At 45.6% G+C, this 71,818-nt stretch overlaps 1 protein-coding gene across 2 annotated transcripts; it reads right to left on the reverse strand.

The window, feature by feature from the left end:
• Window positions 1-3,038: 3,038 nt before the first annotated feature.
• On the reverse strand, window positions 3,039-15,471 carry LOC111150165 (reticulocalbin 1). 2 transcript variants are annotated; one of them, XM_022507561.1, is made up of 6 exons: window positions 15,116-15,471; window positions 10,914-11,107; window positions 9,638-9,804; window positions 7,909-7,969; window positions 5,016-5,215; window positions 3,039-4,207 (listed from the first exon to the last, which is right to left on the reverse strand). In XM_022507561.1, the coding sequence occupies exons 1-6, from the start codon at window positions 15,367-15,369 to the stop codon at window positions 4,100-4,102; spliced, it is 984 nt and encodes a 327-aa protein (XP_022363269.1). In that variant the 5' UTR covers window positions 15,370-15,471; the 3' UTR covers window positions 3,039-4,099. The 2 variants fall into 2 exon arrangements, with proteins under 2 accessions (XP_022363269.1, XP_022363268.1); XM_022507560.1 differs by having other exon boundaries at window positions 9,638-9,816.
• Window positions 15,472-71,818: the final 56,347 nt, after the last annotated feature.

A 71,818-nucleotide genomic window follows, 5' to 3' on the forward strand; every position in this document is an offset into this window, starting at 1 on the left:
TGGTTATGGCTATTAGTGTAAGAGAAAAGAAATGCTATGTGCTCTCGCTACACAAGCACCTTCAAGGTGGGAAGTAACCAAGCCTTATATTCATTTTCTTTCCCACGCCTCAGTGGCTAGATGCACACTGTTTTCTATTTTATTTATTTATTTATTTTAAAGATTTATGTATTTACTTGAGAGAGAGCATGAGTCGGGGAATGGGCAGAGGCAGAGGAAGAGGGGGAGAGAATCCTTAAGCAGACTCCCCATTGATCGTGGGGTCCCACGCGGGGCTCTATCCTACTACCCTGAGATCATGATCTGAGCCAAAGTTGAGTCTGACACTTAACTGACTGAGCCACCCAGGCACCCCTATTTTTTATTTTATATGAGAAAAATGACAGAGGTACTGAAAGCACATGGGATGCCAGGATGCCTCCTACCTAGGGTATGAGGCATTGAGTACCTTGAGGATACATTGAGCCAGCCTCGGACTGTGGAACTGGCCCGAATTGAGAGTGCAGATGGATTCTGTGCAAAGAGCTCCAAGTTCAAGTAAACTGCAGGAGTTTAAGTACCGATGACACAGTCTTTCCCCTGCCCAAGTTTTTAATACTTCAGCGTGAGCCAAAGCAGTGAACATTACAGCGCTCATTGGTTTTTAGTGGGAAATTCTAGCATTATAAACTTGTTTTAAGACTCCAGAGAGAGCAAATCCTAGTTGCATATACTTGGGAGGAAGCCAGATTTTATTATAAAGGTGGCAGAATCAATCTAGAAAGACTTTTAAAAACATCCAGTCAGCCATCCACCACTTAACTCCACAAAATATTTTTGCTGGGCAGCTAACAAGTAGCCGTGTCGGTCTTTTTTTGCTGGGCACGTCTGAGCAGACAGGATTCATGCCTTTGCTAACAAGAAACAACTACAACAATCCACGCAGGTGAAGAAAACCTCCCGGTGTTGCTGATTTCCTAACTACATTTTTTGTTACACTCGAATTCATTCAAAAACCTATAGTAAAAGACAGGCGGTACAAAATGTGTGTTCATGTTTTGCTTGGACAGATTTTGGCTCCTAGCAATTAATGCTTTCAGTCACATTAAGCATATAAATAATGCTTTGTGACACTACAGTATTTCCCATTACAGATCAATTTTGTAGCATTTGTCCATAATCCAACTTGAAATGTTACCTAGGAACAAAATATGTTTTCCTTGAAACAGTCAGACCCTATTAGAAATCTAAGGCTTTACAAATCACCATGTTAACAGTTATGTCCCCTAGCTAAGGTTTTCGTTCTTTTAATAGTGTTAAATTCAGCCCCAGAAGCACTAGTCTCTGTGAGGGTTCTCTTCTTATGTGCATTGACTTGAAAGGAAAAATTTAGTGTTCAAAATATATTTAACATCTTACTATGCATAACTTCATAAATCAACCAGCAATCCCTTTTGGGGTAAAAATAATGTTAGCAACTTTTACAAGTGTTATGCTTCTAATTAGGTTACAAGATATTATTTTCTCATTTTCCAAAAGACAGGTTTTCATTACCAAAAAAAAAAAAAAAAAAAAAAAAAGAATAAAAAAAGGTGTCAGCCTCGTCCTGGGCAAGAGGAGTTATTCTCATTCCCGGACCATATAATCATACACCGTGGGTGAGCAAAGAAATAAAGGGGATATGTATCAACTCTGAAAGTTGGAGCAGTAAGGCTTAGTGCTACCTGGTGGAGATCTGGGGCCAGGAGCACCTGGGTTTGATTCCAGCCCTGCCATTTAATCATTGTGGAGTCAGGCAAATTACTTAACTTTTCATTCAGCAAATGTGAGCTAGTTTTTAATTATTTACACACTTTTCCCCCGTGAAGAACATTCTCTCTGATGAAAGCTAACAACCTCTCATCCATTCAGCGGGTAATTACAGAGCACCTGTTATAGATTAGGCTCTCGTCCTCTTGGTCCTGGACAACGGCAGTATATAAGACAGACCAGACCATTGCTCTCCCATTGCATTTTGGGGAAGATGGACAGTATACAAACAAGAAAACATCAAACGGTACAGTTGGCTGCAGGTGCTTCCCCCGCCCCCCCCCTGCCACCAAAAGACAGGTCTACCTCCTAACCCCTGGAACCTGTGAATGTGACCTTAACTTGGAAAACCAGATTTAAGTAAGGATCTTGAGATGAGGGGGTTAGCATGCTGGATTATCAAAGTGGACCCTACATCCAATGACAAGTGTCTTTGTAAGTCACACAGAGGAGACAGAGAGAAAGAAAATGCCATGAGATGGAGGCAGAGAGGGGGGTGATGAGCCACAGCCGGTGAACACCTGGGGCCACCAGAATCTGGAATCAGCAAGGAAGGATTCTTCCCAAGAGCCCCCCAGAGGGTTAAGCCTGGCCTACACCTTTGTTTCAGACTCTGGCCTCAAGAACTGGGAAAGACTTAAGTTTCTGTTGTTGTAAGCCTCCCTCTTTGTGGTAATTTGGACATCAGCCCTAGGAAACAGTGGCTTAAATGGCAATGTGTACCAAGAAGAGAACAGGGAAATGGGACAAAATATAAACAGGGACTCAAATGGGACCACCATAAATGATGGGAACGTGGGAGGCCCCATTGTGGAGGCACCATCTGAGTTCCCTGAGGACGTGGGAGATGGGTGTTCTGAATCTCCGGGGCAGCAAGTGCGAAGGGCTCAAGCTGGGAATGACCTTGCTGTGCTGGAGGACTAGAAAGTCAGTCGCTATGGGAGGTGGAGGGGAGAGTGGTAAGGAGATGCTGATACAGGAAGGGACCAGAGCCTGTAGGGCCTTGTAGGCCTTGAAACCTGTCTCAGAGAGACTTACAGTTAAAATGACTCGCCAATGCCCCTACTAGCAGAGAAAGAAGGAAGTTATGCACTTGTTACATAGGTAAATGTGAGCATGTTCTAAACATTTTTGTAGTCAGATTATAAGCCGAACCTTTATCATCTTAATTAATGTAATCCCGTCCCACTGTTAATTCTATATGAACAAGAATGTCACAAATAGTACATCAGAGGTCAAACACCACAGCACACAGTAGAAAATCCTCAGTGGGATCCTTTATTTTGTTCACTATTTATAACGTGAAATTTCAACCTTTAAGGGCGGTTTTCTACCAGTTCAGCCAATGACTTGGAACACCACCTTTTCCTAATTCCTTGGTGTAGCAGTCTCCAGGGCACGTCCAAGGGTCGCAGATTCCCCAGGACCAGCAGGAGTGGGTTCCAGGGCTCCACGACGCCGGCCTCCCCAGGATCCCACCACCTCATTCCTGTCGGTGATCAGCGAGGAAATGGATTGTACTACTGTTCACTTTTTCAAAGCTCAGACCTACCTCATTTACATGTCAAGAAAATGTTCTCAAGTATAATAAAAGTGTTCATCATTTTCCTGGAGTTCTTCGAATGCCAGACATTCATTTCTTCTTTTCTTTTTCACATTATCTTTCTTGACTGCTGTTTATTGTAAAAACAAACAAACAGAAAAACACCACAAAGATAGGGATTTGTTGTGCACATTAGCAGGTCTGTACAGAAAAATGCACAGAAGTTTTATATACCATTTACAGTGACAGCTCAGAGTATAAGGTCAAGAAGGAAGACTCGGGAATATTAGACGTGCTCTGAAATAAACCTGCAGAGGGGGACACCACTGTAGTTTCACCAGAGGTTTCCCTCACCCGCTGTTCAACAGTGGCAGACCCAAAAACTGTGCAGTTAAAATACACAGCAGTCGCTCCATGTACTGCCCCCAAGCCCCCCAACTTCTGAATCTGGGGCTCTTTCATACTCTCTTGCTCTTTCATTTATGCGTAACGGAAAAAGCTAACAAATCATGTTTTAGCAACGATCCCCATAGACTGTCGCGACGGAACAAGATTTTAATGTGTTTGCGGAGAAGTCTTACTGAAACGAGCGCGATGACTATTTCCCAGGAAATAGTGAGTGAAAAATCATTTTAACCCCAATCGGAGGTCAGAAACTTGCTTTTTGGGGGTCCCCAACTGCTGTAAGTGAGACAACTGTAGCAAACCCTCTAAGACAATGAGAGAAAGCCTGTGACAGTCTGCTGTATGCACCATGGGGAGGAGGTATCAAAGTTCATCGTGGTTTTTTGTGAGATCTTCCCCGTAATTGGTAGCCTGGCTCCCGACGAACATGTTCCAGTTCTCCAATATCTCCTCCTTAGTTAGCTTTTCATCCTGCAAGAGAGAGGAAAGATCTGTCACAGAAGTTCTGGTAACTCTGAGGAACGGTTCAGTGTGAAACTCCCCTAATTTCATGGATTCTCAACATTTAAAATAGTGCATGTCATAATTAAGAGAAGCGGCCAGGCACCCCTTCACCCACCGTCACCACCCTGCAAAATCCAGACCGCGGCGAGAATCTGGTTACGTCCACAAGCAGTGCTGGTTTTCCCAAAACAGGCGCCGAAGAAGAGATCCACTCCCCTTTTATGGCCTGACTACAGAACTCTCCTGTCTCCCAGGAACGTGGAGCAGCGATTGAATTGGGAAGAGGCAGGGCTTCTTTCTAAATCTCGTTTATTTATGTGGATATTTATCAAAAGATACTCAAGGGCTGGGCGTCTGAGCCAGCAGGACGAGCTTGCTTGGGGATGTGTACCCTTGTGCCTGACACATTACAGATGTTTGCTAAATGTCTGCTAAGTGTCAACTGGTCCTCGGACAACTCAGGGTACACCTCTGAAATCCATGCCCGGCCCACAGCCAAAGAAGTGACGGTTTCTGCAATCCTTAGGGGAGGGAATTAAGTATGTGGCCCTTAGTGGACTATCCAGGACTATCTGGGCCTCTAATGAGTTCACCGTGGGTTATCACGGTACTGGCTTAAGCTCCCAAGTCTCTAATGTAGGGCAAATAGGCGAGAAGTCGATAAGGACACGGCTGCGTGGGCCACGGGCCAATGCTATCACTAAAGAAGCAAACAGAACCCATCTTGTGTAAACGGTCTCCCTTCAAGGAGTGATTCCAGGAGACCGTGAACTACCTTGTCTTTGTCTGACTCGTACACCAGGTGCCTGGCCTCGGCCTGAGCATGGTCGTAGTCCTGAGGGAGGATCCAGTGGCGAATCTCATCTTTGTCCAACTTCCCGTCCTTGTTCAGATCCCGGAACTCATTAAACTGCTCCCGTTCCGACAGAACCCAGTCTGGCTCGGGGCCGTTCTCCTCGTGGGAGAACATATCCGCTGGAAGGGAAGGTGGTTCTCGGTTAGCAGGACAAGCAGGAAGGCAAGTCAAGGAAAACCTGAGCTGCTGAGGTTTTGGAGAGATGATGGCCCATCGGGACCCCGCACCCAAATGTCTGGCGGGCAGTGTCCGGAGGGTAATGACGTAGTGACTTAGCCGCCGTGCAGGCCGCCTCGTGGAACAGAGAGAACGGAGCTCAGGAGCCAGAAGATGAATCCTGGCTCGTGCCTTAGTTCAGGGACCGGGATCATGTTACTTACTTCAGTGGGTCTTAAGTTGCCTTGTCTGTAACTTGGAGGTAGTAATTTACAAATCAGAGTTTCTATGAAGATTAAGAGGATCCTTTCCGTGAAAAAAACTCTACAAGCCAAACTGGCACATGTGTGGGTGAAAAAACAGTAATAAAGACCAACATCAAGCACTTCCTATAGTCCAGATAGTATATATAAAATAGACATTTTTTTTTGTTTAACTTTCATAATAATTCTAGAAGTAGCTACTGTTACTGTTCCCATTTTATAGATGAAAACACTGAGGCACAGCCTTAACCCAAGGACTCATAGCTAGTATGAGCTCGAGCCTACATGGGAACAGGGCCACTCTGCTCCCACCCCTGGTCTCAACCACTTATTCCTATTGTTGTTTGTATCATCTCCAAAGGGCTTCCCCAGAGATCATTTTATTTTATCCTTATAACAATTCTGTAAGATGAATTATTGTATTTTATGAAATGACTGGGAAAGGGAAAAAAAAAAATCTAGGTACATTGCTTGCTAAGTCACTAGCTCTCCTTTGAAAAGACAGATACCCTGTGGGCAGTTTTCTCTTTAATGGAAACACAGCTTGGAAATGCCAAGTGGTAGGGAGAGCGGGTAGTGAATGAAGGAAAAAGAGAGGCAAGACCCTTGGTTCTGCTACAAGGCAGAGCCACACCTGACAGTGCAGAAGGTTTTGGAGCAAGGCTGTCACATTTATTAGCTAACTTGGGCTTCATCAAGTACCGCAAGCGTGTGTGCTGTGTATTCCCATTTTCTGGATGAGGAAACTGAGGCTTATCAATATGATGTGACTCCCACAGGGTCGCACAGCTACTAAGTGGAGAAGCCAGAACTCCCAAGCCTGGTGCTCTTTCCACCGCACCAGATCACCACTGGTTTTCTGCTCACTCCCAGCAGAAAACAAGGCTCCTCTGTAAATGAAGTCACTTGCTGGGCAAGTCCACATGTCGGGCCTTCCCTCTGCCTGCAAGCCGCTCAGAATTGTGTTTTCAAGCACCATGCCCCGCATCTCCCTCCTTCCCCGGTGTTAAGAATGGAGTGTTTCTTTCTGGCAGAGTCCCTCAGAGTTTTGCCCCTGACTTTGCACCGGTTCAATGCAGAGTTCAGGAGGGCCAGGAAGAGCACACACTTTTAATCAAAAGTGCAACATGGCTTGTTTCAACGCGTCAGACTTTTCTAATTCCATCACCACCGTCAAGGCGAGGCGTCCGCAGCTCTGAGCTGTTCCTAGCTCGCACCCCGGGCACAGGGAAGCTCGTGCCCACGAGGGACCTGTCAGTATGTTATTCTCCAGAGGTCATGCCACCGAGATCGCTTTAATTACCATGGCGAGAGCGACCTGTCTGTTCCACACACCTGCGGACAGCGCACGGGCCTTCCGATCAAAGATCACCTCTGCTTAGAAGAAACTGCTCATCATTACAGAAGGCACGATTCTCGGGCCTGGGGTGGCCAAGCAACGCAACCACGGACCAGGGACCGACGGCGATGTGCGTGTTGGTCTTGTGCCGAAAGGTAATTAACTGCCTCTATTAACGGTGGGCACGAAGATTATCTGCATCCCATCCCTCAGATGACTTTCCAGCATTTACTTTATCAACACTTGGGAGTTTCCAGGGGAGGGCACTGCTTTAGAGAGCCCTGTACCAGAGCACCCACGTGACCGCGGTGAGGGTGAAATGGAAAGTTCCAGCTGGCCTGCCCCAGTCCTCTATGCTGGGAGGCCTACCGGCTGCTCGGAAGGGCTCTAACCAGCAAGGCAGCTTCTGAGCCGGCTGCATGAATCTGACTCCCACTCCCGCAGCGCCCAGTACCCGAAAAACCCACTTCCTGACGCTTCAGTGGAAGCACGGGAGCAAAAGGCGGGCTGCGTTACTCCCAATGAAAGCATCAAAAACCAGAGGCACAGGATGACCAAGCATGGGGCAGCTGTGCCCTCTGTACAAGGAGTCACCTCTCTAAGGAGGAGGCCCTTTCTGCAGACGCCTGGGCCTGTAAACAGCCGCATTCATCCCAGCTCCACCTGCTCAGTGCCTCGAGGTCCCCACGGACCCACCATCTGACTTTGGGGTCTTTCCCCTGACCCAGTCTGCTCTGGCCTCACTGGAAATCTGTGGGATCTCCATGCCCATTTTGCAAAGGTAAAACCAGACAGGGGAGTGGGGGCCACCTCTCGGAGCCGTGGGGCCTCCTACTGGCCCCTAGGTGAGGTCTCCCAAGTGCATCCCAGATGCTGTACCCTGGGACTGGTGTGACAAGTCCCTCTCCAGTGGGAGGGCAGAGGAGTGACAACTTCAGACTTGCAGCTGTTGCTAAAAGAGACGTGCCCGGAAAGCAGTTTGAGATGTGGGTGGAGTAATGGTGCCCCTTGGCATGTCCGAGGACGGCCTAGCAAGACCCCAGGCCACACTTACCAATATACTCATCTTGATCCACAAACCCGTCCCCATTCTTGTCAATGTCCTCCAGGGTTTCCTAGGAAGCAAAGGGCAATAGAGAAGGCAAGTTGGAGGCGTGCTCTACGTAAATCTGAGAATTCTACCTACTGTCCTCCTCTGTCTGGCTTTTATGGCTGAAAATGCTTGGAAACTTTTGGCTCACCTCCTTACCTCCCAGGGCAGTAGTTTCTTATCTGTGAAAAATAGGCAGTGGCTTCTGTTAGTCCTTCTTCTTCCCCCAACTTTAAGAGCAGAACACTCTCTTCAAATGCAAATGTAAGTAAAAGCCCAGAGGAACTCCGATTTTTATCAAGAAGCCCTGCCAGGCCAACCATGCCCACCATCCAGCCAAATCATCCCCTGGGGTACTGTGAGGAACCCAGATTGAGAACCACTGGACCGGGTAATCACAAACAGTAGATTCCAGGGCTGAGTGGATGATGAGGACTAAGTGGATGTCATAAAAATATGAAACAATAGGCAATTAAGACGTAAAAGTATATTATACTTTTGGATGTATATGTGCTACACTTCGTGCATTTGACTTCTTAATTAGGTTTATTACTCGGGTGAGTAATTAAATGACTTTCCTTTGTCAGATGTGTCCTGGGCTGAAGAGCAGGGAGCCAGTCCAGAGGCACATAATGCACTTATGGACAATTCCCCCATCTTCACGGTCCCCTGGCAAAGTAGCTATCGCCACATGGATGGTGGGTGGTAGAAAGAAATGATTCTGAGAGCCACTGCCCAGTCCTTGGTGTCACGGTGATCACGAGAGGGAAGCACGAGGCAAGAGGGGACCCCATCCACCAGCTGGGCAACTAAAATAGTCCAGAGCTAATTACGAACCACAAACTCTAGCCCCTTGTTTCCCAGGATCGAAGCAGTTAGAACTGGCCTGGGCACTTGCCCAAGAAATAGGTGGTGGCATTTATTTTACTGTCACGGAAAATGAAGACGTTTGGGACCCCACCAGACACTATGGAATGCCCAGCCACCCCCAGAGCCTTGGTCAGACCCACGTACCCTCCCAAGCCCCACTCCTAAGAGAAGTGTCCTTCCAGCCAGTTTTAAATCCCCCTGTGGTTTAACAATCACTAATTCCCTTTCAGTGTCTTTTTCTAGTTCCCGCAAGGCTGAAAAATGGGACAGAGACTAGCTAGTGGATCACTGAACCCATCTGCTCTTTCCTGGCACACATCTAAACTGTATCTCCCTGCCTCGTCCTATCCAGAAGGAGCCCGTGGAAGGTAAAAGGGAGGGACAATCTTGGCCACGAGAGTAATAGCAGACTGTTGCCTTCTCTTCATTCCCCTTCTTTTCCTTTGTGTCTCCCAGCTGGTTGTTCCAGGAGGACCAGGAGGCCACGAGATGGGAGAGTGTCTGGGTATAAGGTGTCTGGGTATCTGATAGTACTTGGGGAAGCACCCAGAAGGCCCACATGACTCGGACCATCTGCACGGGACTTGGTAGAAGCAAAAATAACCTTTGTTTCCCACGGCTGGAATTGGGGCTGTTTGTTACAGCAGCTAGGCGGCCCTGACTAATCTATCAGGTAGACAAGGATTCCCAACGTAGTCCACTTCAGAGTTCTTTTCCAAGTCCCGTCCGGCCGACAAATGCGCTCTCTTTGCAAGAAGGGACAAGTTTTTGGTACAGATTTAGCTCTGGTCTTTTCCCAGCTCAGGTTCTTTAATGATCTTACCAAAACCACAATTTCCTTCATATGTTCAAACTCCTCGGGGTGCAGAAAGGCGGTGAACTCCTCCCGAGTAGCTGTCTGGTCACCATCGAGGTCTGCAGCCTTGAACCTTCTCTCATCCCGTGGCAGCATCTTTTTAAAGGTGTGATGATCTGAAGTATCCTGAAACTCTGCGGGGTTTCCTGCAGGATGTGTGCAGAAATGTCTGAACTGGGCTGCTACGGAAAGCATTTCCTTCCAGACCACTCATCCTTGATGCTTAAACGGTACACACGGGACAAAAGGTCCCAAATCCACTGAGTTCTTTGAAACATTTCAGAATGCCTTTATCTGTCCCTTCATTCCCTCCCCTGCAATAATCCAGGCCCTAGCAGTTTATTGGGGGCATTATAGCAAGTGGTTAAGAGTGCTGGCTTTAGGCCACATGGTCATACTTTTCTTTGCAGAACCCTGCTTTCATATCATTGTTTGATCTAGAACACACAGGCTCCCCAGTACCCACAACATTCTGTCTAAATGTTTCTGTCTGGCTCTTAAGATCTCCCTTAACCTAGCCATGAGTGTGTGCATCTCCGGCTCTCCTCAGACCTATCTCCTAGCTCTCTCTCCCACACACCCAGTGGGGCCGCACACTGTGCCTGCACACATCCCTCTATCATTCCCCACAAACAAGCATGTCTTCTATCCAAACCCTGTCCACTGCTGAATACACTCCTGTTCCTTTGCTTCCCCAGCTGACCTACCTTCCCCTCTTGTCTCTCTCCAAATAGATATCCATTCTTCAAGGCCCAACTCCCAGGCCACCCTCCCCCAGGAAGCCTTCCCTGAGGGCTCCAGCCATCTTTGGGATCTGAAACTTGGCAGCATTCTGAAGCTGTCCCACAGACATGCTTCATCTCTACACCGTTCTCTTTGTTCTTTATGCCTCCGAGATTGTAAGCTCAGATTGGGCAGCAACCGAAGTCACATCTCACGACCCTGAAATGATGGCCTGAACCCGAGTCAAGATTCAGATGCTTAACCAAGTAAGCCACCCAGGCTAAGTCACTCGTTATTGGGCCCTGGACCCCTCCCACTACTCACCACCTACAGCCTCAGTCAGAGTAAGCAGCTCTGTACATTCTTACTAAGCAGAGGAGGGTGCTACACAAGGAGGTTCTGCTTAGGGGGTTGTGACATCTCTCCGAGGCAACGGATGTGTCGAGAGAGAGGACAGGTTCGAGCAGGGAGCTTGTTCTGAGGGCCCCAGCTGTGCAAAAACTCGGGCAGCACCTCTTACCTAGGTAGTAACCATAGGTGGCTTGTTTGTATTCTTCCCAGGAAATCTTATCGTCTTTGTCCCGATCATAATCCTTCCAGACTTTGGCAACATTATCATAGATGTATCTTTTCTGCACTCGTTTGATCCAGGTTTTCAGCTCCTCAGTGGTCACAAAGCTGTCCCCATCACTGTCAATCCGATCAACAATCTTCCTGTAGTTAAAAAAAAAAGCCAACACCAAACCCGCAAGTCTATTATCAAGACTTAACATGATCCTGATCCAGAAAAAGAGCAAACACCATAGAATCTAAAATGAATAAACAACTGAAATAAAATCAATGATCTGATCATGCTGGGAGGTATCTTAAAGTTTATCTTTTCTGAAGATAATATGCCTCTCCCGACCCAGTGCCAATGGCAGACACGACCAGGGTGGGCCATGCCCTCTGTCCTGATAAACCCAGATGTGCCTAGGAATCCTTCTCAACACAGTGCCCTGCAGCTGGACAACTGATCAGAGCTGATTTGTAAGATGAAACCTAGCAGTCCTCTCCAGGTGCATTCTGACTCCCTCTCTTTAGAGTGATGGCACCAAGGCTGAGGGAAATGAGATGACTTTTCTGAGATCACACAGCTGGTATGTGCTATGACCAGGTAACCGGGCTCTAGGGCCAGTGCAAAAAAACAAACAACAACAACTTGAAGCTTAAAGCAGAAGGAGACCAGACCTTGCCAGTCAAAGCCAAAGACGTCAGGGGTGAAAGCCTTCACGGCACAGAAACTATTCAAGAAACTTGACCAGCTGAGCACCCGCAGGAGCCCACACCCCTGTCCTCAGGGTACAGATGCCTCAGTCCAGTGGTGTTTCCTGTGCGACTCTACTGAGGTACCCCAAGCCCGAGTCCAGAGCAAACTTCAGGTCGGGAACTCCCCAGTGTCTACCTTTAGGCCCGAGGATCCCAAGAGAAGGAAGCTGTCCCTGTGGGGACCTTCAAGGACACCCACAAGCTATTTCTAAGGCTTAAAAAAGTCTGACTCTAGTAGTCCATTCACCTGGGATGGGGTCACCCAGGCTAATTAGCGATTTGGTTCTTTGCTTTGTGCTGCAGCCTGTCACCTCACTGGTAAAACTTTCTTACTGTCAACTGAAGTTCTGACTGACAGTTACTCTTTGATTAATTAGAAATGGGTATGAATTCATTAGTACGCGTAAAGTCTCCATCGCCTACCTGAGTCTGGGTAGGGAGCTGCTCCTCTTAACTCAGGAAAACGTAAGCACTCCCAACAGCTTCCGGGTGTCCTCTCCTCAGCGGCCATTTTAACAGGTCTCAAGACTGACAAAGCCTCGAGGCTTCCTTCCAGGGAATCACAGCCCCTCGGGGTCTCAGTTTCCCTGACTATAAATTGGAACACCTGTTCTGCAAGGGATGTTGTGGCGAAGAAAGGAGAGAATGTGTGCCTGGCCTCACTGAGGACAGTCATCTAGATCACAGGCGGATAGAGAACTCAACTGACACCCAGCGAGGAACAGAGAGAGCAGAGACCCCCGGCAGGGCCTCGGGCAAACCTGGAGATGTGCTGCCGCCACCTGCAAGGCTGCCCATCTCCACTCCAGACGCTGCCTAACACGTGGGAATAAAAGTCGACCGTGTCAAGAGAAACTAGAAATCAGGATCTGTATGTGACATCACTTGTATGGTACTTTACGTTTTCTCCAAGACCGTGCTGCATGTCTGTGACTGCATGTGGCCCGTGGGCCTCCACTTTGCAGCTCCCCGGCCTACGTGTCCCTAGTGGCTTTAGGACGGTCCCCTTTTCAGAATCTAACATCAGGCAGTGATTGCCCAGATCCAGCCACACTCCCCCTCAGCAGCCCAAGCTCGGTGGGGGCGGGGGACAGGGAGGCGGCTGTTTCTGTTCCAGTCTGTCCCAGGCGGCACCCACCGCTCCCAAGCCCTCCCCTCTAGCCTAGATTTACCTGACGGATGAGTGGTGTGTCCAGTCCCCATCCGGTGGTTCAGGCCGCAGACCGGCTATCCTGGGTTCCCTCCCCTTCCCCACCCCCATGCTAAGCCAGGAGCAAGCACGCACAGTTCTACCTCCCACGTGTGTCTGGATTCACCCTCTCCTGCCCTCGGGACCGGCCGGGCCTGCTTCAGGCCCTCATGGCCACTCCCCTGTCCCTGGTTTCTCCATCCGTGCCTCAGTCATGTTCTCTGTCCTGCTGCTGGTCTCATGTTCCTAACAAGTTTTGAGGATGCTGACGTTTTGATCATGTACAGAGTAATGTCCAGTCTCCACCTCACAGAGATCCTTTCTGCTCTGCCCTGTCCCTTTACTGTCCCACCACTCCTCACCCCCAGAACAGGTCTCAACACCTTTGCAAGCAGGTTGTTTTCACTTCAGGAAAGACTCGCTCTGCTGGTACCCCCGGCAAACTCTGACCATCCCGCTGGTTCTGATCAGATGGTGTCCCCAGGCCCCCAGGCCCGTCGGGAACCTGCAGCCCTAGAGGCTCCTTCTCCCGATTGTGGTCACCGTGGTTTGTAGCGGCACCATCACAGCAGTTACACGCAGTGTCTGCTTGTGTCTCTTTCCTCTAATCCGGACGGTAAGGACTTGGAGGCCTAGCGTACAAGGTCTTAACTTTGTATCTGCCTGGTACCTAACACGGTCCCTGGCACACAGCAGCCGTTCAAACGTTTGCTGCATGACTAAATGAGTGACGTGGGGGTATACACACAGGGACCAAATGCAGACCAACTGCCTGCACTAGTTCTCGCCACTAGGCTCGCCTGTCATGATGAAGGCACTAAAACCAGAAGCTGTTAGGACAGCAAACTACAGAGTTCCCTACTCCACATCCCAAAACCTGTCCTCCTGCTCTCTGGTGGCAGTGCTGCAAATGGCGGCCTCTCAGGGTCCCAGAAGAAATCAGTTACCAAGTGCTTCAAAGCGATACAATAGACCAAACCCATCAATGGCCCCCATTGTTAAGTGCCAGACAAGAAGAGAAACTACTTCTCTGCAAAATAAAAGGTGATTGTTTGGGGATGACTTTGAAGTTCAAAGATCTTTTTATCTTAGAAGGCAGCTGGTGCACCTACACAATAGGTATAATTTAGCCTCCTATTTTAACCGAGCACATTGGCCTTTGGTAGCCCTGGCAGCACAGGGATGGCTGTGTTCTTTTTCAGGTAGCAGGACAAGAAGATCCTCCACCCCCAGGAAGCAAGTTCCGGGAGGCCTGGTGCCCAGTAAGCCAGGCTAACGGGAGCCCCCCTCCCCACCCCAACACACACACACCAGAGCAGCCCAGCCTCCGCCTGGGACCAGGTCTTGGGGCTGATTGCTCTGTGGAAGGGTTTCCAGGTACCTTTGCACAAGCCCAACGGTATCCCCAGGGGACCTAGAGAGAGACTGCAGTAATGTACCAAAGTTTTGTGTTCCAGGTTTGGCTCCTGGTTCAACTGCCTTCACCAGTGAAATCCACAATCTGCCACCACACCCTTCAGCTTTTTGCCCTCGTTGCCAAAGGACTGGGTGCCTCTGCAGACAACTGCAGGAAACATAAACTGGGGGACCAGTTTCCACTCTCACTTCCCACTCCCTATCCCCTAATGCCCCTCTTCTCTTGACAGGATCTTTATACCCCTATTTCAGCTATTCCTACTATTCGTCGGATGGCAAGAACATCTCTGCCCCGGCCCAGGAACTCCGGCCAGGAATCAAGCCTCTCGTACATCTGCCCCTAAATCTTTTATCCATTTCTGTTCATCCTGGAGACCTTCTTATCAGTGCCACAAACCCTAAAACCCCGGGAATGGGGGCGGGGGGGGGGGACTGGGAGGGTGGGGAAGAGCTCGTGTCACTAAAATGCCACGGTGCACAAACTCTTTTGTACACCCTCCGCCCTCCCTTCTGATGCAACCGAGGGTAGGGGGCGGGCCCTGACCGCCTTGGCTCCGCAGCCGCTGCCACGTTCTTGCCTCCCCGCGGGAAGCCACCCCGGCCCGGGCGCGGTGGCGGTCTCCACGCCGCGGTCCCGGCACACCGGGCAACTCCGAGCGAACCCGCCGGCCGCGCCCGCCGGTCCCCGCCCTCCGACCGCGCACCCGATTTCGCTTTCGCTTTGCGGCGCGAGTCCCGCGTGGCGGCCGCCCGGGTGTCCCCGCGGGCACCTGCGACGCCCCCGAGCGCGGCCCAGACCGCGGCCTCACCCCAGCCTCTCCTTGCTCTCCTCCGAGGTGAGCTGGTCGAAGGTCTTGGAGTCCTCTTTGCCCAGGAAGGCCTCGTGGTCGTACTGGAAGCTCTGGTTGTCCTCGGGCGGCCGCTCGCCCAGCTCCGAGTCGGGCCGCACCACGCGCTCCTTGCGCACGGTGGGCTTGGCCCGCAGCGCCCGGGGCGCCAGCGCCAGCGCCAGCAGCAGCCCCAGGGCGAACCCCAGGAGGCGGTCGCGGCCGCCACGCGCCATCGTCAGGGCAGGAGAGCGGCCCGCGGGGAGGCACCGAGCGAGCGAGGAGGACGGCGACTCGGAGTGGGGGCTCCCAGCGCGGCAGCGGCGGCGGCGGGGGAGGGGACGGGCCCGCCCCGCGCCGGAGAGAAGGGGCGCGCCCCGGGCGGCGGGCAGGGAAGCTTCGGGCAGCCGGGCTCACGCGCCCATTGGCCGCCGGGCTGCGGGGGGAGGCCGGGGAGGCCGGGGCAGCCGAGCCACGTCGCCAGCCCGGGTAGTGGGCGCGGGGCTCGGGTTTCGCCTCGGCCCCTCCCAGCGATCTGGTTGCGAGGGGCGGGCCCAGGCGTACTGGGCTGGGGACTGGAGGGCTCTTAGGAAGACGGGCAAGAAGTTCTTTGTCAAGCAACAGATGTTCGGGATAAAATTCTCTCTCTCTTCTCCCAGTTCCGGAGAATGAACGGAGGGAGGGAGGGAGGCGCTGCCCCTCCCCAACTTCCAGCGGGGCGCCCGAATCCCAGCCCTGGACCCCGTCCCAAGATTTGCTCCTACACCAAATTCAACCCCACTTACCCAAACTCGGGAGTCTGGTTACAAACACAAGAGACTGGAAAGAAACCAGGGTGGCCGAGGTCCCCTAGAAACAAGGGTCTCAAACCCAAGTGTCGAGGAGGGCCAAGCAAGTGGCTTCAGTATGACAGGGCCCAACTAAACTGAGCAGTCCCGCGCGTTCCAGCTGCCACGAGTGCAAGGCCCCAAACTGGGAGATAGTTCCGCTTCCCAAAAGAAATCAGAATTTCAGATGTCCGATGTTTTCACTTCTGAACGATGGCAATTCATTTTACAAAACACCGAGTGATTTAAACAAATCTTGTCTGTAAATTAAATGCAGAGTAATGCTACCGACATTGAGAAGCTCTGCAGAACTTTGTGCAATCATGGAAATGCTCTCCATCTGGGCTGTCCCGTGGTGGTTATTGAGCACTTTGTGTGTAGCTACTGTTACTAAGCCTTTGAAATTTTAATTTAAATTTACACTTAAATAGCTACATACCGTTAGTGGCTGTCATATCAGAGCATTTGGGTCTAGGGCAATGATTCTGAGTCACAGCCTTTTGAGACTCATTGAAATCCATGGGCCTTCTTCCAGAAAAAGGCACATACAGTTATTGGCAGGAATGGTTGATAAAAGTGTCAGGAAATCCCCGATCTTCTGAAGCCCTACTGATGAGCCTCAGGTGAAGCATCGCTAGAAAACTAAAGGTGTGGTTGAAGAGAGGAGAGATCTTTTCCTTTATCTTGTTCAGTCCCCCATCCTGACCATCTAGAAAAGGTCACTGAGCTGCCTCTTGCAACAAGGACACCAGGACATTATCAACATAGATCCAAATACTGTTTTTATGAGGACTTCTTTCATTCTTTTTTTTTTTTTAAGATTTATTTATTTATTTATTTGACAGACAGAGATCACAGGTAGGCAGAGAGGCAGGCAGAGAGAGAGGGAAGCAGGCTCCCTGCTGAGCAGAGAGCCCAATGCAGGGCTCGATCCCAGGACTCTGGGATCATGACCTGAGCCGAAGGCAGACGCCTAACGACTGAGCCACCCAAGTACCCCTGAAGACTTCTTTCAATCAATGAATAATTCATGTGTGCCCATCATGGCCTAAGCTCTGGACGGGATGCTGAGGATACAATGAGGGACAAGGTAGTCACGGTCCCTGCAGAGCTTAGTGTTTTGTAGACCAGTCAGTAAACTAAGCACCTGCTAAATGACAAGACTGTGATGGCTACTGGTTTACTGAGTAGCAAATCGGCGTGAAAGGTGCTGAGGGAGGAAGGCATTCGGTGTTATGGGGGTAATCAGAGGGTCAAGACCCAGCTTTGGGGATCCATTGAGGAAGGCCTCCCAAAGAAAGGGACATCTAAAGAGAGACTGAAGGTGAGTAAGCTAAGCCAGACAGCAGGGGTGTGGGCATATACGTGGAGGATAAGGTCATGTGTGACCTGGCACAGAGCAGTGGAGTTTGAGGTCATATCCTTGTGACCCCATACATTCCCACCTGTCTGCAGTGAGATGTGGGGATATAGTCCTTGGTGCCTCACCAAACCTGAGCTGACTTCTCGTGGGGCAGGAAGTGTGGTGCTAGAGAACACACATGCTTCCCATAGTCAGTTTAGAGGCTTGACTTTCTAGCAATAGAGAGACATCACATACTCATAAATACTTTGGGTGTAGAGGAGCTCCCTACTAAAATGCGAGGGCCCTGAGGTGGGTGGCTTTGTCCCTTCAGTACTCATCACACAAGCAGAATGTGAATTGGGTTGGGGGGTGGGAAGAAGGAGTTGGAGGGGGCCCAGAAAAAGATCAAGGCTAAAGAGGAGGAGGATTAGGAATGGACTAGGGAAGTGGGTGGAGATTGGAGACAGTCTCTGCTTTGCTTATTCACAACTTTGCCACAGGCAGGCCTGGGCCCCTGGGTTTGATCCAGACTCTCAGGACTGAGGATGGCACATCGTTTGCCCTGTTCTAGTTGGCTTTCTGCCAGACACTAGTGGTTTCCAATAGTTAGACTGTTCCAGAGGTGGTCTTGGCTCCTGTGAGAATTACCAGAGAATTCCACTGCTGTGAATCTGGAAGAGTTTATATATTTTCCCCTGGGATGGCAGACACTTTTTTTGTTTCTTCTGGAGGAAGCTAAAATGTCAAAATACGCCCCCCCCCCCGTTTTTAAAGTACCTTGCTTATTTGGAGTTTAAGTTTTCTTTACCATTTCAAAAATTCCATTTATTTAAAGTAAAAAAATCCAGCGAAACAGTTCACTTACATTGAGCCCCACGTCAGGCGTCCCAACTTTTAAGACATACATTTGAGAGATAAGCATACAAAATGTTAACTTTGAAAACCGACAGAGCTCATATCCCAAGCCCCACAAGCCTGTAGGGAGCCCAGGAACCGCTGTTAAAGGCCTGGAGGGTTCAGGCTCATCAGTTTCCGGGCCCAGCTCGGGAATGGTCGATGCACCCAGACTTAACGTGAGGGAGGTTCACCTCTTTATATGAAGGCATCCGCCGGAGCCACAGTATCTCCTGGAAGGGAGCTTTTATACACACAACGCCCTGATTTTTGCTGCTGTGACCTAGGGAGTCTCTTCATCACTTGGCTCTGGAGACCAGCTTGCAGTCCCTGTCCTGTGGGACTCTAATAATTGGTGTCACCCAGAAAGGAGCTCATAGTTGTATCTGGTGCCCTGAGTTTTGTGGCGGCTGCCAGGGTGTCTCTACGTCGCCGGGCTCTGGCGGCCAGTCGGACTTATATGCTGGGTGCACAGGATTATAACCAAAGGTGGCAGAGTTCCTAAACAGATGCCACCCCTGGGGCCCAGCAAGACCCAGGAACTCAGTCTTTCTGGGAAAGAGACCAGCTGATCATCATCAGGCTGAGACTTGAGAAGCAGACTTATAATTAAACACGCATCTAGGGACTGACTGCAATCCTCTTGAGAGACGTTGGAAGGCAGGCTCTACCTTTAGGCTCTCTCTCTGCTGCAGTCCCGAGCACCAGTGTCTCCTTGAGGGTACCTGTGTCTAGTGCCCGTTTGGGTGGTTGCTGCCAGGGGTCCCTTTACCTTGCTTGGCTCTGGAGGCCACTGGGACCTATGTTTGTGATCCCACAGGACTATGTGTATTTGCATACTTGTAAAAACTGATACCTGAGGGTCTGGCTTCCAGTAAGTCTGAATCTGACTGCTGAGATCCTCCTTTTTGGGACACTTCAAGTCTTGGTACATCCTCAACTACAGGGAGCCCTTAAACCTGTCATTGGCTGCTTGGACAAGTGCCAAGGATTGAGAGACAACAAAGAGATGAGGCAGGGTTGAGTGACAAGTTTCATCCCCTACACAAGGCCACTCCTTCAAGACTAGGAGAAGGCACATTTTCATCTACTATATAGAAACCAACACAGAGAGTCAAACAAAACAAAAACATACAAAAATAAAAACAGAGGAATATGTTCCAAAGGGAAGAACAAAATAAAACCTCAGAAAAAGCTTTAGTGAAATGGAGATAAGGAATTTATGCTTATCTTTGATAAAGAATTCAAAGTAATGGCCGTAGGGATGCTCACCAAATGAGGGAAGAATGGATGATGACAGTGAGAACTTCAACAAAGAGATGGAAAAATAAAAAAGTACTAAACAGAAGTCACAGAGCTGAAGAATACAATAACGCAACTGAAATATACACCAGCGGGGTATGTGACAGCTGACCATATGAAGCAGAAGAAAGGATCAGTCAACTCAAAGATGAGTGGAACTCACTCCAACAGAGCAGAAAAAAAAAAAAAAGTGAAAAAGAGTGGAGATCACTTAAGGGACAACATCAAATGGACTAACATTCTCATCATCAGTCTCCCAGATGGAGGAAAGAGAGAGAAAGGGGGCAGAAATCTTATTTGAAGAAATAATGGTTGAAACTTCTTTACTTGGGGAAGGAAATAGACATCCGGATCAAGGAGCCCAGAGTGTTCCAGATAAGAGGACTGCAGAGAGACCCACACCAAGACACAATCAAAATGTCAGAAGTTAAAGACACGATGACAATAGAGCCCCAAGAGAAAAAAAAAAAAAAAGTGCTACAAGGGAATCTTCCTAAAATCATCAGCAGACTTTCCAGCAGAAATTTTGTAGGCCAGAAGAAAGTAGCATGATATAATCAAAGTACTGAAAGAAGAAAAGCTTCCAAACAAGAATACTCTGCCTAGAAAAGTTATCATTCAGCAGTGAAAGAGAAATAAAGTGTTCTCCAGAAAGCAAAAGCTAAAAAAATAAAGTAAAATAAAAATTAATAACAACAACAAAAGCTAAAGGAGTTCACCAACAAACTGGCCTTATGAGAAATGTTAAAGGGCTCTCCTTAAGCTGAAAAGAAAGGGTGCAAATTAGTAATAAGAACACACATGAAATTGTAAGCCAGCTACTTTACCAGAGACAACCAGGAAAAGACAGCTAAGAAGAGCTCACCTGGGGTCAGAGCATACCTCAAACATGGATCTCAAGAAACTACCGTTACAAAAGATTATGAGTTTAATGGGATCAGACTGGGGAGCTGTCTTTGCCCCAGGACATTATCTAAAACCATAGAGTAATTAACTTGCAATTCATGGTGCCTAAAGTTGGTTGCAGCATAGGGAATCGTCAGAGAGCTCTGCTTAGAGACTGTCGTTCCAGGGTGACCATGTGCTTGTCTGAGGAAGCACCTCCCAGGGAGCAACACCAGAGGCTTCACAATGTGGGGAAAGAGATTTCCCTAAGAGTCCAGCTAGCAAATAAGCCAACAACAACAGAAGACCTGGAGGAAGAAGGCCAGGATATAGTTGTTACGGTGTGTTATCTAAAATTATCCAGTTTCCAAAAAAATGACAAGCCGTGCAAAGAAATATGAAAATATGACTCATGTACAGGAAAAGAAGTAGAAGTGACAGAAAGTGTCAGTGAAAGAAACCAGATCCTACAGCCAGCCAGCCAGGGGTCCTGTAACCAGCAAAGCTACCTTTCAAAGTAGTGATGAAATAAGGACATTCCCAGACAAATAAAACCAGAGACTTCATTGTCATAAACCCATCTTACAAGAAGTATAAAACTTCTTCAGGCAGAAAGCAAATGACCTAAGAAAACAATTCAAATACACACACATGTACTTGCACACACACAAGCACCAGTAAAGATAATAACATAATTATAAAAGGCAATGTAAATGCCTATTTCTTCTCCCCATACTGATTTTATTTATTTATTTTTTTTAGATTTTTTTATTTATTTATTTGACAGACAGAGATTACAAGTAGGCAGAGAGGCAGGCAGAGAGAGAGGAGGAAGCAGGCTCCCTGCTGAGCAGAGAGCCTGATGTGGGGCTCGATCCCAGGACTCTGAGATCACGACCTGAGCTGAAGGCAGAGGCTTAACCCACTGAGCCACCCAGGCGCCCCTCCCCATACTGATTTTAAAATGTGTGTGTAAGAGCGCCTGGGTGGCTCAGTCAGTTAAGCGTGTGCCTTCAGCTCAGGCCATGATCTTGGGGTCCTGGGACGGAGACCGACATGGGGCTTCCTGCTTGGGGGGTTGTGGGGGAGCTAGCTTCTCCCTTTTCCTCTGCCTCTGCCCCGCTCATGCTCCCTCTCACTCACTCTCTCTCTCAAATAAATAAATAAAATCTTTAAAAAAATAAAAGGTACATATAAAATATGTATATAGTTTTATTGTTAGACCTATAACATATAGATATGTAATATACTTGGCAATAACAATATGCAGGAAGTGGGTAGGAACAAAGCTATATTGGACTGTATTAGACCAGATGATAACTCAGATAAAGTTGAGTCCACAGGACAAATGAAAAGAACCAGAAATGGCAAATACAAGGTAAATATAACAAAAGCTATAAATATATATTTGCTTTATTTTCTTTTCTCAGCTCCTTTAAAAGACATTGAATTATATAAAGTAATAATTACAGCAATGTACTATTGGGTTTGTAACATAGCTATAGATGTAATATGTGTAAAAATAATAGCACAAGGGGGAGAAGAGAATAGTTACGGAGAATGGACATTTCTATATTTCATTGTAATTCAAAAAAGTAGATTCTAATGAGTTAAGACATACAGCATAAGCCTTAGTGCAAGGACTAAAGAAATAACTAAAAAAATACACAGTGAAAAAAATCACTAAGGGACTGAAAATACAACACTAGAAAACATTCACTTAATGCCAAAGAAAGCAAGAAAGGAGGACTAGAGAGACAAAAAAGGCAGAAGGAAAATGTCACCAGCTGGGAATCTGGCTGAGCACATAGAAACCAAAGGCGACAAAAATGGTCTCTGAAAGAGTAAATATATAAGGCCTTTTCTTCTTATTATTTAAAACATTAAAAAATGTAACTGACTTCTCAAGCAAAGACAGTAACATTGTATTGTGGGGTTAATAACGTATGCATAAATACAACACATAATGATAACTGCATGTAGGATACAGGCCATGAGGAGAGAAATGTATATCCACTGTTTTAAGGTTCTTCTATTACACTTGAAGTGGTGAAATATCACTTGATGGTAGACCATGATATATTAAAGAGTGTGCTGTAACGGTCAATTCCAGTGGGCTAGGAATTAATCTGAGCCATTTTGCTAAAGTTTCTGCATAGTAAAGGCATGACCCCTGGTAAAGGAATGAAATATACCCATTCATAGTATTGCCTTGAAACCTAGGGTCCAAGAAATTTGGGAGCGATTTTTACAACTTTCCAGCATCATTTATTGAGACTCCTGGAGGAGTCTATTGCCGTGTAGCAAGAATATGACTACATGACTGGACAAGGTGGCATTTGGGGGTACTTGGTTCTGAGATGTCGTGTACACACAACAGTGGTTCCTGATCCAAGACATACATTTCATTTGGCCATGGCCCTTATAGAAAAGGGAGGCAATAGAGGACTCCTTCTGACATTTCCAGAACCCCCATTGTGATGGTTGTGATGCATATTTTTACTTTAATGCTGTTATGTATTTATTATGATGTTTTATAGCTTTTCCTTTAGCTTTGTAAGCATGGCCATTTTGAGTCCCACAAGTCTTAGTCTTTAGCAATTGACTCTTCAACTTCCATACTCTAAACCCTAAAGCAACACAAAACTATCAAAGCAAAGAGTTAAATGAGCCAACAAAGTTCGTAGAATGGAGTCATAAAAAGCACTCAGTTAATCCCAAAGCAGGCTGATAAAAGAGAAAAAAAAAGAACCCAGAACAGAGGAGACAAAAAGAAACAAATAGAAAGATGATAGACTCAAACGTCATCATGTTAATGGTCATATTAAAGATAATTTGTATAAAAACTGCAGTCTAAAATACAGAATTTGTCAAATTGTGTAAAAAAAACAATACCCACGTATATGCTGCCTACAGAAAATGCATCTTAAATGTAAAGACACAAATGGGTTAAAAGGATAGAAAAATAGACCACACTGACACTAACCAAGAGAATGTTGGAGTGACTATATTTATAGCAGACAAAGTATATGTCAGAGCAAAGAATATTGCCAAGAGTAAAGAAGGTCATTTCAAAATCACATAGGGGTCACTTAATCAAACAAGTATAACAATAACAAATGAGTATAACAAATGTGCATGCACATAATAGCAAAACTTAAAAAAAATGGAGAAGAAAAAACAACAAAGAGAAATAGACAAATACACAATTATAGCCAGAGATTTTTAAAAAATGCTCCCTCCATAGCTAATGGAACTAATAGCAGATCAGCAGAAATATAGTAGACTTGAACACCTCTAGCAATGCTTGCCCAGACTGACGTCTTGAAAAAACCTCCACCCAGCAACAGCAGGATACACATTGTTCTCAAGTGTACAGAATTTACCAAGATAGAACATTCTGTGGCTCATAAAACAAGTCTCAGTAAGTTTAAATGGATTCAAGTAATGTAAAGTGTATCCTTCAGGTGGAGGGACCTGTTACTACCAACTGTTGGATTTCATGGTCAAAGCCAAACTGGCCAATGAAAGGGCTAGCCTCAGGCAATAAAAACATAGCCTGTCTCACGACTTCCAGTTTCAGCTTCAACAAACAAAGAGCTTAGAGGTTGTCACTCCTGACTTTAAAACAAGGAAAAAAGCTGAACAAACTGGGAACCAGTGACTTTTCTTGATTCCACCAGAAAATTGAGATTGCAGGACAAACAAGCACGCTCCAATCTGGACAGATAGGTGATCACAGAGCGCCGAGCGCCAAGGTCAGCTTACCTGCAGCAGAAGCTGCTGGAACCCCTAACGGATAGGAACACTCAGATGGCAATTTTGATGAGTTGTTGGAGGCAATGTGTGGACTACAGGGAGAATGAGACTGTCCCGGGTACTGGAGTCATGAGGTCAGGGGTCAGGCTTTTACAGGTTTCACCTCCAGAAGCCCCACTAGGTTCTCATGGGGAAGGGTCAAGAGAAAAATCACCTTCTGTCTCTGGCAGGTAGAAGGGGGAAAGCAGCCATTCTGAACCCAGTAACCATAAGTAACCATGACGCCCAGAGTGTTCTCCATTACAAAAAACTAGTCTCCAGTGAAAAAGACTTTCCAGAGCCTCGTCTCACCTGGGGGAAGGGCACATCGTGGTCTCCATCCCTCCAGTTAACGATGACTGTGTCAGGAAGGGTAGATTCAAGCTTTTGTTCTCAGGTTTGGTAGAGGGATTAGAAAAACATGTTCTGCTACTGCACTCCTTAGTGAATCTTGAAAGAAGCGATATTTCCAAGTTTCCTGCACCCAATGCTGTAGAACAATTATGCAAGTAACATGTGTTTTTACAGAATAACTGTAAATGCAGATAAATAAAAAATGAAAAACACCCCAAATTCTACCACCCAGAGATTACCACGTCAGCATCTTGTTGTATATCAGACCTGATACTTTCATTTGCAGGTGCAGACATGTATGTTTTATGAAAATGGTGTCCTATTCTATACAATGTTTTGTATTCCTTCTGAAACGTATACATCTATTGTGAGCATTTCAAGTCAGTATACATGTATACAATGTTCCTGATGGCTGCATGATATCCTACCATCCTTTGATTGTTGGATCTACTGCAATTGCTTCAGAGAGCCACGGACACAATAATGATATGTAGCAGCCACAAAATCGCAGTGGCACACAAGAATAAGCATTTGTTCAGTTTACAAGACTGCAGGCGATCAGCTGATCCCGGCTCCCTCACGCCTTGGCAGTCAGCTGCCTGTCGGCTGAGCAGTCCTCATTTTGACTTGTTCCTGTGTCCGGACAGGCTGGCCACTGGCTTCTTTAGGAGGCTCACGGCTGGGACAACCGGGGCGATTCTAACCTGTTCCAGGTGAGTGATCCTCCAGGAGGCTGGCCCCGGCGTATTCTCATGGCTGTTCAGAGGAGCCACAGCCAAGCGGAAGTGGGCAAGCACTTTCATAAGCCTCTGATTGTGGCATATTTGCTCTCATCCTGATGGCCAAAGCAAACCACGTGGCCAACTGCACAGAGTAGAAGGGTTCAGTACAATTATGGACAAATGGTGTGGATCCAGGGAAGGGTGAAGAATTTCTTTTTTTTTTTTACGGTAAATTCTTATACAAGTATCTTGAGTGCCATATGTGGAATATAAGAAACGGCACAGAGGATCATAGGGGAAGGGAGAGAAAAAGGAATTGCAAGTCATCAGAGAGGGAGACAAACCACGAGAGGCTCTTAACTACGGGAAACAAACTGAGGGTTGCTGGAGGGGTGGAGGGTGGAGGGACAGCATAATTGGGTGACAGGCATTAAGGAGGGCATAGGATGTGATGAGCACTGGGTGTTATACGCAACTGACAAATTAATGGAACACATCTAAACTAATGGTGTACTATATGTTGGTTAATTGAATTTAAGTAAAAAATAAAATATACTTGCTGCTTTAAAAAACCAAAACCAAAAACAAATGTCTTTGAGTGTTAGCTGATTATTCTGTGGAACAAACCCCTACAAGTAGAATTGCTAGGTATATCCTTTTCTGAAGACTCTGAAGGTAAAACTACCAGCTTGTTCTCCAGAAGAGGCATACAGCTTTCCATTCCCATTAGTGGCAAGTGACAGTGCAGATTTCTCTATGACTATGATGTATAGAAAAAATATTGTGCAAACTACGGACATTCTAGGGGTCTGTGGTTAAGTTGTATGATGTGCCCCAAAGGTTCACAAACATAAACCAGGAAAAATAAAGTCTTCTCGGGAGTTGCAGGAGAAGTACCCCAGTGTGGTCCTTTGGAAATGCATGTCCTATTCCTTCCTTAAGAAGTATTGGAAAAGCTTGAAACAAACGAACAAAAGAAACACCCACAAACAACAGCAACAACAACAACAGAAGTATTGGAAAGACTCTAGACAATGTGGAGGGACAGAGAAGGTAAACATAGCTCCTGGTTTTCATGGAACCGTCTTGGTTCACCCAGTTGTCTTGGTTTACCAATTAAGCAAACTCCCCTTTCACTCGCAGAAGATTTCCATTTTGGACTTACAGATTTTACAATGCCCAGGGAAAAGTCATCTTAACAAAAATTATTCCCTTTGATTTCAAGCTCCTTCCTTCATACAGTCCACGATGTTTTAAGTTCTGTGTTTTGGGGGTTTTGTTATGTGTCAGACATTGTCCAAGGCACTGGTGATCCAGTAGTGAACAAAATCAGACATAGTCCCTGCTTTCGGTCTGAAATGTTTCAGGGGAGAACTAGTGATGGTTTAATCACAGAAATCAATGCAGAAGTGCAGCAGTGGCGAAGGTTACAAGGGAGATATTCACGATTCTAAGAGCATTTATGTAACAGGAAGATTTGATCTTCTTGCAGAAGGCAGGGACGAATCCAAGCGGAAGTAATGCTTTAGCTGAGATCGGAAGGATACTTTGAATTTACCCAGGGGGAAGGATCAAGTGAGAGCATGTAAGAAGACTGACAAAAAGGAAGCAGGTACAGACAAGGATGTGAAAGACATTTCCTGTAGCTGCAGTGGAGAGGATCCCGGGAACTTGGACTGAGATCAGAATGGAGACCCCACCCAGTATCCCCTACACCTCATTCTTCCCAACAGAATCCCCATTTTGTTCAGGAATGCAGACAACCCCCAACACAGTGCTCTGCCTTGGGGGACACTAACTTCACTCCCAGCCTAAAGGAGTGACCCCTTTCCCAGCAATTTGGTTTCCTTACCAGCTTGTGCCCTGATTCTTGCAGCTGAGAAGAGAAGGAAAGTTTCCCGTGGACTTCCAAGGAAAGTTACCTTTCTCCTAAGAGTGAGTCAAAAGAAAAGATGGTCCTTAATTGTTCCTCTGAGTTTTGTCAAATCTAGATGGGAAGTGGGGGGGAAGCTGCAGTCGTCTTCTCCTCCTGAAGATGGAGCCGGCTCCAAGGATGATGGAGCGGACACATGAGAACCTTTCCCCTTGATAAAGGCTGAGGTGCCGAATCAAAGTTCCCCGAAGGCCACTCTACCGCAGGACTTCCTGTTACATGGGGTATGTAATTCCTGAAATTTCTTATTGTTCAACTGAGATTGAGTTCAAGTGTCTCTTACTTGTGGTCAAAATGCCATAGCAAGAAAGAAGAGATAGACCATGTCTCTTATTGATTTTGGAGGTTATGTTAAGAATTGTTTTTTCTCTGCCTTTATCCCAAGATCGATTGGAAGTCATTAGAGAATTTTAAGCAGAGTGCATGGTCCAAAGGTTACTTTTGCTGCTGCACGGAGAAATTCTAAAGAGACAGGAGTGGATGCAAGGAGACCAATTAGCAGGCCTTTCCCTTGGGTAGAAAATACAGAGGATCTTTCTTAGCCCTACACAGGGTGGGAAGCTGCAAAATGAACATCATTTAAACAACATCACTAAAATTCAGTTATTTAAAGATTTTATTTATTTGTCAGAGAGGCAGCGTGCACAAGCAGGGGGAGGAGCAGACAGAGAGAGAAGAGGGAGAAGAAGGAGCCCAATGAGGGACTCAGTCCCAGCGCCCTGGGATCATGACCTGAGCCGAAGGCAGATGCTTAACCAACTGAGCCACCCAGACATCCCTAAATTCAATTTTGATGTTGCTATTTTTAAGAATATCTCAGGGGATGATAAAAGATGCCTATGCAGAAAGGCCTCCTCTCAAGGGCCAGCATTTTCAATGAACTCTGCACTGGCTTGCGTTGCCCTGGGTTTCACCCTCTTCGAGGGAGAGCCCTAGAGGTGACATTTGTGAGATGGTAGCTTGGATAGTAGGTGGTGATAATGGAGATGGAGGTGGGGAAGATGGGGCAGAAATATTCTAGAAATAATGTTTTGGTGAAAGGATGAATAGAGCCAATAAAGGAGAGAGAGAGTGAGAGAGAGAGACAGACAGACATTGAGGATGAGCCTCAGGTTTCTGTACAAAAAGAGGAAATGGTGGTTCCATTAGGTGATATAGAAAATTCTGGAAGAGGCCCCAGTTGGGGGCAGAGGTCCATTCAGAGTTCAGTTGGACATGCTAAGTTGGATGTACTTTTGGATATTCAAGGGGAGGTTTCAAGAAAGTGGGGGATGGTGCTCAGAGGATAGATGGGGTTGGAGTAGTTGACATTCTCATCATGCACATTTTAGGAATTAGTAAAAACTGAGGACAATGAAATGGCTTTGGGAGAGAAGAGATTTAGAAGAGAAGAGGCTTAGGGCCAGGCCTGGAGGACAAGGGCAAAGGAAGATATGGCATGCAAAGACCATGGAGAGACTTTTGTCAGAGAGGCAGAAAGAGAATAGAAATGCAATGTGTTATGAGAACAAGGGAATAAAGTATTGCAAAAAATAGGTAGCTCACAACGGTTCTGATAATTGTTGAAAAGTAAAAGAAGTATGACAACTAGTCTCCCAAGATGGTCCCCCAATGAGTGATGCCTCCTGAAATTCATACCTTTGTGTGGTGTCCTTCACATTGAATGAGGGGTGGCCCAGTTCAACCAATAAACTGCATGGAAGGGGCACTATGTGATTTTTGAGGTTAAGTCATGTGAATCCTTGCAGTGTCCACCTTGGTCTCTTGAAAGACTTGTTCAGAGGAAGGCCAGTCACCATGTAAGAAGTCATTTGGCTCTTAGACCATCATGTTGTGAAGAAGCCCAAACTAACCGTGAAAATGACTTATGGAAGGAGACGGGCAAGAGAGAGAGAGACCAAGCAGAGAGAGAGATACTGGCCAGACCCCAGTTAATCTAGCTGTTCCAGCCTGGGAGTCAGCCATGTCAGGAAAGAAGCCATCTTGAATGTGAAGATGACTCCAGCCCTTTCAGAGACCCCAAGTGAGAACTGTCCAGCTGTTCTCAGTCAATCCACAAGATCAGGAGAGATAAAAATAAATTCTTATTTTAAGCTCCTAAGTTTTATACTGGAACAAAATAGGAATTTAAAAAAAAAGTCTCTGATATAGAGGTCATTACTGTTTCTAGGAGCAACAAGGGCAGAAGCCAGATCTGAGTGGGATAAAAAGTGGGTAGAAGCTAAAAAAAGTTAAACAAGTGAAGGAGCTGCATTTGGTAAATGTTTAACTGTGGATGGGGAGGAGATAGAAAAGTTTATAGTTAGAAGAGGATATGATATGAAAGAGAGTTTTTCTAAAAGTGGTCTCTACTGTGTCATGTTTAAAAACTCTGACCTCTGAAGTACTTTTACTAAAAATAAGACTGAACCCAAATCTAATGAAATCTTTTGATGTAATTACCAGTTTACCAGAAATGTGAGGGATACAGACACAAGTTATCAACACTGTAAGGATATGATCAACCAAATCAAGAATTTGAGATAATCTATGTAAAAAATGGCCCAAGAAATAAATCTTTAGAAAAAAATAAAGGCAAGGAGACTGCTACGGGATAAAAACAACTTGAGACACAACAATGAGATACACTATGGGAATCCTGACTGAATCCTGATTTTGAGCAACCCAACTTATAAAGACATCCTGAGACACTTGGGAAGATGGAATATGGACTGGATATTAGATGATATTAAGGGATCACTGTCTATTATCTAGCTATGATAATGGATGGATGTAATGTTTTTTGAAATGCCCTTTTCATCTGGAGTTGCATCTTGATACCTAAGATTGACTCTAAAATATGTCCATAAACTGGTGACAATTGCTGAGGCTGGGTGATGGCTAAGTGGCAGTTCCTTACACTAGTTTCTCTGCTCTTGAATACATTTGAACACGTCTATAATCACAAGTGTTAAAAACTCTACTGAATCATATTCTTCATTCTATTGAGGATTTATGGACAACATAGGATATGTCCTTATTGATGCAATTATTCTCCAAGGAGGATATGGGAGACAACCACCATACTAATTTTTTACTCTAGTGATGCTCTACAATGGGAAAATAAAGCCAAAGGGAAGGGTTCAGTTAAGAGAAGGTGACTAAAAACACAGGAGAGAGGAGGTGTATGAAAGTGTAAGGTTCTGAGAAGCAGAGGAAGGTGGGATCCAGAGTCAAGGTGAAGGATGGGGCCAGTGGAGACAGGTGTGTGTGTTTGTGTTTGAGTGTGTGTGTGCGTGTATGTGTGTGTGTGTGTGTTGACTTCTAGAGGAGGAGAGAATTTTCATTGAGTAGCCTCTAAATCCTTGGAGAATTAGGGATTGAGGTCCAATGCTATAAGGTTGTGGGGCTGGTAATTAGGAAATTATAATTTGCAGAGAATAGAAGAGATTCGACAACATTATTGAGGTGTGTGAAGAGTGAGTTTCCTGGGGACACAGAATAGAATTGCAAGGCGCAGTAGAATTGCAAGGATGATTAGAATAAAGCAATGGCCCAGACACCCTAAGTTGGAGAAGGGCAATGGAAAGAGAATGCCAATATCCTGGGAGAAAAAAGAAGCCTTGCTAGTCTGACTCCACAAAAATGGTGTTGAAGCATGAACCCACCTTCTGAGATTTGGGCTCAGGAAGCACAGACTAGAGACCACGTATTAATGCAAATGTAGGTAGTTCTTGGACCATGATTGGAAAAACGCCACCCTAGTGGCTGGAAAGGGAGCGAAGCCCGCTTGGGGCCAGAGGTGTGTCATGTGCCAGTGGGGCAGCCTGGTGGACAGACGACAGAACCTGGGTCTACTGGTTGTTTCACGTAGTTCTGTAGCTTTCTTGGCCCAAGGGATTTCAATTTGTCCAGTGGGCTGCCCTTCGCAGAGTTCTGGGAGGGGATCAAACACAGAGATGGGCACTGTTCAAAGTTACCCTGTCTGTGTTTGCCCCAGGGGCTTCTCATCTGTGGACCACGCAGCTACTGGGGGTCTTGTTTGTTGTTTGTTTTTGCAACTTTTAATTCTAGAAATAAAAATGGGCTTTCAGAATCAACCAACCAGCCAACCAACACTGTCGAAGTTGGCACATTTGGGTTAATTGTCTTCCTTTTCATTTAGACTTATTTCCCACAGAGTGTGAGCTAACACTTTCACGTAAATCTTGGTAATTCCCAGGCATAAAGCAATTGCCTTCATTTCCCAGCGGGACATACTAAAGTGGGTTCATTTGTGGTAAGAACAGGAATAACAGTTTTTACAGTGGTCCTATAAAAAAAAAAAAAAACCCGCCCCCCCCCCCCCCCCATCATAATCCACTCATGCTTTAAAAACGCATCTCAAAAATCAAAAGGACTCTGAATGCCTGGAATGTGCTAGGAGGCTGTGTTAAGACACATCTGATTAGCCAATTTATTTATTATCTAGAAAAACTTACCTCTCATTTCTCCTCTTTCATAACTTCCTTAACCACAGACCCTGTGAGTCGCCTGGATGTCAAAGAATTAAGCCTGTCTTGAATGAACAAAAGTAACAGGAGTACGGAGAAAATTTCTTTCTATTTTCCTGGTCTCCACCGTGATTCTCTGATTTGAATTTGCAGTGGCAGAAAAGAAAGGAGAGGCAAGTGGGTGCTCTGGGGAGGGAGCATAGCCTGAATAAAGACTAGAGGCCAGCAGGTCAAGGGGCCCCAGTCTGGACAGCTTGGCTGAAGCAGTACAGAAAGAAGGCGGCTTGGTGTGGGGGAGCTGGATTAGAGAGGCTGAGCGGAGGGGCTTTGAGTGGTGCCTGGGGAAATCCTGAGCCATTTAAATGAGCCATTTAAATCTGACAGACAAATTGGTGTTTTAAGAAGATTTACCAGGCAGTGATGTGCAGGATGAGGGTTGGGGGGGGCAACAGGAGGAGGGGGTTACAGAGGTAGGAGGAGAAGGAAGCTAGGAGAAGAAGGATTCTGCTTTGAGTTAGCAAAGAGTGAGCACCTACTGTGTACCTTACCTGGTACTGGGCACCACGGTCAAGCATCCTTTCTCTCAGTGCACAGAACCAGCGTCTGCCCTTCTGTCCAAGCCAGGACCTAGCATCCTTTGGCATACCTTCCTCTCCTTTCTCCACCGAGCCGTCATCAGGCTGTCCTGTCCATGCTGTGCTCCTGCAGGTCTGCTCTCCCTCCTCCCCACTCCCTTTCTCCTGCTTCCGAAGATGAGCCCCTCCCCCGGCCTTCAGGTCTCCCTGCCTCCAGCCTCCCCTTTAACTCCTCTGCCTAGCAGTTGTTGTGGGTAGGGATAGCCTTCAGAAACAGTCAGGCCACCTCCTCCAACAGAAACCCTTCTGTGGCCTCCCCATTGCCTTCAAGGTTAAGTCCAAACCCTGCAGCAGAACCAGGAGGCCCTTGACTGGGTCCTGCTTAGCTCTCCTTCCTTCCCAGGGCTCTTGCCTCCCCTCCTGGAATCTCAGGATGTGGCCATGCAAAGATGCTTCCAGTACCTTTTGTCTTCCTTGCAGTGATAATAGCTTCCATTCTACCCCTGTCCCCCCTGATTTGTTCTTCAACAATTCATTTAGAGATCCCTTCCTTCCAGAAGCTCTTTCTGGCCCCCAGGTGCCTCCTGGGTGCTTTTAAAGAACTGTCTCTGGCTATTCTAAGGCTTTACCACAGTGTGCAGTCACCGGTCTCCTTTCCTCTGCATGGGAGCAAGAGGGCAGGGGCGATACCTTCCTCCTTGCCCAGCACCGTCTTGATGCGTTAAGGGCTCTTGGTAAACAGTCATCAAATGGAAATAGATGAATTTATAGGAACCTAGGTGGCAGGAGGCAAAGGGCATTGGTCCCATTTTACAGATAAAGAAATCGAGGCTCACAGAGTGTTTTAATAATTTGTCAAAGGCTTCTCAGCCTAGCCTAGAATGTACTTCAGGGTGGCTGAGTTCTTACCTAGGGCTTTTTCCTCTTCCTTGCAGGCACAGAACGGAAATCATAAAAGAAAAGCATCCCATCTAGTGCCTTCGATTCTGGCTGATCATTCGGAAAGCCTCCAGGGGGGCCACTGGGGGAATGAGTATGACAACAGATGAAGAGGCTTTGATAGATTAGTAAGGGATTTCATAAACTGGAGTATTATTAGCTTTGGAGATTGCAAAAGGCTAGGAGTCCAAATGAACAATTTTCCAACATAATTTGAACATTTATTTCACTGAAGTTATTATTCACAACACAAATCTTCCCCGTTTTCTGAAAGCTGAAGGATACGGTTGCGTGTGTTCATTGCTGTTTTTATTTTATTTTTTTCCCCTCACTCCAATAAATGCTCTTTGCCTATGGGTTTTTTTTTTTTTTTTTTTTTGATTGGGAGAACTGCCTTGCAGAATGATAGATATTGTTCATTTAACCCTAACATTTACTTTCCCCCTAAACTAGAGCTCTGTTCGTGATTGATCAGACTTCCCCCCCCATTTAGCGCCCATGTAAAACATTGCAAAAGATCGGGTCTGCAGCTCAGATAGTATTTTTGCAGCAATCTGTTCAAGCCGCAGCAGACACGCCGGGTACCACGGGGGCTCTTAATGAAACGTCAGGGGATATTAGGGGTTTATGGCCTGGAAAACAGTACAAATCAAAACGCGATGCTTCCTGTTTATCTGTTTAGAACATTTTTATTTTCTAAACCTAGCCATGTTCATCTTTTTCTTCCAGCATTTCGGTTTGGTTCTTTACATATTGATTTTCCCGTTGGCTGGCACGCTCCGATGGAGTTGGAGCACTCAGGTGTGCTCTCTGTACAAGCGCCGGCCGGGTGTCAGCACCAGAGGCAGCCTCTGTCTTAGACCCCTCAACTCAAGGGCTGGGAGAAACTACGGCTCACTGATTTAAAAAAAAAAAAAAAAAAAAAAAAGATTGCTACACATCTTTCTCCCCTTTGGGGTCTCCCCTTGGGCCAGCAGGGTTGACCTTTTGTATAAATATTTACATACAAATCTCGCCGCAAAAGTAGCACTCTCTTCTTAAATTTTATAAGAAAATGCAGTAGGGTCCCAGCAGGACAAAGTCCGTCACAGATGGTTCTCCCAGGGGTCGGGCATTTTTCCTGTGAAGGACTAGATATAAATATCATGGCTTTGTGGTTCGCAAGGTCTCTGCCACAGCTGACCACACAGAGCACCTAAGTGATGGGTGATGGGCGTGGCGGAGTTCCATTCTGATAAGACCATTTTTACCCAAAGAGACAGGGACGGGGGTTTTTGGCTTGTGGGCCAAAGTTTGCTAACCTTTGGTTTAAATGAAAAGACTTTAAGTGACCATGTACAGGTCTTTATATGGACAGGATCAAAGGAACAAAAAGGGGGCACTGGTACCCAGAGATATAGCAGTGGTAGGCTGACCAGGCAAGAAGAGGCATGACTGGCATCCTGGTGAGAATGGGGGCCTGAGAGGCACGAGGGCAGGGAGGGAGCAGGGAAGAAATACCCCCATCTCTTTTTCCTCCCTCTCTCCCTCAGATCATGTGCCTGTGCCTCTCACTGTCTGATCCAGTCAGGGCCCACCCAGCAAGCGGCCTGGGGATGAAGTCCCTACAGGGCAGCATTTGAGAAGGGAGAACAGATCAGGAAAGAGGCCGGCACTGGGAGAGGGAGAATGAGCAGCATGGGTGATGTCTCTTTGGGGACTAACTTCTTAGCACCCACTCCTTTGGGGATTAAAACTAAGCTTGGCTGGCCACATTCCTTGACCCTGACCATATTCTAGAGAACTAAGCCTCCCCCTACCATGCCCGCAGCTCCAGGTTCAGCATGCCCCTGGTTACAGTGAGAGGGTCAGGGATAAGTGCACGATCTAACTCAGGCTAATGAGACCCAGGCGCAGAACTTTTGTTTGTCCGAACTGTTGGGAAAGATAAGCTTTCTTTTTTTCTGGTGGATCCAAGACTATAACTTTGGCAGTCAACCGACCATGTGGTGAGGCCATCACAAGGGAGAGCCTGTGCCCAGTAATCATGGGGGAAAGCAGAGTGTCAGAGGGGTGGGGAAAAAGCTGAGTCCTATTATAGTCACTGAGCCTGATCAAGCTATTCCTGACACAAACCCTCCATTCTCAGTTGGGTGAGCCAATTCACTCCCCTCTCATTAAGACCCATTTTCTGCTTCTAGCTATTGAAAGAATCCTGGCTAAGAGAGGATTGATCTCTGGAACCAAGGCTTGCCTCCCCACCACTATGTGGACTTCACGTGAGGCACATCTCATCGCCAAAGCATGCAAGCGACAGCGATTCTCCTGTGTGCATGAATGTTTTCACATCTGCCGGCAGTTGCATTCCAGTAATGGTGTTTGTTGCTCGTGTGTATGTTTCTCAGACACGAAAATCTTTTCTGAATATCTGCATGGCATGGGCCTCATATGTCACACAGACAGCAACCTCCTAGGTAATTACATAGGTATCTGGATAACCATAGCAACCCAGCAGTTCTGAGATGTCACAGGGATCGCTGCAGCTCGGGGACACTGCTGTTCATACACAGCTCGCCCGGCTCCATGTTTTGCATGTTTTCCACGACTTCTTCTTTGCTTGAAAAGAGGGTTCTGACCAGGCAGCACCTCCCATTGGTCAGGAATTTCCAAAGTTATGAATTTTACAGACCTGAAAGACGTCCCAAACAGAGAACCGACAAAGTTGCCCACTTAATCTTGCTTGGTTGAGAATGTGTCACAAAAGAGATAAAGCAAACAAGGGCCATCTACTATTACCATCATTTCATAAACAAAAGGACATTTTCACATGTCTGAAAGGAGAGACTAAAAGAGGAGCCCTTAAACAGAGAGCACAAATGCATGACACCGTTGGTGGGAATGCCAACTGGTGCAGCCACCATGGAAAACAATATGGAGGTTCCTCAAACGATTAAAAATAGGAATAGCATATGATCCAGCAATTCCACCACAGGGTAGTTTACCCAAAGTAAACAAAAACACTATTTAAAAAGATACATGCATTCCTATCTTTACTGCAGCGTTATTTACAATAGGCAAGATAGGGAAGCAACCCCATGTTCATTCACAGAGGATTGATAAGGAAGCTGCGGCATATAACAGGGGAATAATACACAGCCATAAAAAAGTTGAGGTTTTGGGGCGTCTGGGTGGCTCAGTTGTTAAGCATCTGCCTTCAGGTCAGGATTCTAGGATAGCCCCACACTGGGCTCCCTGCTCGGCAGGAAGCCTGCTTCTCCCTCTCCCACTCTCCCTGCTTGTGTTCCCTTTCTCGCTGTGTCTATCAAGTAAATAAATAAAATCTTAAAAAAAAAAAAAAAAAAAAGATGAGTTCTTTCCGTTGACAACAGCATGGAGGGACCTAGAGTGCATTATGCTAAGTGAGATAAGTCAGACCAAGAAAGACAAATACCATATGATCTCACTCACAGGGGTCTTAAAAAAATTTTTTTAAACAATAAATAAACACAAAAGCAAAAAAACAGAATCCGACCTTTAAATACTGAGAACAAACTGGTGGATGCCAGAGGGAAGGGGTTGGGGGATGGGCAAAGTGGGTGAAGGGGCGTGGCAGACGCAGGCTTCGCGTTCGGAATGAGCAAGTGCAATAATAAAAGAGCAGCATGGGGGACAGAGTCAATGGCATTGTATTAGGGCTGTGTGGGGAGCACGGCATCACGTATAGAGAAACCGAATCCCCATGTTGTGCATCTGGAACTAAGGTGGCATCATGTGTCAACTCTATTCAAATAAAAAAATTTTTAAAACATGATTAAGGGGATGCTGCCTCTGGAAGGACCCTTACGCCCAACCAGGTCCCTGGATGAAGGGAAAACAGGCCCTCAATCCAGTCCTCGCTCAGCCAAACCATGGGCCCCGCATGTGCTTTGTCTACTGGGACGAGGGGACACTTTTTTCCTTACACAAAGGGGCCTCCTACTTGCCAGGTTGTGTGCCAACCAGGTCGTGTCTCCCCAGAAAGGGCAACTTTTTCTAATCTTCACAAAACACTTCTGGAGCTGGCAGTGGCCCTGCACTATATTGTTCTACTTGAAAACATTTCACTAGAGGGGTGCTGGGGTGGCTCAGTCGTTAAGCGTCTGCCTCAGGTCATGATGCTGGGGTCCTGGGATCAAGTCCCACATCGGGGTCCCTACTCTGTGGGGAGCCTGCTTCTCCTTCCGCCTGCTATTCCTCCTGACTGGTGACTTGTGTGTTCTCTCCCTCTCAAATAAATGAAATCCTAAAAGATAAATAAACGAAACATTTTACTGGGACCTGTGCTCTGATCAGCGCCTGGCCCTTAGGAGGTGCTCAACAAACGTGTTCAGCAAACATCGAAGGGCCACTGACCACCCCAGAAAGGGCCATTGGAGGTCTGCAGGTTGACCTTCGCTGCCCGCCTACAAGAATCACACACAGCACAGACCATTTTCTCCTGCTCCTGGTGTCCAACTGGACAGGGGTGGAGAGGAGGCTGAGAGAAGCACCTGCTATCTTCTCAGTCCCTTGAGAGGACCAGGAGAAAAGCTGCTCTGTGCTGGGTAAGGCACTGAGTCCTCTGTACGTCACCACATGAAGCACATTTACAGCTCAGGGAACTGAGCCTTCGGGATTCCATAACCCGCTGCAGGTGACCCCGAGGCAAAGTGAAATTCTTACTGCAGAGTCCGATCACAAGGATTTGTGTGGTGTTACACGAGGGCCCTACTCCCAAGAAGGACTACACGAAAGCGGGGACATCTGTCTGACAAGGAAATGGCCCCGCAGGGTGCTGGTAGCCAGCTTCCCCATCTCCCTTCTCAGCATCGCCGTCGCACCCCCCCGCACTGTCCCAGCCTGTGTCTGGGGTCGTCCACACAGACTCCTAGAGGCTGCGTTAGTTCCTAGGGCTGTGATCACAAACTGTCATTTAAGGCTTAAACTCTTAGCTTAAAATAACGGAAATGTACTCTCTTGTAGCTCTGGAGGCCAGAATTCTGACAGCAGTTTCAGTGGACAGAAAGCAGGTGCCGGCAGGGCTCTATGCCTTCCAGAGGCTCTAGGGGAAAATTTGCTCCCTCCGTCTCCCAGCTCCTGGATCTCCATTCTTTGGCTCACGGCCCCTCCCTTCATCTTCAAAGCCCGTGGGAGGGTGGATTCAGATCCCTCTGCTTCCACCATCATTTCACCAGCTGCCTCCTGTGTGTGGGCATCAGCTCCTGCCTCTCTCTAGTCCGGATGCTTGTGACGGCAATCAAGGCCCACCCAGCTAATCCAGGATAATCTTCTCATGACAAAATTCTTCATTCAGTCAAACCTGCAAAACTTTTACCACATAAGGTTATATTCCCAAGTTCCAAGGATATCTTTGAGTGGCCATTTTCAGCCTATTACAGAGGGTGAGTGATTTGCCCCAGGTCCCATAACAAATGTGGGGCTCAAACCCAGGCAGACTCTCTCCAGAGCACACCTCTCCCCCCACCCCCACCCCATCCTGCCGAAATGCCAACAGCCCAAACCAGTGCTGACATTAGGAAAAGCAATGACTTGAGAAGCAGACATGGCTGGTTTGCGTAACCTTATTAAATTGCCTTCAATATTTTTGAAAGTAAAGCAGGATGGAAGAGGGTTCCTCTTTTTGTTAAAAAATTAATTTAACCAGTTTGCCCCTCTTCGCAGCTAGGCTAAGTCTCTGTCATTTCATGAAGTAACTATGAGGAAACACTGATTTGTTTGTTGTTTGTATCTCTGTCATTAAACTTGGGATTTATGAACACATTTGAAATATCTCCTTAAAAGCCAGAGAAGGGGGGTGCCTGGGTGGCTCAGTGGGTTAAGCATCTGCCTTGACTCAGGTCATGATCCCAGGGTCCTGGGATCGAGCCCCACAATGGGCTCTCTGCTCAGCGGGGATCCAGCTTCTCCCTCTCCCTCTGCCTGCTGCTCTGCCTATTCGTGCTCTGTCAAATAAATAAAATCTTTTAAAAAAATTAAGAAAAGCAAGAGAAGGGGAAGGGAAAATGGCATTAAAGAGAGATAACGATAAATACCCAAGGAACTTGTTTTCTTCTCAGCCGCATCTTTATTTCTAGCTGCAACAGTGGAGTCTGGTGTCAAATAAGAGACCTTAAAACTTCTGAGTGCCAATGTTGGACAGAAGTGTCCGGTGATCTGGTCAATGCTTGACTAGTCTAGAAACTCCCCTTCATCAGACACGTCTCTTTTCCTTTGTTCGCAAGCCACAGAGCTGAGTAAGAAGAGTGACAGATGGAATGTCGTCTGAATGGAATAAAGATTCTTGTCTTAGAAGAAAAGAGAACAGAAGAACAATCATACCTAACATTTACTATGCACTTATATGTGCCTGATATATTATGTATTAATTTTCTTTTATCCCACTTTACAGATGAGGGAACTAAGACCTAGGAAGGTGAAGTAATTTGCCTACAATGAAATTTCTAGAGGCGCCTGAGTGGCTCAATTGGTTAAGCATCCAACTCTTGGTTTTGGCTTAGGTCATGATCTCAGAGTCGTGAGACTGAGTCCCACATTGGGCCTGGTGCTGAACATGGAGCGTGCTTGGGATTCTTTCTCTGGCCCTCTGACCCACATGTACACATTCTTTCTAAAAAAATTAAAACTAAAACATTTTTTAAAAATATTTTCTTCATTTTAAAAAATGAAATTTCTGGGAGCACCTGGGTGGCTCAGTGGGTTAAGCCTCTGCCTTCGGCTCAGGTCATGATCTCAGGGTTCTGGGATCGAGTCCTGCATTGGGCTCTCTGCTCAGCAGGGAGCCTACTTCCTCCTCTCTCTCTGCCTGCCTCTCTGCCTACTTGTGATCTCTGTCAAATAAATAAATAAAATCTTTAAAAAAAAATGAAATTTCTGGTAGACAATGAAGCAAGAACTTGAACCCAGGTCTGTCTGTCTCCCAAAGCCATGCCCTACTACATGACTGATTTCAGAAGGCTCGGGTTCTCCCATTCTTTCCCCATCTGCCCTTAAGTGTAGAGGTTAAGGGCCTGGGCTCTGGAGGCAGAGCACAGGGGTTCAAACCCTGGTTCTAGCACCCCAGGTTCTGTAACTTTAGCCAAATAACCAAACTTTCTTCTGCATGGCTTTCTGATTTCTGGGATGTTGACATTCATAGCACCTACCTTGTGCAATTCTTGTAAAAATCCAATGGATTAATTCAAATAATATGTTTGAAGCAGTAACTGGACATAATAAGTGAACTGTTATTATGGGAACATCCAAGAACTTCAGCAAGAGAGTCAATTTACCATCAGCCCCTCACTAAAAGTCACTGACCTCAAGCCAGAATCAAGTGCAACTACTGGATAATTAACAGGGCAAATTCCTCCTCTTGTTAAAAAAAAAAAAAAAAAAAAAGTCCGCGGGGCGCCTGGGTGACTTAGTGGGTTAAAGCCTCTGCCTTTGGCTCAGGTCATGATCCCAGGGTCCTGGGATGAGTCTCTCTGCTCAGCAGGGAGCCTGCTTCCTTCTCTCTCTGCCTGCCTCTCCGCCTACTTGTGATCTCTCTCTGTCAAATGGATAAATAAAACCTTTTAAAAAAAATGTCCAATAAAAATAAGTAAATGAAGAACCCAGAAGCCTGGGAGAACAGAATAATACACTAATTAAAATAAAATGTGTTTTTGTTTTCCTTTATCTCCTTACAGACTTCAGCTGAGTAACACTCTCCCTTAGCAACTCTGACCGGTTTTCAAGAAAGAAGTGTCTCATCTTACCCCATTGCTGTGGATGCACATGGAGACAGTTTCCCGGGTTTCAGCATGGTCAGATGTCCATGCCACGAGAGCTGGGGCTCATTCACTCCCCCACCCAGTGCCCGGGAAGCAGACCTTGACAACCACACTGCAATCCTGTGCATTGAGACATTCCAGAAACTATGTGTTATAAAACTGCTGTGTGCCTAGCCCTGGCCTGGGTGCTGTCAGGGAGGCAGAGGGCAAACGAGACATTGCCCCAACCTCCAGGAGCTTCCAGGTAACTTGTAGAGTCAATCATCACCATGGAAGTCAGACAAGAACTTGAGCTCCAAGGATGAGCCCAGCGATGGAGACAAAGCAGTCCTATGGGTCACCATTGGCTGCAGAAGTATGAACATGTGCTGAGGAGGTGGGACGTGAGCTTGACCTTTGAAGAATAGTTGGAGTTTGGATAAAGAAAGAGAAAAAGAGGGGCATCTGGGTGGTTCAGCTGGTTAAGCACATCTGCCTTCGGCTCAGGTTATGATCCCAGGGTCCTGGGATCGAGCCCCACATCAGGCTCTCTGCTCAGCAGGGAGCCTGTTTCTCCCTCTCCCTCTGCCCGCACTCATGCTCTCTCGCTCTTGCTCACTCTCTCTTTTGCTCGCTCTGCTCTCTCTCTCAAATAAGTAAATAAAATCTTAAAAGAATAAAAGAAAGAAAAAGAAAGGGCATGCCATGAGGGACCAGAACAAGCAAAGGTCCTGAAGGCGGACACGCACATTAAATGAGCAGCTACTGTTCTCACTGCAGCCCAGACACGACCTCTTCATCCACCCACCTGCTCAGCACTCTCTGTAGGAAGCCCCTGGGGCTGAGTCACAGACAAGTCTGTCTCACCCTCACCTAAATAGAAACCTCGCTGTGTGAGACTCAACCACTGGATTGTTGGCTCATGGCCCCTGGGCCCCCCAGCAGGGGAGTGCGATTCACCGTTGTTGACTGGGGGAGGACAAAGCAAGCTGGAACGACGGGAAAGTAAATGCTGAGGAAGGAGGAGGACATGCTGCAGAAGAAGGGGCCCAAGAGTGAAATGGAGAATTCAAAACTGAAGAAGACCTTGATTAAGGGATAGCCTGTTGTTGGGCAAAAGTCCTATCATGATTTGATTGTTTTGGCCTGGCCCTTGTCTGCCTCAACACTTCTGTCTGGTCTGGGGTTCCGTGGCAAGGGACCTGTGGTCATGGGGCTCACACATGGCCAGCAAAACACAAGCAGAAGCAATGTGGTCACTTCTGGATAGACGCTCCGAGAGCGAGAGTAGGTCTCCCCACTCTCCTCTTTCCCCCTCTGCCATGACAGTTGGTAGCATTCCAGGGAAAGAATGTTCTGACTGCGGGGGCCCTGGTGAGAAGGACACGGAGCAGAACCTCAGGCAGCCACAGTGGGCATGTAATGCGAGCGAGAGCCAAACCTTAGTTTTTATCAGTCACCGAGATTCCTAGTAGGCTGTTACTGTGGCATAAGCTACCTGTCCTGTCTGACACGAGGTCTGTTGTTCCTGCATATCTAAGCCCCTTTTCCCAGAAGCCCTCCCTCTCAGTGACAGGCACCTCTAGCTGCCCGGCTCCCTCCCCCCGCCCTTTCTCTAGCTCTGAAGGGACACAGGTTATTTTGGGCTCCCCTACACCTCACAGCCACCTGGGTGAGGGTCTGGGCTGCAGGAAATCCTGATCCGGCATCTTGGTCCACGTAAAGGAGGGCTAGAAGCATCGATAGAAAATGTATTGGTGAGTTCTGATGTTGTGAAGTGAGTGGAAGATTATTTAGATAAACGGATTAATCTGATTGAAATGGTTCCCAGAAGTAAATGTCAATGAACCAGACGTAATAATTTCTTGCTCATGAAGTAGTGTTAGTATGCATGTGATCTGAAGTTTATGTTAAAGTACGAGCACGAGATTGCCTCTTGGGCCGTGGATGGTGTAAACAGGGGATTGGGCCACCACGAATGGGAACTGTTTGTGTCAAATCTGGTTAGCTCAGGCAGGGTGATGGGCCAGAGTCGAGGGTCCTAGAGTGTAGTTGTTGAATCATAAACAATAAGTCAAGGCCAGAAATGTATCCTTTGTGTGGAAATTAACATTGGCTCTCTGTAAACATCTGCTAAGCGAATTCCGAGTGGCCTCTCTGTACTAGAGGTTTTGCTTCAGTGCATCAGGAGAACAAGAGTTGCCTTCAGAGGGAACAATTGCCCTCTTAGAGTGTGTGGGGGGGGGAATCTTAGGAGAGAGAGAATGAGAGAGAGAGAGTGACCCAGTCACGTGTGCACGTTCTCTGAGCTTGGTTGCTGTTACAAAGTGTGCTCCAATTAAGAGTTCTGTGATGAGCTAACAAAAAATGGAGAACTGGGTTAAAGTTAAAAGACGTTTCTTCACTGCGGAACTTCTCAGAGACGCCAACTCGTTAATGTCAATGTCATTGTCCAGAAGGGGCTATTACAGTATGCGGCAGTGACAGCTTCCCAAACTTTTATGACCACAGAACTCAGAGAGATGGATGATAGATAATAGATCGATAGAGGGGTAGAGGGGTAGAGGGATGCAGGGATGCAGGGGTGGGTGATATGGGCAGAGGTAGCATTTCGCTGGCCTATTTGTAAATGAGGAAGAGAAGTAACGGAAACTGTACGTATACCTGTGACTAGATAAACCGACGTCCTTTGATGTGAGGTAGCACGGTGCAAATTAAATCAGCTAATTAGATTAAGATGCTTTTGGATGCAGGGAACAGACTTCCATTTAAAGGGGCCTTAAACAATATTATGTAAGCAATCTGGAGGCCAGGTGACTTCAGAAGGGCTTAATTCTTAAGCAGCTCTACAGTAGCGGTAGCGTCATGAATTCAGACTTTTTTTGTTTTCTGCTCTGCCTTCCTCAGCACAAAGACGATGTCTTCCTTCTGATTGCAAGATGTTGCTGTAGTTTCTGGCACCAGCAGATGCAATCCTCCAGAGTTGGAAAGAGCCATTTCCTCCAGGGTGGCTCCTTTTTTTAGGAGAGAAACTCTTTTGCAGTAATCCCGCACCCCATCCCCCAAACTCTCCTTTAGTCCACATGACGAGATGGGGTTTGCCGGTCTGTGCCCTGAATGAGAAGCTGAGGAGGGGAGTATTGGCATTTTAAGTCTTCATAGTGGGAGGTGGGTCCTACCAGCAAGGGGAGTGGGGTGTCTCAGCCAAGAATGTCTATTATGTAATTGTGTGATCTTAGTATTTTAGTCTGTGTTCTCCGGAGTAACAGAATATAATAATATTATGCACGCACGCACGCGCGCGCACACACACGCACACACACACACACTTCAAGGAGACGCTGAGTTAAAGTTCAAGAAATCTGTATATGACTATGAAGAGACTTATTACAAGGAAATGGCTCATGTGATTACAGAGGCTGAGAAGTCCCAAGGTCTGCCAAGCTAGAGACAAAGGAGAGCCAATGCTAGAGTTCCAGACTGAGTCCAAAGGCAGGAGAAGACCAGTGTCTGACTCGAGACACTCAGAAAAAGAACTCTCTTATTCTACTTTTATTTTTTTATTCTGTTCAGCCTTTCAATGGCTTGGAGGAGGTCCACTCACATCAGCAGAAGGCAATCTGCCTTCCTTGGTCTACTGACTCAAATGTAAACCTCATCCAAGAATACCATCACAGCCACACCCAGAATAATGATTAACCAGATATCTGGGTGCCTCATGGCCCAGTCAAGTTGACCCATAAAATTAACCATCACCTTTAAGTAAGCTACCTCTTCAAGCCTTAGTTACTTCCTTCATAAAATAAGATATCTGATTGGATTGCTGTGAGAATTACACAAAATAACATATTTAAAGTACATGGCACAGGATCTAGCACACAATTTACTCTTAATACAGATTTTTAGAGCACAAAATTGGACTCCTTATAATAGTAGCCACCCCATTTTCATTGATTCTTTCTCTTTTATGAGGCTACCTGTTAGTCCCTTACAAATGCGGTTAGTCAAGGACCCCTGGGATATCCCATATAGACTTAAAAATTAGTACATCTTCTGTAAATTGCCTCACAGCTATGATACTTCTTTCCTACGCTGGCCCTTGCAGATTTCAATTTCCTGTAAAGTCCCTTGTGCTAAGGAGGCTGTTGTCCATGCCAACAAGGCATCTCTACTCATGCTGGACAGTGCCCTTGAGCTCTCCGGAGCTGGGTTCTAAGCAGAAGTCAGTGAAAACTCTTTCAGCTGCATAGAGTCTTCTGTGAAAAACACTCTTTCAGCTTCTTCTGCAGCTCCTCTCATCATAGCTCATTCACTTTGCCAATAACTATTTATTGAGCATCTACTGAATGCTCAACGGGAATGTGCCAGGGAGAGGCTCACGGACAGCTGGCAGTTGGGCTGAACTACAGGGGTCTATGGAGTTAGCACTGGAAGATTGGAGGGTCCGGGGAAGATGCTGCGTCTTCCCCAGACCCAGAGTGCCAAGAGGCCACAGTATTTGTGCCCTCCTGAAGACTTGGCACTTAAAGGGATGAGAACATGGGGGTAGTGGGAGGCATAAGGATTTGGCAGTGATGACCTTCGAGGGTAAGAACCATTGTTTCTTAGAGTAACCATTCTCTACATTGGAATTTTGCACTTGGCCTCTGGCCACAATGTACCATTTTGGATTAGAGGTGGACACAAATAGCACTTCTCCTTCTCCTTGTTTCCTCTTCTGTCTGCCCTGTTCTGGGATTTTCTTTCTATGCCTGAGCCTGAAAATATCAGAAGATAGAGCTCTGAATTTTCTTCCTCCTGCCACCCCAACAAGAGTGTATGTTCTAAAGGATAAACGAGGTTCTGATGTTGGTTAACATTGCCAGCGATGTCACGGCTAAGTCAGTTGGGTTCTAAACCCAGTGAGCATAGTAAAGATCATCTACCATTAAAATAACGTGTAGGAATTCGAAGTCCCACAGCTACGGTTCTGCAGTTTCCAAGCTATAGCTTAGTATGCCCAGCACAGCGGGCTTTCTCTCAACACGGGAAAAGATTGCTATTTTTGGGTCTGAGCACCAGATCGGTATTTGGCTTGTGTTTAGGCATCACGATGAATGCAAACTAGTTGTGTTTTTTGTTCTCTGTTCTGTATTAGCGGAGGGTGAGCGGTTTGCATATATTTAAATAAGTGTGTGGCTGATGCGAATGTGTGGCAGAGGCCCCTGCTGATAAAGAAAGTGCCAGCCATTTGTGGGGCTGGGAACATTTTTACAAATAATCTAAAACCATTTCTGTTTCCCCTCAAGTTTTTACTTTGGAAAATTTCAAACCTAGAGAAGAGTTAAAATAATAATATAGTAAATAATAAATACTCATATATCCTTCACCTAGATTTATTAGTTGGCAATACTTGGCCACATTGATGTTATTTTTCTCTTCCTCTCTCTAACAGACACACACGTGTGCATGCACACACACACAGAGGGCACTAGCTACAGCAGATTTCCCCAAAGTGAATGTACCTTAATAACCAGCAAGATCAAGAAACAGAACATTGTCAGCAACCTGGAATTCTCCTTTGGGCCTCCTCCCTGGCCTCATGCCCAAGGAAAACCACTGTTGACTTCTCCTACCCAAATAGGTTTTGTCTGTTTTCTAACTTTGTGTACATGGAATCACATTTTATAAACTCTCTTTTGAGTCTGGCTTCCTTTGCTTGGCACTATGTATGTCAGATATGTCCAAGTGGCATGCCGTAATCTGTTTTTGAAGTATCCCTAACTCTCCAGATGTTCCTGTTCGGGGCATGGACTTTTTTGAAGAGTCTAGGCAAGTTGTCTCGCAGAATGCCCTGGGATCTGGACTTGCTTGGTCATTTCCTCCAGACTGGACAGCTTGGGCATTGTTTGCAAGAATACAGCAAGGGTGAGGCTGTGTACTTCCCCTTGCACCTATGAGGAAGGTCGAGTGCCTGTGTGTCCTGTTACTGGTGGTGCTAAGATGGATTGCTTCATGGAACAGCTGCTGGCAGATCTCTTGAGCACAAAGATACCTTCTGTTTTGTGATGATACCTTCCATTTTATAATTAACAAGTTATCTTTGGGAGGATACTTTGAAATCATGCAAATATCCTGATGGCCAACCAACTAATCACTCAATGGTTTTAGCAACTCCAGATGATTTTTTTTTTTGAAGTCAATTATTTCATCAATGTTGAAATTCTTAGGAAATTCTCTTATAAAATCAAAACATTCTTGGATATCTTCACTTTTCCTACCCTCTAACCCCAAAAGGATACAAAATGAACATGCACATCGGACTCCCTTTGTTTCCTGAATTCCACCTTCTGCCTTATCTGCCCTATTCTGTACCTCAGGAGGCTGATCTTGAACACCTTACGACCTGAATTCACTTGTAATTGGGTTTCTGTTTGGGTGAGGCCCATGGAGCATGTTCCTGGCAAGACACCCAAGAGCAGAAAGGGTAAGAGGTGAGGGTACCCCACCTGTGTCTGCTTTGGCTCTCCTAGCTGGCAAGAGCTGTGTCCCTCGTGCCTGAGTCCCCACCTGTTGACTCTCCATGAAGTAGCTCTTCCTGGCTCTGGCAGCTGTGTTTCTTCCCTTTGGCCCTTCAGCCTTATGGTGACAAGAGATTCCTCCTCTTCTAGTCTGGGTGCTTTGGTAGTCCTTATTTCTACACTTAACCCTGTCCACTTCTCTATAGAATCCTTTTATTAAAAACCTCTCTACTTAAACCACCTGAGAAATTCTGCTTCCTGACAGGACTCTGACTGATTCAGTGAATTTCACTGGAAATCCCCAGGGCCGATCCGATTGGCGATTTTAAAATTTTGCTTTTGTCGGTGGCATCATAGACAAGGCTGCATTTAACGGTGAAGACAATGGTCAGGGAAAAACAGAAAAGAAGTGGAACAGAGTGTCTTCCTTGTGGCCGATTTCTTGGAGGCCAGCTTCCCCGAGCCCAGATCCACAGTTTGGGTCGATGAACTAATGAAACTGGCTTTGGCTTGAGCCAGTCTGAGTTTGTGTCACCTGAATCCGAAGCGTCCTGACATCTGGGGATAGCACAAAGGGTCAGGAGTTGGCATGTGCAAAGGGATCAGAGGTTCTAGAGACACCCCGTGTCCACTTCCATTTGCCTGAAGAGTCTAACATGGCCATAGCTCTTTATTCTGGTCTCAGCTTTCTGTGGTTGTTTAAACAAAATATCAAAAGATTTACTATCTTTCCCTCTTCTCTGTCTAGTTCCTTGAAAGCAACCTTTGCCTGGTTGTACTTCGGAGCAGGTCTCCTGTGTGTCACTCATTGGTCAAAGGCAGACTGTAGAGAAATTGCGAGAAGGGGGAACACCAGGCTCTGGGGCTGAAGCAGCAGGGAGGGGGCAACTATTAAACCCGGAGACAAGGAGGCCAGTGTATCACTTGACAGGAGCCTTGCTCCTCTGTTTCCTGCCATTGCTCCCACTGGCCAGACTCAGCAGATCCACCAGCTTTTCCTATCTGGCCCCGAGCAAGTGCGGAAGGGGGGAATGGATGGGATGATATCTGGTACAGTGGTTCTGCTTAGTTCCTGGCCCAAAATGTACATCACAACCAAACATGCCAGATTTCAAGTGGACTAAGTGGCCCAGATGTCTTAGCCTGGCATTGAAGAGCTGTCTTTGAGAGGAGCTACATGTTATGATGGAAAGCAGCGTTCTCCATCCCAACCCAACCCAACCCAACCCAATCCTGGAACCTAGCCCAGGTGAGCCTAATCTGTACAAGTTGGGCTGTTGATGGCACCTGCCTCATAGCCGTGCCCCAACATTCACCAAGTTCATACCTGGAAAATGCTCAGCATGATGCTAGATACACTGTGAGAATTTCATCATGGGTCACTGTTCTTAATATTGTCCTGACCCTTGCACATCACTCTGGAGTATCTCAACATGGAGCAAATTTCCCCAGAAAATATCTTGAGGCAGAGAGAATCTCCCTCGACTTACGATGTGGTTACGTTAAACCGATTGTTAAGCAGAAAATGTAAGTCGAAGAAAATACATTCCGTACACCTAACCTACTACTACACATCCTAGCTGAGCCTAACCCACCTTACACGCGCTCAGAACACTTAGAGTAGCCGACAGTTGGGCAAACTCCTCTAACACACAGCCTCTCTTATAACGAAGTATGGAATATCTCATGCAATTTAGTGAATACTGTACTGAAAGTGAAAAGCAGAATTGTGCGGGTACAGGACGGTCGTAAGTGCATCACTGTCCCACCACCCCCCACCATGGGTGTGGCTGACTGGCAGCTATGGCCACGACTGCATATCATTGGCCCAAGAAAAGATCCAAATTCAAAATTCTGAGGACGGTTGCTACCGACTGCGTATTGGTTTCGTGCCATCATAAAGTCAAAAAATTGTTAAGTCGAGCCGTCATCTGTGGAGGACCATCTGCACTTGCTTTGCAACTGGAACATCTGGGTCCCAAGACTCTACCCTCCCCCCACCCCCCACTATGACCTTACTTTCTCTGAGCCTCAGTTTCCTTACGGTAAAAAGAGCACAACTCTCCACTTCACAGACGTAGATGCAGACCAAAGCAAATGAGACAAATGTACAAGAAAACGTTTTCTAGAGTGCAACAGCATTCTGCTAATGGAAGGAATTGTAATTATTAACCCAGCGAAGAGTGTTCTGTGGCGAGCGTTTTTCTGATGATTTTCTTTGCCGCTCTCTTGTTGACACAGTGCATGTCAACAGATGACTCCATTTCAACCTAAATGTCCCTTGCCCAAGCTAATTGCTAATTTAGACTTAAACTGTGCCCAGCTCACGATTAGAATTCAAACCTTGGAACCCCATTAGGGATGCATAATGCTACATTTTCCTTCACTGAAATTAATCAGCTGCAAATGATTAAATCACTATATATAGTGTGAAACACAACAAAGCTGTAATTTTTATATAAATTCCAGAATGTTACATTATTTCCCTTCAGCACTGACATTGGAATAATTCTTCCACAATCATTGCTTTGTCTTCTGTAAAATAAAATTAAAAAACCCCGTTGCTCTTCGAGCATACCGAAGTCTGCATTCAATATTTAATATGATTAATGTTTACTGTATTTGTTGTGGGGTTGTCTGCTAATTGTGGCGTTAAACCGCACCCCCTTCATCATCTTTGGGGGCTGAGGGATGTTGGTTCAGAACCACTGTTTGAGAAAGTATCAATTAAAATTCAGCTCCATTGAACACATGAATCTTTTTTGTTGTTTGTTTGTGGTGCCCGGCTTCTCTGGTGGCAGCCCTCTCCTTTTCTCCCCCTCTTAGCTGCAAAAACAGACTGAGATGCCAGGCAACTACGGGATATAGCCTATGGAGAGGCCCCACACTTGCTCAACAGGCAAGCAGGGGCCACAGATCCCTAGTTTGCCATCCCAGCAGTATGCTTCTCTGGCAAAGCCTTCCATCCCTGAAGTGCAACGTGCCATTTAAGGAAGGCCTTGTCATGGGTGAGGTGGGCGAGACATCTACGAGCTAAATTTAAGATGGCCGACTGTGCATTTGCAGGACCTGGAGAGTCATTTCCAGCACGTTCAATTCTGTGCCCCAGCCACCTCCTTCTTCAGGGCCTTGCCACCTTATGTATTACACCCCATGAGCCCCACTTGCATCCCACTCTGATTAAGAGTATCCCGTTGAGAGGGCAAATGAATGATGACCCAGTGTGGCCTGACACCTTCATGATAGACCTTGACTCTGTCCCTTAATCTCTTTGCTTTCTTATCTAGAAGATGGGAGTAAGAGTTGGGGTGGTGGTGGACTGTGCTTTGTGGACTGTAGATTGCTCTCCAGATGTAAAGGTCATTGTCATTGAGTGGTGTGCACTTCTCTGGTGGGCCGTCCCACAGCAGCACACCCTCTGGTTCCCTCCTCAGAATGTCTGAGGGAAACTCTGGGCCAAATCTTGAAAATGCTGCCAAGGGAAGGTGTCTCCCACTGCTGTTGCTGTCCACAGCTCCTTCCAGATGTTGGAGCCCTAGTCTTCTACTAACTTGGAGGCCAACCTGCACCAACTCTAGGCCACTTGGCAGTTGTGGCATGATCTCTTACCTTCTTCCGTTCTTGACAGTTCCAAAGGACAACTGCCTCACTCTCTCATGGTCTCTCAAGGATTATGGGGACAAAACATTCTTCCAGCTTCACTCTGTAGCCCTCTCTTTCTGGAGCCCACACACGAGACCACAAAGGCTGTCTTCAGATTCTTTCCTCTCCATGCTCTCTTGTTTTTTCCCCTCATCTTCCTCACCTTGGTGAAATTCACCCCCAGATACATGATCACTCCTTTCTGACCAAAGGTCGAGCTCCACACGAACCCCTGGCCACACTGAGTATTGAGCGGGCACAGTGTTTTGGGGGTTACACAGAGCCTGGCATGCTCCTCACCCCAAGAGCTCACAACCCATGGGATGTTCCCTTATGAACCTGTGCCTCACCAAGCCCACATCAGAAGATCCCTTGTGTGTTAGTGGGCTCTCCGTTCATTCCTCCTGAACTGTTGACAGTCAAAGGAGTTGTCTGAATATTTTAGCCTCTTCCCACCACAAAAGATTATGAACCAACCATATGCCATTTTGATTTTGTGTTATCCTTCCAGAACTGGGGAGAGATTTCTCCTAAATCAATTCACACATCTTTCACTGATCTCTTTTGCCAAAGAAGGCATATTTATAAATGGGCTGTCCAGACTGGCTGATGGATAAGGGGACGCTCACATGAGACTGAGACTGAATCCTGTATCTTGATCTAGAACCGATACTGAGGCTGAATGCACCAGCGGGTCCACGCAGGTTATGAACATACTGAACTTCTTCTGTAGCAGTTGGTCAGTAGCCCCTGCCAAGTGCTCCTCTGCATTCTGGATGCCTGGTTCCCACCCTGGATTCCCCAGATCTACCCAAAATCCAACGAAGGGGCCTGGCACCCAGGGGTTCTCTAGGACTCTCCATCAATTGGCCAACGTTCTTTCACATTGACTGGTGTTCCTGCCATGCTGGTTGGTAATTAGTTTGACAATCAGCAGACCCTCCTGGTTAACTCATCCCACAGAGGTCCCCAGGCAGTGACTTGAAGAGCCTGTCTCAAAAAAAGTGTTGGGGGGCACCTGGGTAGCTCAGTGGGTTAAAGCCCTGCCTTTGGCTTGGGTCACAGTCCCAGGGTCCCGTGATCGAGCCCCGCATGGGGCTCTCTGCTCAGTGGGGAGCCTGCTTCTTTCTCTCTCTCTCTCTCTGCCTACTTGTGATCTCTGTCTGTCAAATAAATAAATAAATAATCTTTAAAAAAAATAAGTGTTGGGATCTGCTTTGAAACATACTAAATGTCTTTTAAAAATTACTTTGGTGGGCGCTTGGGTGGCTCAGTGGGTTAAGCCTCTGCTTTCGGCTCAGGTCATGATCTCAGGGTCCTGGGATCGAGTCCCGCATGAGGCGCTCTGCTCAGCAGGGAGCCTGCTTCCCTTCTCTCTCTCTGCCTGCCTCTCTGCCTACTTGTGATTTCTCTCTGTGTCAAATAAATAAATAACATCTTTAAAAAAAAATTACTTTGGTGACAAAAATCTTGTCACTGACCCTAACTGCCCCTGATGACATTTCCAGTTAATTGACAAACTCTACTTTGGCGATCTCAAACTGCCCCTTAATGCTCTGATTTTGGGTCACCACCAGGCACGGCACCAGGAGCTCCACATGCGGGGTCTTGTTGGATCCCTTCTGTGTTATGGTGCCCTGTAGACATTATTATTGTCATTTAACAGATCTGGAGACTAAGACTCAGAGGGTTGAGGTAATTCGTCCAAAGTATCACAATAGGAAGGGGTGGGGTTGGGCCACACGCCCAGGCAAAGTGACTCCAAAGCTCTTAACTTTGAAGCGAAACTGATATATAGTCTCATATGTGTTACTTACCTTCATCTTCCTGTTGTTATGTGATCTCCACTATTCTCCTGCGCTGAGGAATGCCCATGTGCGTGCATACGTGTGTGTGTATGTGTGTGTGGGGTGGGGAGTCAGGGTGTTAGGGGGTTGGAGAAGGGCCAGAACAGGAATGGACATCTGTAAGATGAAGTTCTGTGTACACACACAGTTAGTGTCATGTCCCTGTTCCCCATCATTTTTGTGGATCCTTTTGATTGCCTGGGTTGTCTGAGATTGAAAAAAAAACATGGGTCAAGAGCTTTGATTCCCTTACCCAGCTGGGTGCCACGTGCAAGCCAGTCCTCTGTTAAGGCATCCAGATCACAATGAGGATGAAGAGGAATAACAAACAGTAAGTGAAAACTTCTGGGACTGGGCAGCAGGAGCCTGTTAGCTTCTTCCTGCCAAGATGAGCTGTGATGTCCTTCTCCTGGCTTTCCTCCCCTTCCTTCCTCCCTTCCTCTTCTTCATGTCAACCAGCAAAAGACAAGAAAAGCTTATTGAAGAGCTATGAGAAATAGTAAGGGCCTAGAACATTCCTTATCTCCAGACTGTGCGTGTTTGTGGGTCTGGAAGGAATGGAGATCATTTTGGAAGATTCTGGTGGGTTTTTGTTTTGTTTTAAGATTTTATTTATTTATTTGACAAACATTGATCTCAAGTAGGCAGAAAGGCAGGCAGAGAGAGAGAGGTGGAAGCAGGCTCTCCACCAAGCAGAGAGCCCAATGTAGAGCTTGATCCCATGACCTGAGCGGAAGGCAGAGGCTTAACCAACTGAGTCACCCAGGTGCCCCGGGTTTTTGTTTTTTTACCTTGAATTCCATTCAGAGTGTTTTTCTTGGGGGCAAACAGTTTGAAAGTAAAAACAAAAGTAAAAAAGAAGACGTGGAGGTAATTCCTCTGAGAGCTCTTCCCTTTCTGTACCCCATTCATCCCTCCTGGGTGTGTCCAGGCCTGGAGAGGCTCTGTCCCATTTACTCCCTGGAGGCTGGTTAGCCAGCTGTCAGGATCCTTGCCCTTCCATCCCCATGGCTGACAGTGGCCAAAATGTCATTCATTTCTGCACACACACAGTTTGCTGTTCATTAAAGGTCCCCTGAACAAATAGTGCTGTGTATATAGAATTACCTTTTTCTTTTTCACCTTTGAGCTCAAAATTTCACCTATCATTAGGTTTTGAATGAGCTGCAAATCCAATTTAATCCAGAAATGCCCACCAAAAAGTTGAACTTGAATTTTTCCCTAGGCTAAATTATGGTCCAGGGAGTAAGTGGGGGGAAGAGAGAAAATGCATCTCCTTGCATTTCTAACAACATTGTCTTTCCTGGTGTGGGAAGAATGGAACTCTGGGGCCACGGATCTGAGTATGGGCAGCCCCTGGGTCTGGGTGTTTTCTTCCCAGTGCCTCCACCTCGGGGGGAGGGGGGGAGGAGGCGGCGGGGTGCGGGGGGGGGGGGGCGGACGCCCTCTGCCGCAATGGTGGCCCCAGGCAGGAACCTGCCCTGGCCTGCGAACAGCAAAGCATGAGATTCTGTACATTTGCAGTGAAACTCAGCCGGAGGCTGACATTGCCATTGCGCCACCTGCTGGAAGTTTGGAAAAAGACTCTGAAACTCCCAGTTTGGCTCTAACTAGTAGTAGTATAATCCTAGTGATTATTTTTAATACTTCTCATTTTGTCTTATGATACAACTTACACAGGTTTATTGAAGACAATTTAGGAAGTTCATATAAGTAAGACAAAGCACAAAAAAATCACAGTCCTGTCCCCCAGAGATTACCATTTTTTAATGTTTTGTTGGCTTTTTTTCTAGTCTTTTTTCTACTTGGATATGTGTAAATACATGCACCCTATTAGTCTCATTCAACACGTTATTTTATAGCCTGATTTCCAAGTTTCACAATATGTCTTAGGTATCTTTGTACATCATCAATTATAATCTACAACCTGACTCTTCCTAGCAGTTTTTACATCGCTCTACCATGATTCTAGGACATTAATTACAATGTTGTCTATGTTTTGAGTTTTTACTAAGCCTCATTTCCCATCTCCCCTTTTCTCCCTTTCTTACATTCTCTTTCTTTCTCTCTCTCTCTTTCTTCCTTTCTTTCTTTGTTCTCCTTCATTCTTTCTTTCCTTCCTTCCAGCTTTTTGTCTTTATTTCTTTATTTTCCTCTGGTAGAAAAGGTCTCAGCAAATGTTGTTTGAGACAGTTTCTTGCAGTATCTCTTTATCCCCCCGCCCCCCACCACTTTCATACAAGTGGCTCCAGAGACTTCTGGAGGTTCTCTACTAGATGGGCTTTCTCTGCTGCCCTGCCTTGGAAGAGGAGACACTCTATATTCTGAATCAAGGTAGGCAAGACAGATAGGACCTTAGTGTAGTACTCCTTCAGCAAAAAACAAAAAGCTTCTTACTCTGTGCCAGTCAGCCTCCATTCTAAGAACCTTACATGAACTATCACGGGTAAGCATCATAAAACCCTTGTGAGAGTGAGTCCTTCTCCTTCCTTCTTTCCACTCACTAGACAGCTGAGGACACCATACTTGAGAAAAGCAGATGAGCTTACCCAAGATCATCAGCTTCTAGTCCCAAACTTCAGTGTGCAGTGACTGCTATTAAAAGAAAACAAGGCGGGGACGCCTGGGTGGCTCAGTTGGTTGGACGACTGCCTTCGGCTCAGGTCATGATCCTGGAGTTCCGGGATCGAGTCCCGCATCGGGCTCCCAGCTCCACGGGGAGTCTGCTTCTCCCTCTGACCTTCTCCTTGCTCATGCTCTCTCTCACTGTCTCTCTCTCAAATAAATAAATAAAATCTTTAAAAAAAAAAAAAAAGGAAAGAAAACAAGGGGTATCTGGGTGGCTCAGTCGGTTAAGGGTCTGACTCTTGATTTCAGCTCAGGTCATGATCTCAGGGTCCTGGGATTGAGCCCCAAATCGGGCTCCCTGGTCAGTGGGGAGTCTCCTTGTCTCCCTTTCCTTCTGCCTCTCCCCCTGCTCGCTCTCTCTCTAAAATACAAATAAATCTTTGAAAAAAATAAAAGAAAGGAAACAAAATTAAACAGAAGAGATTTCCAGATTGCCTTTAAAAAACTGAACACCTGGCAACATGGGTTTGTGTTCCCCACAACAATAACCAACCCCACTGAGTAGTGGTGCCCACGTGAGACCAGCAAGGACTCTCCAGTGGTACCATCTCCACCTTTCGTACATTCTCCCCACCACGGAGGCGTGTCTCCTGTCAGCCGCACTGTGAGGTGGTCTGGCCTCATTTGACAGACCAAGGGACTTTCAAAAAGATAATGAGAGTCTTGGGGCTTTAAGTTCTTGGCTCTCTCAGAAAACCGGAGTGTGTTTATGGCTTCCCAAAAAGAATTGCCTAACTTTCCTGTCCATGGGTGTGGGGATGGCTTCTGAGGGTGCTACACCAGGAAGGGAGGGACATCAAGATCGATCAGACTGAAACAGTCACCATGGGTGCCATTACCAGAGCCATTGGAATAAGCGCACGCGGGCAGATGGGAATGTTTGGTCAGCTTGCTTGGCTGATTGAAGTCAGAAACCACCAGTAGCCTGAAATGAAGTTGCTAAAACATAGAACAGGAATTGGCTTTCTCTCTAAACGGACAGTCAAGTAAAAGTTTTAGGCTTTGTAAACCACACAGTCTCTGTTGGAATCTCTCACTAGAGTGGCCATAGGCGATATGTAAATGAATGGGTGTGGTTGTGTTCAATAAAACTTTATTTACAAAAACAGATGATGACCTTTTTTTTTTTTTAATACAAAAACAGGCCAGTTTGCTGACCCCAATATAAAAGGCTAAATATAAAGACTTATAAATGGGAGTGTTGGAGTGACTTTATCTTGTGAAGACCACACACTGTTTAAACTTAGTAGATTCTGGTTTCCGATTTTCTTCAACCGAACCTTCCATACATTGCTTCTCTAATTCTGGTGATTTTGGAAAAGAGTCAAAATAAAACTTCTGTCTGGAGATGATTTGAAATTGAGGGTGGGAATGCAGATTTGGATTCTTTGGCCTGGGTGATTTTCTAAGCTGTGTTAGCGATTGCTTTTCCAGAAGACCAGAATCCTGCACAGGAGGTTCCCCAGGTCATCAGACTGATTAAGTGAGGCAAGGCAGAATCACCTTCAAAAGGGATTGTACCTGTTGGGTACCCCCATCTTCCAGATGCTTCCTTCAAGGAACTGGCTGAACAATATCATCTTAACACAGCAATTTCCAGGCCTTAAGAGGTGACTTGAGTCAGGTGAGGGGAAATAAAAAGAAAAAGAAAAGATTGAGAAGTCAGGCAGGTGTCTTTCCTAAGTCTCCAGTCTCCAGATTTGAAGGTTAGCCTCAAAAAAATGAGAAAGTGGGCTCAGAGAGGGCCAGAGAGTGAAAGACCATGGAAGGGACCCCTCTATTTGTGTTTTCCTTGAAGTATTTGGTTGTGCGTGTGCATAGGGAAGAAGGGGGAAAAGATACTTCTATGCTGCTCACTTTAGATAGACAAAATTCTGTGAGGTTGGAGGGGAAGGGGACTTAGGAATCCAGGAATCCCCTTCATCACAAGGCATAACTCTCTTATACCCACGGAGACACTACTGGGTGGTTCTGGCATTCATTTCTAGTGAGCACTGATGAGGTCCTGACGGGTCTCATCTCCTTGTCAGCACAACATTCCTGGCAGTCTCTGCTCTCTGTCAGGGTCAGAACTTAGTAAGAACAACAGCAATGATTACAATAGCGATAGAGCGTCTGTTGAATCTCAGACGTTGGGCTAAGTGTGCTTTACACATCATCTCCTCTAATCCTCATGACCCTACAAAGTAGTTGCTATTATTTTCCCTATTTAGCTCAAGATGCATTCCATCTCCCCGCATCCCAGATTCAGGCCAAATGCCTTCTGTTACACAAGGGGACACTGAAATTTAAGATCACGTCACAGCAAGTTGTGGAACCAACAAGGCCCCAGATCTCTAAAGTGCCAGTCTATCGCCCCACGCTGCTGCCTTGGTGGTTGCATGACGTAGAAGCGAACAGGCCAAGAACACAAAGGCTTAAATAAAAGTGTTTTGTCTCTCTCTCTCTCTCACTACACGGTCCTAAGGTGAGCATTGCAAGGCTGATGTGGTATCTCTGCTCCGTCACATAATTCAGGGACCCGGGATTTCTCCATCTTTAAGCTCCACCATCTCCCAGGGTATTGACCTAAGAGGGTGAAGGCTGGTTTGATTCCACATCTACCTTCCAGTCTAGGAGCAGATAAAGTCCCAGGCAAGGGATTTTTTTTCTTTAAGGAGATGATCCAAAAGTTGCATACAACACTTCTATTCACATTCCATAAACTGGAAAAAAAAAAAAAAAGTCACGTGACTTCCTAAATGTAATGAAAAATTTAATCCCTCCATCGCAACAGCTACATCTGATGTGCTCAGTAGCCAGGAGAAGATCATGTCCGCCACCTTAAACCTCACAGATAGAGAACATTTCCATCACTGGAGAAAGTTCTATTGCACAGCACTGGTCTACAGATGATGGACTCAAACATGAAGACCTCGAAGCTTCCAGGCTCTCTTTGTGAGGCAACTGGAGTTTTATTTACCACAGAAGGTTGCAAAAGGAGTGGGGGCTGATGAGCGATGAAGCTCAAAGGTTTTGCACTGGGTAACTCCCCTAGACTGGAGAAGTTGAGTTGAGCCTGAAACTATGACATACGGTCAGGCCTACTTTTTAAGCCACTGGTCCCCAGGCGCTGCCCCTCCCCTTTCGGGACCAGTCACTGGTGTCACAGATAATTCTCAAGATTCGGAGGCAAAGTGGGTACCTTGGCAGGAGTTTGTGGCAGACCCACAATCCCAGTCTGTCCAGGGGACACAGATTAGGGTCTCTCGTAACCCCTTGCTGTTATTATTTGCCCGGGGTCAACCTGTTCTCCTTTTGGTGACAACAACCTTATTTTCTTTTTTTTTTTTTTTTTTTTTTATATTTTATTTATTTATTTGACATAGAGAGAGAAGCAAGAGCAAGCACAGGCAGACAGAGTGGCAGGTAGAGGCAGAGGGAGAAGCAGGCTCCCTGCCAAGCAAGGAGCCCGATGTGGGACTCGATCCCAGGACGCTGGGATCATAACCTGAGCCGAAGGCAGCCGCTTAACCAACTGAGCCACCCAGGCGTCCCAACAACCTTATTTTCTCTTCGGAACACGCTCCTCTCTTTCAGTACATGTGGGTGTGTCAGACTGCAGAGTTGGGCATGGGACCTAGGCCTGACCAATCAGAGTCATATTAATCAGCCCAAAGGTGGGCGTGTATCCCCAGCAAGATCAAGGAGAGTTAGCCTCAGATTTCTGTGGGAACTATGGGGAAACAGGCCCTCTCCTTACACTAGATTGCTAAACAGATAAATTCTGGACATGTTTACCACCACACAGGAAGACCCTGACAGGAATGAGGACAATGCGGGAAACCAGAGCCAAGAGAGTAAGAGAGACAGAATCCCAATGATGATGTTTGAGCCTAAGAATCTAGCTTATGCCTGAAGTCAGTCTACTCCTGGAGTTTTTAATTTTGTGAGCCAATAAATTTGCATTTTTGTCTAAAACTGTTTATGATGGGGCTGGTGCCTGGGTGGCTTAGTTGGTTGGGGGGGATGACTCTTGATTTTGGCTCAGGTCGTGATCTCCGGGTTGTGAGATCAAGCCCTAGGTTGGGCTCCATGCTAAGCATGGAGCCTGCTTAGTATTCCCTCTCTCCCTCTGTCCCCTTGCACCCCCCCCACACCCTGCCCTTAAAACCAAAAAACAAAAAAATGTTTATGATGGGCTTCCCTTACTTGCAACCAAAATAGTCCTGGTAAATATAGGGTCATTTCCTCAAGACTCACATTTCCTGCTCGTCTCACATTGGTGTAGCTGAGCCATGGATCCCAGCACTGGTTTTGGAAGAAGAGAGAAATTCCACTGAATAAAGAAGGCCTGGAACCCTGATCCATGCCACCAAACCCCTACTCCCTCCCAGGCACATCCTGGGCACTCACACCTCCTTATCCAAACACCATCCTCAGGCTGCTCTTCTATGACTTCTTTTCTCTTTGATATTTATCTTAACTTTATTTCATCTGGATGTCAGTCTGTGTGTGTGTGTGTGTGTGTGTGTGTGTGTGCGCGCGCGTGCACGTGTGTGTGCATGCCTCAGCATGTGTGGCGGTGCTCCTCAATCTTGAGTGTCCATCAGAAAGCAAACACAGTTTTCAAGGCTATACTCCTGATTTTTTATTCAGCATGTCGGGATGGGGCCTAAGAATTTGAACTTCTAGCAATTTCCCAGTGATGCTGATGCTGCTATCGAGGGACCATACTTTGCGCACTACTGACATATGGGATGGGAGTAAATAGAGAAAAACACCTGTCATTTCTAGAATGTTTTATAATTTGTAAAGACCTTTGATGCAATTTATGTTAATTGAGCTTCATAGTCATCATGGAAAATGGATAAGGCAACTACAATTGACATAACTATTATTCTGACAAGGAAACTGGGTTTCAGAGGAATTAGGTGACTTAGCACATTCACACACTGGGACTTGCAAAAGCTGAAACCATGACTCCCATCTCCTGACTGCAGGATCTACTACATTACAGCATGCCATCTTGCACGGAAGTGGAATCCAATTTTAAGGATGGGAAGAAAGAGGGAGGGGAAGAAGAAAGGGTATCAGGAGCAGGTAGGACAGAAAAGGAGAGAATGAGAGAGAGAGAGAACCTGCAACTGAAACCCAGGTGCATATGGCTTACTGAAGACCATCATGGCCTTAGCATTTGTCAGACCTGGATTTGGTCACATTTCTCCCACATTCTAGTCCTTGAACCTTAAGAACATTTTTTTTTTTTTTAAGATTCTATTTATTTACTTGACAGACAGAGGTCACAAGTAGGCAGAGAGGCAGGCAGAGAGAGAGAGAGAGAGAGAGAGAGAGAGAGAGAGGAGGAAGCAGGTTCCCTGATGAGCAGAGAGCCTGATGCGGGGCTCGATCCCAGGACCCTGAGATCACGACCTGAGCCCAAGGCAGAGGCTTTAACCCACTGAGCCACCCAGGTGCCCCAGAACATTTTTTAATCTCTTTGAGCTCCAATTATAAAATGGGGATGATGATGCCTACCTTAAAGGATTATTGTGATTATTTCATGAAACTGTGTGTGTATGTATTTAGCACAGAGCCTGGCACTTGGTGAACTCTGCATAAAGTTTCCAACTTCACTTAATCCCCATAACCCTTCTGAGTCAGATGTTGTATCAGTGAAGAGTAGCCCGGTCACTGTAATAAATTAACTTTGTAGTCTCTTATAGAATAAAAAGCTTATTTCTCTCTCACGTGATAATTTGAGATGAATGTCCTAGTTGATGGATGGCTCTGCTGCACACGGTCATTCAGGGGCTCAGGCTGATGGCAGCTCTGCCTTCTTCAATACTTGGTTTCAGACGTTTCTCTCTCATTGCCATTCCAACCACCCAGCCAACGTGAAGGGGAAAGAAAGAGTAGATGAGGCATGGCTTGATCTTAAGTTGTTGCCCCAGAAGCCCCCTACCAACACACACACTCTATTGCAGAAAACTAAGTCACATGGTCACATCCAATCTCAAAAGAGGTGTGGGGAGAGATTACTTCGTGGATCTCTTACATGTCTTGCTGGGTGCACCAGAACTGTGAGACCCTCTCTGGTGTTTGATCCATCCATTTCTCAGAGCTGTTTATCAGACAATAACCTTGGCAGATGGACACACACACACACACACACAACCCAAGTACAGTGAGCAAGCTTGCTCATTCTCTGCTATAATAATGGTGAATTTCCCAAGCTCAGTGTTTCTAGTCGTAACCCAAACCCACTGTGTGCATAATATCCCTCTGGGTCTGTCATATCACCCCCATGAGACTTGGTGGGGAAGAGGAACCAAGGCTCTGGGAAGGACCTTACCAATGTGGTCAGGTGGCATCAGATGCCAAGCTAAAGAGCTTAGATCTTATCATATAGACAATGGGAAACCACTTGAAGTTCTTAAACAGGAATATAACGTTGTCACTGCAATGTGGGAGATGAACTGGATGGGTGGTAGAAGCCATTGGAGGCCAGAAGACTGTTTTCACGGTGCCTGGCTCAGAGTAGATGCACAGAGTGTGCTCAATGAATGACTTTGGTAAAAATAATGGCCTGAAGCAGTAGAAGGGCAGGATACACGGGCTTGAGAGCCAGATAACAAATTCATGTGACATTGCATGCTTATGAATGATATATCACATCGTATTCAAGATGGTGGTTACTTCTAAGGGCCAGGAAAAAGGTTGTGATTAGGGAAGCAGTCAAAGGGGCCTCAGGTTCATTGGTAATATTTCATAACGAATTTGGGCAATGGGTAATTCCTTACATTTTATAAATCTAAAATATTTTATAATAAAACTTGTAAAAGAAATTTTATAGGTGAGGAGAAAGAGCAATCCTTCCCAGAGATCTTTGCATTTCAACAGAAGATAGTTCATTAATGTAAAGGAGAGAATGTCTAATGGAAAAATGTCTAGTCTCAGCAACCTATAGGTGGGAAAGATATTTACAGAGCAAGGAAGAGTCTTGAGGGCCTGCATGTAGTCACTTACGTATGACTGGCTCAGTCTGTTCTACCCAATGGCCTATAGGGCAGCACCTGGGGGCCCTTAGGGAGACAAACAGTGCCTCCCCTCTGGAGGGGCTCACCAAGCCAGCAGGTGTTTGCTCTGAGGACCCCAAGGATCATGTCTGCAGTGGCCATTTTAATAGTCGCACCTCTCACCCCAAAATGCCCGAGTTCCCTTTGTGAATTTCTCTTAATTGTATTTTAAGCCAAGATGAACATGCTAATCTTTCTCCTCCCTCTGCTCACATCAAACCCTGCTGCACAGCCTTGCATTATTCATGGAGGTTTACATTAATCAAATGCTTCAAAGTTTCATAGAGTTTCTATTTTGGAGCATACATTCTTTGTAGACTTGGCACTTAGTGGACAATGGGATCATATTTTGGAGATTCTCCAGCATTCTTAATTCCCATCTGCTTTATTTGCTGCAGCTGTTTGATTTCTTCCCCAGAGACCATATCTTGGAATTCTGCAGCATGTAGACTGTTTTCAAATAAATGCAAGCATCAGGAGCTGCTTTCTGGGTTGAATGGATATGAAAATGTTGAAAACAGTTACACTTGGTTTGTCTCCTCTGCTCAATGACACCCTGTGATGCCCACATGTATGATTTTTTTGGAGAGGCTACTACTTGCCCTCTAATATTTGTTTTCTCTTTTTTCCTTAAAACATTTAACTGAGCCAGGTGGAATAAATACATGTTCCAGGTTCTGGCAAAGGGCCCTTGCAGGAGCCATGTGACCAAGTCCTGGCCAATGGTATGTTTCGCCTGTGCTTTTAGAGTAGGGACACAGCCCCATTTCCTCTTCTGCTTCTCTACCCTCTAGAACTTTCTGTCATGGCTGGAGCTTGGATTATGAGGAGGAGTCAGTGTGCTGAGGGTATTAAAACAACAGGATAGCAGTCACTGAAATCCTAACCCTCTAAACACCTTACCAGCCCTGGTCTTCCTGAGAGAGAGAAAACTACCATTGTGCTTTATGTGTGGAGGTGGGGGGAAGGGAATGTTGTGACATAGAGGCTGAGCTGATACTTAACTAATTCACTCTTTTAAAAAACAATGACGAATCTGAGAAACAAGATAGAAGATCATAAGGAAAGGAAGGGGGAAATGAAACAAGACAAAACCAGAGAGGGAGACAAACTGTAAGAGACTCTTAATCTCAGGAAACATACTGAGGGTTGCTGGAGGAGGAGGGTGGTGGGAGGGATGGGGTGGCTGGGTGATGGACATTGGGGAGGATATATGCTATAGTGAGGGCTGTGAATTGTGTAAGACTGACGAATCACAGACCTGTACCCCTGAAACAAATAATACATTACATGTTAATTAAAAATACATACATACATACATACATACATAGGGGGGAAAAATGAAATAGTACCAAAAGCTTAAGAACAAAAGCAAAAATGAGAAATCTAACCATTCAGAGATAAGAGCTAACATTTGGTTATCTTTTCAGAAGATCCATCATGTTTATACACTAAGAACATTACATAAATTTGATAAAACAAGAATTATATTCTCTAGCTTATTTACCAAAAATAATAATTGTTTATGGGCAACTTTTAATATCCATAACTATCAAACAACAGCCCAGCTTATAATAGTGAAATATTTCCTGTGTGATTGTACCATATTTAACTAATCCTGTATGATGCACATATTTCCAATTTTTGTAACTACAAAATTCTGAGCATACCTAAGGTATGCATCTTTATGTGTATGTCTGATATTCTTTATGAGAAATTCTTAAAAGTAAAGTTACTATATGAAATTTATTCATTTTAAATTTGAATGTATTATGCCAAATTTTCAAGGAAAATGCTTAGTTGTAGTGGGTTATACTTAATTTCTCAAGCTCAGGGATGCCTATTGTCTTGAGTTTTACTATATTCTCAATGTCGGAACTATCTCTAGCATGTAGTCAGCACACAATAAATATTAGTTGAATAAATTTTAAAAACAAAAACAAAAAACAATGCAATTTGAAAGTTTTGTAAGAAGGGGTTTAATTTAACAATTAGAGAGTATTTTACTGGCTTAATAGCAAAGGTCATAAGTGGAAAGGACTGAGCCCAAGGTGCTAGGTTCCGGAAGCATAAAGAACTTCCTGTCTAATATCAGACCAACGTGTTCCATGTCTCCTTTTGCCAACACCGGTAACACTGAATCACCCAGGGATGTTCCCTGCTGTGCTAGATGAAAAGAGGAGCTGATCCAGCTAAGCAGGAATGACGCACCATTAAGTTGCAAACGGTTGAATAATATTGGATTACCGGTGTATTTCACATTATAAAAGCCCAAGAATGAAAATCACCAGTACTCCCACTACCAAGTTATCAATTAGTATCTATTTCCTTTTAGCCTTTTTCAATGCAAAAATAGGTGTTTATCTTTTCATAAACAATATCATAGCTATATATTCTTTAGAGTTTGCCTTTACACTTTTTATACAGTGAACATTTTCACATGTCATTATGAATTCTTTTACAACATGATTTTTAATTGTCTTTACCTCCAGGCCATCATATGTCTACACCCTAATGTACACATTTTCTTTCCTCTTTGGCTTCCTTCTTTCTTTCCTGCTATAAATAACACTGGGATGAACATCCCTGTGGATCAATAAATATTTGCACACATCCTGATTTTTTTATTAGGATAAGTTCCTAGACCTGCAGTTGCTACTACCCCTTTTCTAAAACCTATTTTGATGTCAGTGGTATTTCACTGTCTCATCTGGTTGGGCAACTCTCAGTCAGGTTTCCTGAACAATAACCCATTGTCTGATTCAATAAGAGAACGTGAACATTTCTTGTTCTGAAATATTCATAGGTTTTTGTTTTCATCTTTCTACCACTGCAAGCACTTAAAAACACAGCCTAGAGAAGTGGCATTTCTCTTTCAGAAAATGAATTGGTAATTTATTTAAATGAGGATGGGTAGTTGTTTTAAATTATTACCTTACACAAACCTCTAATGAAATGAAGTCAGTTTACATCTTTAAATAACCTTTAATATTTGTACAAGTAAATATCTCCATTTGACGATAATGGAAATTGTCAGAAATTTTCATTTTCTTACAGTTTAGCTCACTCACAATGGCTGTCAGACAGCCAAATGATATGACGCAGAGCACTGCTAATCGTTTCAGCCGAAGACAGTATTTCAAAGGTAAGGGAGAGGAGGTGCAGACACTAATGAAGTTTTATTATCAGAACATAGAATTAAGATTGTGACAAGAGACAATGGTGCCAATGACATGTAGTTAGAATGTTAAAGCTTGCGAAGGCTTGAGCTGAATCTCTGGCTGGAAGAAAAGCAAAAAACAAAGCGAGACAAACAAATCTTCAGGTAACAAACAAACAAAAAAGATCCAAGCCGATGTCTGATTTGTAAAATAAACAAGGTGCAGGGCTGTGTAAGTGTCCCTCGCTTAGCAGAACGATGAAGTCAACATGCTTGGGTTTGTTCGTTCTCCCGAAGAGCAGGGTAGTGAAACCTGGCTCCAGTGGATCTGGAGTCTACTAAGGTTCTAGGTCTCACTTATCAGGGATTTGTGATGATTTGGGAAGAGAGGGGGAAGAGAGGTGAAGAGAACAGGGTACAAAAAGGAAGGAGAGGAGGGTCCATCTTCATCCAAAATGGAGCCCACAAATATCATGATTATTATTGTTTTAGTCACTGTTTGGGGGTGATCTGTTAAAGGGCAGTAAAGAACTGGAACAGGGTAATCTAGAAAGTTTCTCTGAGAAGGCTTCCCTGAGAAGATGACGTTTGAGCTCTACACCTCCGCGACAGGTAGGAGCCAGGGGAGGTGGAAGAACATTCCGGATAAAGGGAATAGTACAAATATTCTAAGGCAGAGATGGATTTAGCCAGTCCAAGGGAAGAAAGGCCAATGAGGCTGCAGCGTAACATGAAGAGAGTTGGATGAGTTGAGTGCCAACACGTAGCAGGGCTTTAAAAATAATACTCTTTATCAGGATTACTGTGTACCTCCTTTTTTTTTTTTTTTTCTGTGTACCTCCTTATGCCAGGTTCTTTCCTTGGAAGTGAGCTGTATGAATTATGGTTTTTGACCAAAAATATGATTTTTGACCATGGTGCAGACTTGCCCAAATAAGATACTAATCGGACGCCGAGTTTGGCCATAGTCCCTTCCAAATTCGTACAGAGACACTGGTACAGCGTGAGCTCACTTTCTATCCCATCCTAGTGGCAAAATTGGTGATGAAGAAACTTGCCCAAGCTGCTTCTCATACCAATGAGATTCAGGGGAAAAGAGTGGGTGTTTGGATACCGCCATTTTCCTCAAATAGAAGAATATTTACACCTTGTTTTGTTTTTTTCTTTAATCAATCCTTTAAAAAAAGTTTGGAAACAAGTAATTCAAAATAATACTATATAGATATTCATTTCAAGAACTGCAAACATGCATATGAATACCTTTGAATTATCAAATCCCCTGGTCTTTAAAACTTTGCTGATTTTGCCTTCTTTGAATTGGTGGTCTATTTTGTGGCTAATGTGTAATATGCAAATATAAATGACATTATCAAAAAGTGTAAGGAAATTGCTTGAATCTGCATTTTGTCCTCTAACGTAAATGAAGGTTTCTCTGATTGAGGAGCGTGACCAGTGAATGAACGACACACCAAAGACCTGCTCCCATCACAACCTGGCAGAGGATCCTGTCAAGGAACTGGACTGAGAAGAGTTGGAAGACAGTGAATCATTGGATATTTTATTTAAACACCCACAGAAAGCTGAGACAGAATAAAGACGTAGAGCCGTGTTACATTCTTCAAGCAAGTAGAAGAACATGTGGTATGTCTCTAGAACCTCTGATCCCTTTCATTTCACTCATGCAAAATGTTGACTCTTCATGCTGTCCCCAAATATCAGGACTGTTTGCATGCACTTGATACAAAAGCAATTTAAATCGGCTTCAGCAAAAAAAGCAGACTTCATTTATTCATGGACTCAAACTGTGGGAAAAGTAAGGTGGATCTGAGCTCTGGAAAGCCAGGATCCAGGACCTTCACCGCCAGGAAGATGCTCTCTTCCTTTCTTTTCTGCTTGTCTGGCATGTTGGCTTTACTCTGTAGATCAGATTCTCCAAATGACAGGACACATGACCTTGGGCCACTCCAGGATTCCATTCTTAAAACTTGTTAAAAAGATGAGAAAGAGCTGTTTCTCCCAGTTTATACTTGGGAAAATCCCCCAAATGGACTCTGATTGGCCTTGAGTCACTTGGCCATCTTCTCTGGTCAGTCATGGTGGCCAGTGAGGGGTTGGGACCAGCACAAGAGGAAGCAAGATCTGTCACTGGAGGAAGTTTGGCAGGTGAGAGATGTTGGGCAGATAAAAACCTAGCATCCTCTTCCCAAAGGGATAGAATTTTGTGCAGTCTGATGTCAGAGCTCACAGATCTGTGAACTACCCCTTTTACTATTGTCCACCATCCTAGACAAAAGACTCAGGGCTTACAGGTTGCTTCACAAGCTGTGAAGGCACAGTTTCTGTAATTCAGCTCAATCAGGGTATGAATTCCCTGCGGTGAAGTGCTTACATTTCAAGAACATGGATTTCGTGGAACCATTGGCTGCTCAGATGGAAGAGACTGTTTGGCCCAACACCATTATTTTATGCATGTGACAGTATTCAAGACATTGGTATGTAAGATTTCACAGATTTGGGGGGATGCAAAGGGGAGAAAGGGAGCAGCTGTCCTGCCGAATGTGCTCTGCTGAGAAAGATGAGTGAAGAGAATCATTAGGACCCTGGATGAGCCATGCTCTTCAGTTCTCCTCGGTGGCTTTCAGTAAAACACATATGACTTTTTCAAGATACTTTTGTCAAAGTTGGACTTGGTTTAGATACATCACAATGTTAAGAGTGACTGGAAGCAGCCTAGTTATAATATCTGTGGTGTTTTCTGCTCATTCTTCACCCTCCACTCCCCCTTACCCACCCGTCGCTCCCCGCCCTCATGCACACTCCACGTACTCAGGTTTTCCAAAGCACTTACCAACCTGAGCTTTTTGCTACCTCCTCGCTGATAAAGGAAAATCGTAGGAAAAATGTAGAACTAAGCGAGGCAGGGAAATTTAAATCAGAAGGACAAGGAACTACAGTCCAGAGCAAGAGAATAGGTAAGGAGAGGTGAATAGAATAGATAAGATAAGGGAAATGCAAAGAAAGAATGCCTGTGAGTTGAGTTTTAGGCAGTCTTTTGTGGTACTTAGAGTGAGGGAAAGGAAGGCCTTTGAGTGTTCTGCTATATGGGCAGGAGTTAGAGAGTGGGGGCGGGGCGGGGGAGGGAGTTATAGAAAAGTAATTCCAAGACTTCTTTCATGTATTTAATATTTCAATATTTTAAATGGGCACAATATTTTAATGGATCATCACCAAAGAGAACATATTTCAATGGGCAAAATATTTGAATGGATCATCACCAAAGAGAAGATAAAATCCTGTTCTTCAAATATCTGTTACTGTCTTTTTCTTTTCTGCTTTTTTCTTTCCCTTTAATTGCAGTATGTTTGACACCCAATGTTGCATTAGTTTCAGGTGTACAACATAGTGATTCAACAAGTTTATACTTTACGCTGTGTTCAGCACAAGGATAACTACCATCTGTCACTACACAATGGTATTTTATCCCTGTGACTTATTCTTTCCATAACTGGAAGCCAGTACCTCCCACTCCCCCTCACCCATTTTGCCCCTCCTCCCAACCTGTTGTGTATTTTTAAATGCAATCCTTTTTATTCCTAGGTCATACTCAAGAGAATTGAAGATATATGTTTCTATAAAATCTTGCACATGAATATTCATAGCAGTGTTATTCATAATAGCTAAAAAGTGGGAACAACCCAAGCATCTGCCAGCTGACGACTAGATAAATAAAATGTGGTACGTCCATACAGTGGACTGTTACTCAACGATTGATAAAATGATGTGCTGACCCAAGCTACACCCTGGATGAACAGTGAGAACCAGTCACAAAAGAACACATATTTCATAATTCCTTTTATACGAAATATCCAGAATAAGCAAATCTTTAGAGAAAGTAGTTTTGTGGTTGCCTAGGTTTAGAGGAACTGGAAGATTACTGCTAAGGGGTGTGAAGTTTCTTTTCCGGTGGGGAAAAGTGTTCTAAAATGGATTATGGTGTTGGTTGCATAAATCTGTGAATATATTTAAAAAGATTAAGTTGTATACTTTTTAGTGTATAATATCTCAATAAAACAGTTACAAAAACAACAAATGAAAAAACAGACTGATAGGTGGGGGGAGGGAAGATTCCTCCAGAATCCGTGTAGTTGTCTAACTGCAGTGAGTTTGAGTGAATAGACAATCTTTAAATTGCGGGGTCAGCCCAGAAATGATGTATGTGTACAAGGCTTGTGTGGTTTTATAGCTTGTTGCTAAAAAGCCACGATGTGGTGGACCAATTGGAGTGTCCACTTTAAAAAAGCCACCAGCACACACATCCAGGAATTGTCATCCTCTTAACCATTGCATGTCACACATTCCATTCGGGACAATGTTTTATAACAACTGGTCATTTCATAAAATGTAAGACAATGTTTCTCCAAAACCACCTCATTTCTGGTGGCAGTGGTGATGGTAGGGAGGCGATCCAAATAACTTCCTCTGCCAAGATTCAAAGCGAGTCATTCAGGGCACTGTTGGAGCCCCTCCATGATAGAGCTAGACTTTTATACCAAAATCGGAGTCTGCCACACAAAGCAATCTTGGAAAGAATGAAATTAACTCTGTCACTGTTCTGCATTTGGTGTATTAAAAAAATGTAACATTTGACTTCCAAATTAAATGCATGAGTGTGTATTAGTCACTGTTACTCTCCTCCACCATCTTTCTAATAAAGTGATATTAATAGCCAATAGATTGGCTAGTAGGATACAAATGAGAGCCTTAGTTGTATTAACAACCAAAAAGAAATAATTTATTTTCTCATTTTAATGCAACAGAGTTTCCCCTTTAACTAGAAGATTTGTACTCTTGTCAGTTGTTGAGGGAAAAAAGTGCTAAAGTTGATAGCTAAAAGGAAAGATAACAAATATGAAAACCTGCCGTTGTGTGCATATATATAATGGTAATCTCTTATTTTAAAGCATTCAGTGTGTCTAGCTCCTGGGGCAGGCATTGACTGGGAGAGAATGTGGATGTGACTCAGCTGCATAATCTGCGAACCTTGGCAAGTTGCTTAACCTCCTTGAGTTTTTGTTTCCTTAGTTCTCAAATAAAGATCATAATTTTTGATCTGCTGTCCTAGAGATGTGTTTTAGTTCTTGCTCTGCCCAAAGACCCAGCTAGTCCATGAATTGTAATTTCTAAATAGGGGAGCATCCAGACAACCAGATTACGTCTTCCAGAAATCTGCACGAAGAGACACAGCTGTTGGTGGTTGATGATGCCCAGCAGGGTGGAGGAGACATGACGGCTGCCATGTTGGACCATGTATGAAAGGATGGAAGAGGAGAACTGGTCAAGAAAGAGAAGTGTGGGCAGAGACCCAACAAGGAACAGGGACAAAGGAGACCATGGGGCCCTGAGAGGCAAAGGAGCCTTGGATCTTGGCTTCCCACTCTAGTTCACTGGAAGCCTGGTTATACTTAGGTTGCTATCCTTGGATTCCCTGGAGTCTCTAAATGCCTGTGCTGAGCTTTGCGTTTACTTACTTTGATCAAGTTTGAGTGTGTTTCTGTTTCTTGGGGGGCGGGGGAGGTGGTGAGTAGGGTGTAGCCTTCTTTAAAACATCTTGGTACCTTACAGAGTTAGATTAAGGTTCATGCACCTTCCCCTGATTGAATGAGGGCAGGAGCCATGCCTTTTCAATATTTGTGTTACTAAAATATTTGCTTAATTGAACTGAAATTGGTGAAGTGGGTGAGGCTAGATTGAAAAGTACAAAGCACAATGGTGATGGGAGAGCATAGGGACTATCAATAATCCGATTAAGAGTTTATGAAATCCTCATTAGTCATTTTTGTGTATCTGCCACAATGAATAAAGGCAAAGGAAATGGCGAAAATATACAGAAATTGGGTGGATTTTCACTTCTTTATCAGAGCAGTTGTAACTGTAGCCCTCTTCTAAAGTGAAGGGGCAGCAGGGACTTCTTCTCAGTGGGTGAACAAGGCCGCCTCTGTCCAGAGCCAACATTCAGGTCCCTGGAGGCAGAAAGTAGACGTGTTCCTTTTATAAAC

This window comes from Enhydra lutris, unplaced genomic scaffold (genome assembly GCF_002288905.1).
Source record: "Enhydra lutris kenyoni isolate GAN:26980312 unplaced genomic scaffold, ASM228890v2 scaffoldscaffold22, whole genome shotgun sequence".
In the NCBI taxonomy this organism is placed as follows: domain Eukaryota; kingdom Metazoa; phylum Chordata; class Mammalia; order Carnivora; family Mustelidae; genus Enhydra; species Enhydra lutris.

What these genes read in the sequence shown, in the direction of transcription:
- LOC111150165 (XM_022507560.1), bottom strand. Translation starts at nt 15,369, where the DNA reads ATGGCGCGTGGCGGCCGCGACCGCCTCCTGGGGTTCGCCCTGGGGCTG. An exon ending in TGAAGGAAATTGTGGTTTTG is followed by an intron (nt 7,970 to 9,637) that starts GTAAGATCATTA and finishes TTTGCTTCCTAG; the next exon opens with GAAACCCTGGAGGACATTGA. An exon ending in GGATCAAGATGAGTATATTG is followed by an intron (nt 5,216 to 7,908) that starts GTAAGTGTGGCC and finishes CTTCCCTTCCAG; the next exon opens with CGGATATGTTCTCCCACGAG.